Source organism: Gastrolobium bilobum, unplaced genomic scaffold (genome assembly GCF_033153095.1).
Source record: "Gastrolobium bilobum isolate Gb01-03AN ecotype WA unplaced genomic scaffold, APGP_CSIRO_Gbil_v1 utg97418, whole genome shotgun sequence".
Taxonomy (NCBI): Eukaryota; Viridiplantae; Streptophyta; class Magnoliopsida; order Fabales; family Fabaceae; genus Gastrolobium; species Gastrolobium bilobum.
This window is the reverse complement of record NW_026899183.1, coordinates 1-72,089: the sequence shown is the minus strand read 5'-3', so window position 1 is coordinate 72,089 and position 72,089 is coordinate 1. Positions and strand designations below refer to the sequence as shown.

Genomic DNA, 72,089 nt, shown 5'->3' with positions numbered 1-72,089 from the left:
TAACCGACCTCAAAATCACACATCGGTTTGCATCAGTTGAGCACCCTCAGACTAACGGACAAGCCGAGTCTGCCAACAAGGTGATCATCAACGGGCAAAAGAAAAGGCTCTTTGAAGCCAAAGGCAATTGGGTCCAGCAACTACACCTCGTCCTATGGAGTTATAGGACTAGTGCCCAATCTGCCACGGAAGAAACCCCCTTCAAGCTGACAAATGGGTGCGAGGCCATGATCCCGGTTGAGATCGGTGAGCCGTCCTGGAGGAGGGTGCAGAGGTTACAAGGAACCGAAGACCAAAACAAGGAAGCACTCCTAGTAGAACTCGACCTACTTGATGAATGCAGAGAAAATGCCATATATAAGAATATGATGGCAAAGCGGCTAGTAACTGCTAGATTCAATAAGAAGGTCAGACCTCGGTCATTCCAGGCCGGCAATTTAGTCTTAAGGAGAGCAGACATCGGCAACAAAAACACCAAAGATGGGAAGCTTGCCGCAAACTGGGAAGGCCCCTATAAGATCAAGGATAATCTGGGAAGAATAGGCCAACACCTTGGAAACTATCTCCAAGAAACCAGTAAAAAGAACTTGGAACGCGGACAAGCTGAATGCCTACAATAGTTAGAATTATTTCTACGTAAATAAGACAAGCTATTAAGCTCAGTCAGTAGGTAGATTTATTTCGAAGCAAATAAAACGAGCTTTTAAGCTCAGTTCTTGTAAAAAGATTTCATTGGAAATGCAAATAAAATGAGCAGTTATTTAATTCCTGTCGTTTATGCATATTAATTTCCACGCAAGTAATTGAAGCCTCAGAAGCTTCGTGACTGAAAAGGAATAAAATTTTTGTTGACGAACGAAAAGTAATCCTAGATCGGCTAACAAAAAAACCTCGGTGATTCATAAGTCGAATATGACAAGATCGTAATGGAACTTCAAACATATAAGCAAAGAGAAGTAAGCAACGATCTCGACAAAAGAAAAGTAAAACATAAGTTGTAAAGCCGACCCAAAGCGGCAATTATGTCCAGACAAGAAAATAAAGGGGCTCAAGGGCCCCATAACAAGGTTACAAAATGAAAGTCGGCATTCCGACCCCTTCATCAACTCATGTGAGGAGAAACGACTTCATTAACCTCGGCTTCGGTCTCTTCATCATCAGAATCTGAACCTGGAGTCCCAGGAATGATAGCGTCGTCCTTCACACCATAAGAAACGTCCATTCCGTCAATAATAAGGCCAGGGTGCAGAACCTGGGCTTGAGCAATGGCATTGGCAAAGGCCCCAGTAGTGGCGTTCAAGATTATGGCCTTAGCCTCTTCAAAGTCGGTCTGCAGCTTGCGGATCTGGGCATCCTTGTCATACACAGACTTGGAAAGAGCATCTTTATCTACCTTCAGCTCTTCCGCCTTAGCATTGGCCAACTCTGCAGTTTTCTTTTCCGCCTCCAGCTCCAAACTCAATTCATGAACCCTCTTCTCCAACTCGGATTTCTCTCCCAACAGCCCCTCCACCCTAAGAGCAAGGGACGAGTTGGAAGCTGAGGACAAATCTAGTCTTTGATGAAGTTCTTGGAACGACTGGAGCAAGGAAGACGCCTTCAGAGAATCCTCTTCCAAACAGATTAACGTGCTCCTCATCTCGGAAGTCAAGGACGAAGAGCCCATAAATTGTTGAGGAGGCTTCAGCACAACCCTAAGTCGGTCCGAGATCCCGACCTTCCACAACTATCCAGGTTCCAAGACAATCAGGTCTCCCTGAGGAATGGGAGGAGGAGGAGGAAGTGAAGATGGAGAAGATGTAAAGAGGGAAGTCGAAACATCGGTTAAAATAACCTCGTTAGTGGCCGAACTATCGCCCTGTCCGACATCAATCCGTCGTCTCTTGATAGACTCGACCTCGCAGGAAAGATCTACTTTAGCTTTCCCTTTGGAAGTCTTCTTTGGCTTGGGCAAAAATTTCCTGTATTCCTCGCTCATCATGCTAACTGCAAAGGATATTTCAAAGGTTAGAACTCAAATCACAATACATGTTGGACAAAAGCCGTAAAAGAAAGCGACATACCAAATTCACAAAGGAGGTCCTCTCCAAATTTATCGACAATCCGACACAGATCGATAATGCCGAATTTCCTGGCATAACTAACCAGGACAGACGCTGCCAGTCTCTTTGAGTCGGAAAGGGCCACTCTAGGAGTAACGTAGTCCCTAGGACGCCGTTGATAGTGACTCCGCGTCCAGTAAAGCTCGAACCGACTCGCCAGGTCCCCATCGTCTTCCCAAGATGAGGCAAACCACGGTAAGCAGTCGGAACGAGCTACTACCCTGAAGTAGGCGTCCTTAAAACCCTTAAAAGATTGGGAGTAGGGGATAAAAATGCCCCGATTTGGAGCGCCTCGGAAAGTCACCCAACCTTTTCTCTCCTTAGCCTCGGCCCCAGTCCGGGCTGTATACATATCAAAAAAGTGTAGAAAGAGGCAAACTGTACAAGGAAGACATAGGTAGGCGCAAACTTGTTCAAAACCCCGGATGAAGGCCCAGGAGTTGGGAAGGCGCAACCCGAATTCTACGAATTACAACCATCTGGAACTCGGTGAAGGGAAACCGAATCCCTAATAAGATCTCTATAAAGAAAAAAAAAGTGGGGTTCGTCTAAAATAGGCCCCGCGCACACCGGATAATCACCCGCTGGGAGCATATCCACCCTACTGGGGTCTCCAACCGGAAGCTGGGCCACATCAGCAGGAGACATCATGGATCACAGGCTTAGGACCTCGTGAGTGACCCAATTCTGGACGTCGGACTCCTCCATTGTCGTCGTTCTGGAACACGAAGGGTGAGGGTCAGTACAAAAATCATCCCAATCCGATCTAGGACTTTCGAGATCGGACGACAATGAGCATGGACTCCACGAAAACGGGAGGGAGCTTTCAGAATTGCTGACGAGGTCAACAAATGGTACCCGACTTGCAGCAGAGTCATCGAAGCAAGAAGGGGCGACTGATTCAGGAAAACCTAGCTCGGTCGAAGAAAGACTGGAAGAGCTATCGCTCAAACCAAGGGGAGGAATCCGATCTAGAACGGATCTCGAACCCGGAGCTACCTGGGAGGACGGCAGTATGTAGGACAAAGGGACGGGCTCGGGTGAGGAACTCATCCTAAGAAGAGAAGGACCCGGTAAAGGAGGCTGGTTGGTGGAAAAACTAAGATGGCTTTGACGACCTCCTCCTATCCGACCTCTCCCTCTCCTACCAAGGCCACCTCGGGATCTCCGACGACCTCCCCTATGACCACAGAGAAGCTGTTGAAGCTTCTCCTCCTCAGTATATTCTTGACCAAAAAGCCAGTACTGGACTGACCTAGGCAATCGCCTCACTACCTCCTCTCTCACTTCATCACCTCGGCCAGAAGCCTGGCCAGTAGAGGAGTTAGGGGCACTCATCACGAACCCCAAACAACACTTCGAAGAGGGAAACAGGAAACTGGGGATTCGAAAGGACGGAACGTAAACACCACCCTCGCTTCCGGTGAGGACAGCTATCAAATTCAACTTAAACCAAGCGAAAAACAAACTTATTGTTAGTATTTGGGTGTCCTAGAGACAATCTTATGATTAAATAAGGACAGAGATGTAGACCTTTTTAATATTGTTGCAAATAAATAAAAGCACTCTTTATCTTGTCTCATAATTCTGTCTCGATATTAATGTTAATATATTATGAATAACTTGATAAACCCCGTGGAATAAAATAGGTATCTCTTGAGTATCTGTGATGAGATCACAATCATGAGGATTCAAGAATACCGGATGTTTATTCCTAATTTTATGTTCCTAGTCTAGAGATACTGAGAATGGGGTCAGTAATCTCGGGTAAGACTAGCACGACTTATCTACTTGTATATGGATACAAGGTATAGACCTCATGTGCTATAGATATGGAGATGTCTTAGCTAAAGTCGTGGGTGGACCTATAAGGGTATAGCTCGCACTGAACGGACCCACAAAGAGACTCTATGAGGAAATCTCACAGAGAGTATCATTAGAGTAGTCTCTTTATATTTGGGTATGTCTTTCCTAAGACCAGAAGTTATTACCTAGACTGTGTTCTAGAAGGCATGCTTTGATTGTGCACCTCGTCTGCCTGAAACATGGAGACTCATAGGTATACTGTTGGGCTTGTCCTGAAAGAACACAGGGCTAGGGTGATAAGCTGAAGGAATTCGTCAAATCTCTGTGAGAAATTAGGTTATCTGTAAATCGGAGAAATCAGGATGACATTTACAGGGACTCGGGAATCTATGCATAGTAAAAGAGATCATGAGATGATCTTCCTTTAGAGTCTGTAAATTGAAGATTCCCTATTTCGAATAAAGCTTACCCTAAACCGCAGAGGTTGATACGCTTCCTTACCCTAGGTTTTATGGGAAGATAACCGAGACGAAAGAAAATATGTACGACAACAAAATATGTTTAATAGGATGATCAAATCATTAATCTAACTAGTTCTGGGGCAACAAAGCATTGCTAGTGCTCTGTGTTGTCATTAGATGAGTTATGGGCTTATTGGGCCCAAGCCCATTTATGTCAGTGGCTAAGTTGGACCTAATGGGTCACACACAAACACCTAATTGTCTAGATGCTCTAGCATTAAAGGTATTGGGCCTAATAATAGTTATTAGCCCAAGAAGTTGTTTGGAACTCCACCTAAAGGGGTGGAGGGCGCATGGTTCATTGTAATGGGCTTGGATAGTCCAAGACATTACTAATTAATTTAATTAGTTAAATTAATTATCAAACATTTAAATTTTGAATTTTGGAATTCGAAATTTGAAATTTGAAATTTTGAATTTTGAATTTGAATTTCGAAATTCGAATTTTGAATTTGAAATTTAAAATTTGAAATTTGGATTTTGAATTCGAATTTTGAAATTTGAAATTTGAAATTTGAAAATTTGAATTTTGAATTTGAATTTTGAATTTGAATGTTTGAACATTTGAATTTGAATATTTGAATGTCTGAACATTTGAATTTGAATATTTGAATGTTTGAATTCAAATATTTGAATTTGAATTTGAATTGCCTATGAAAGGTTGTTTCATAACAAAAGGATAAGATGAGATCTTGTTGGAACAAATCACTAGTATCATGAGAGAATCTTTTGGACAAGATCCAAGGCCATATATGGCGCTGATTTGGGTTGTTGGTGAGCAAGATTTGCTCATCAAAATCAGCTCCAGAAGATTCAGTCAGTTGGGAGAAAATCTGAGTGAGTTGATTCAAATTTGAATGCAACTACTCAGATGTATATGGTCATCTTTTTGGGCTATATGGGGCGCACCATATAGCTGATCTTATGAAGATTTCTGATCAGAATTTTGAATAGGTTTTGAACCAATTCTCAAGAGAATATTCTAGGAGCCTGTTAGCAATTTTTGAAATAAAACAGCTCCACTTCCCTCTCTCCTATCTAGCGCCTAATGATCAGATTTTTAGGAGAAAAATCTGATCGGTATTTTATTTTAAATACTCTCCTCTTATGTGCCTAAGTGTTCAGTTGTTCCTCCAAGGGTTTTTCTGAAAACCTAGCCTATTCTCTCCTCTCTCCTGCGCCACTTGTGAAGCTTTCACATTGAGAGCTTCACTTTTTCAAACACTTTCACCTAGCCTCCATCTTCACACATAGAGCGCCTAGCAAGCCTCTTTGTGGTGATCATCCGGTGGCTTCACAAGAAGGAGTTCTTACACCTAGACAAGTGGGTGGTGTGGATCAACGTTAGAGGGTCTGAACCCTTCAGACCGGCCTTGATCATCTGGTGATTTCACAAACAAGGTAACATCATGCTTTCCTAAAGCATGATCTTGATGTGCATGTATATTCCGCAAAGAAAAATTTTGTTTTTCCCTCTTGCATGCATCGGCCTTCAAGGCCATTTCTTATAAAAGTGAAGAAACGTGAGGGTACCTGAATATGGAAATGAAGATGATGAGGACTAAACTCAAACACGCGAAAATCTTCACTGAAATTGACAAGAGCTCCAAGAAAGTTTCAGAACCGGAAATGGAAGAAGAGAGCCCAGGAGAAACGAAAACCGTATACCAGTTGAAAAGCTGGTATTTAAAGAAGAAGTAAAGTCATAGGCGCGAAGAGGGAAAGGTTGAAAACCATTCGAGTAGCCAGAGGCAAAATAGCGAAATCACTTCTGCACGCATTCAATGTGCTCAATCATGACCTACAGAAGGCTCAGCATAGCACACCTTGCACGATGCACGAACCACCAACGAGCGTAAAACGTGTGGACTGTCGTAACCGTCACAGCAGGCGTGGCACAAAAGGTCAGGCAGATGTGATAATGCCAAGCCTCGACTTCCGAGCTACAGTGGCGCCATGAAGTCTCAAATCAAATAAATGGTCAACCAAAAGATCATAGCCAAAGGTTGCAACATGACCGAGAATGTCAGCTCGGTCCAGCACAATGAAATTAAAACTCGGAACAACATCTCAAAATGAACTCAAGTCGCATCCGACATGTCCCCACTCGACTATACACACAAACATCAAGGAAGATCAAGGGGCATAACGCGTACGATCTTGATGAAAGCAACTTTGAGTTAGAGCGCAGACTTCAAAAATTCGAAGTTCCAAACCCGAGATCAATGAACTCGGACAAAACTGAATCTGAGGTAACACAACAGCACCTCGACATCCCGAACCTCGGAATACCGAGCTGGGGGGCAACTGTTATGGATATGAATATCATATCCCAACTACCTATCAGAATATCAGGTGAGATACATAATCATCAATATCTCAACAACTCCAAACAGCCAAAGAGCACAATATAAGGATCACATCCCAACAGAAGGGGAGTTGAATCCTACTACAATTGGGGAGTCTCAAAGGGCCCAAGCCTAGGAAGATAAGTCTATAAATAAGAGCCTAAGAACCCCAGGTAAACACTCAGAACTCATTTACTACTTCTGCCCACGTTGTGCACACACCCACCTCTTGGCTATAAGCCTATTGCTTGTGCGCAGTGATTGGGACCTCGACTATAAGCCTAGTATACAGTTGATATACACTATCTCTGAGCGCATACCCTACAGTATAGCAATACGGTCTATCCAGGACCTAACAGGTTTCCATATTGATATTGATTTTGATATATAAAATTGTTTCTCTCGAGAGTCGTGATACCAATTTTGTTCAATTAGTGTTACTTTTTGGTTTTGATATATACCATTGTGCCTCGATTTTCGTGTTTGAATATTTACCATCAAATTCATTTAAATTCCCTGTGAATTCGTTGGCTGTCTTCTATAGATATATATGTTACTGGTTGCACAATATATGTTACTGTTGTCAAAAGTCATGTGTTAATTTTGGTTGTCATTTATAAGTTTGGTGTTTGTCATTTTAAATGATATAAGTTATGTCATTTTAAATGATATAAGTTATGTCATTTTAGGAAAGAGATAAACACAAAAAAATGGAAATCGTGGGAGAGAGAAAGTTGATGGGTTTTTTTAATTTAAAATTTAAATAATTTTTTTCTGTGTCTGTCTCTCTCTTAAAAGGACAGAGTGTTATGTCATTCAAAATGACAAACACTTTTCCCGTAATTTATTATGGATAATCATGCTTTGGTATTGGTTTTATTTTGTGTTGTTACTATTTCCTGCCTTTATTATTATTATTTTTTTGTGAGTTGTGATTTGCTATTGGTTAAAAATTCAGATCACATTGCTTTAAATTAAAATAAGCAATATTTTGAAGGTTTATATAGTTAATTTTATTTTGCGATAAAAAATTCTCAAATTTGTTCTAATTACTCAAAACAAGAATTTTGGAATTGCAATATTATAAATAATCATTGGCAATTTTTTTTATTGGATATTATTATCATAGTTTTTTTGGTAATTTGATATCAATCATTAGATTGATTTGGTGGGTTTAATTTTGTGTAAATTAAACCGGATCTAATTTTTATTTGTGTAATAGAAATGACAAGTATGAGAAATATTTATCGCTTAAATTGAGTGTTATATTATTTATTATGGTAAAAAATCAATTGTTGTGATGTCAAAAATATTGACATGTACGGTCTTTATATATATGTAAATTGTGATTTTATGTGTTGGCAAATAATACTTGTTGCTCATAATGCATTTCACAACTTGATGGATATAAAAGCCTTATATCTAGTGAAATATTTGATTATATGTGAATTTGAAAGAGCTATCTTAACGATGGCATGAAATGTGATGACTTGTAAATGACATGACAATTGTGTATTATTTTATGGTTAAATTGGAACTTATTATTTGGTATGTGTTATAGCCAAAAAATGTTCAATAAGAAAATTAAAGTTGTAAGGAGTGATCGAGGGGGAGAGTATGATGGTCCCCTTTAAGGAATTTTGTTTAGAGTTTGGAATTTTACACCAAACGATAGCTCTTTATACTCCACAATCCAATGGGATTACTGAGAGGAATGATGTTCTCTTTGAGGAATTTTGTTTGGAGTTTGGAACTATACACCAAAAGATTGCTCCTTATGTGTTGTAACTTAATGCAATTGCATATAAAGAACCGTACATTAAATGAAATGATGTTGTTGATGTCTGGTTTACCACAAAAAACTTCGGGGGAAGTCATTTTAATGACAAACTATATAATCAATAGAGTATCCCACAAGAAAATAAAGAACATCCCCTATAAAATATGGAAAGGTATGAAGCCTACCTTGAATTATCTTGAAGTGTGGGGGTGTTTGGCTAAGGTCACAATTCTCATACCAAAAGGGGTTAAGATTGGACCAAAGACAGTGGATTGTGTGTTCATTGGATATGCACTTAATTGTAGTGCATATTAATTCCTTATGTATAAGTCTGAGGTCTCGGATATACATGTTAATACGACAAGACCATGCTTTGCATTTCTCGAAGTATCTTGCTGTATTTGAAGGATATTGTGATGCAAATTAGATCACCGACTCCAGTGACATCAAGTCCACAAGTAGGTATGTGTACACAGTTGGTTGGGGGGTATTGTGTCTTGGAAACATCCAAGCAAACATGTATTACAAGGTCGACCATGAAGTAAAATTTATTGTCTTGGGTAGAATCGATGGGGTAGCTGAGTGGTTGTGTAACTTCCTTGGGCATATTCCGAACTGGCTGAAGCCAATGCTTGCAGTGTGCATACACTGACGGAAGTGATCAGAAGAGCAAGGAATGTTACGTATGATGGCAAGTCTCGATATATATATATATATATATATATATATATATATATATATATATATATATATATTGGATATATGATACCGTGAGGTAGTTACTCTCTAGTGGTATTATTACGGATCCGTTAATTAAATGTGTAACTAGAAAGTTGATGTATAATTTGTCGAAAGGAATAGGTTTAAGGCCATTAAAATTGGTCATTGCAGACACTCTACCTAGAAGAGTGGAGATCCCACGAATTAGGTTCAAAGATAAAACCAAGTGATGATTGACGGATAAGCACTATGGAGTTTTTCAAAACTCATACTCATTCTTGGAAATGGCACTGCATAAGTAAAAGGTAAGCAAGTAGGTTATTAATGATTTTTGATTCTGATGTGTTCAGACGATTATGTTGAGATGCACCTCTAGAAATCACCTATATGGGTGTGAAGTGAGGGCCGCTTTTATGAGAATGTTACAAGATCGTATTCTCTAACTCACTCGCAAAACTAGGGGTGTCCACAGCCAAAATGGACACAAGCAGAGGACCAACCACGTTCGAGAAATAATTATGTGTTTCCTATTGTCTTGGTTTACACACAAGGTCAACCGTTACAAGGCATCACGTCCATTGATTGACCGAATAAATCTTATAGGTCTCACTAGGGACGGTTACAAGGCATTGCGTCCACCGATCCTGATGAAAATTTTCTCATTGATCAATCGCACATTGCATTGAGTTTCATATGCATTTAGTCATGATGAATGAACTTCTTATTCCTATGGGGGGTGGAATTGTTGGAATTCTTATAGAATTCAAATGTTATGAATAAGAAGTTGGGTATTAAGAGATGTGTCTTTTCATTGTCAAACAAACATAACTATTCATGGGTGAACACACATGACTTTTCACTGCCAAAGAGAATCGACTCTTTACCGCCAATAGCACAATTCATTGTGACCGATAATGGTTTATAAATAAAAAAGGAAATCAGAATAAATTTAGACTTTTTTTATTTCTCTCCCATATCGAAACTCTGTAAAAAAAAATGTTTGAAATCTCATTTGCATTCATTCTGTGCGATTGATCAATGTTCGTTGTGTCTGTCGGTGTTGTTTCTTCTAGTTGTACCACCATCGAAACAAGATAACATATTCTATCCAGGGAGGTATTTGTCCATGAACCTTAGACACCATTGAGGGGGGAAAATTTCCTTAAGGATATAGTATTCAATATCCAGCTCGAGTTTGATTTCTTGCAATTTTTTATGCTTACATATTGCATTCTGATTTTCTGTGATTGCATGAATATTTTGGGTTTTCACTGATACAATGATAACTAACAACATAGATTTTTACACTTCCAACAATAACAATAGACACTATGACTAAATATATCAAAATTAAAGTAAGAAAAATTCTCAGTCCACGACCACCTAGAATATTTCTTGAAGCATGAAGGGAAAGTGTTACCTTTTCGGCATGGGAATCAAAGGCAATAACATACAGAAAATTCATATGAGTTAGCTAGAGAAATAACTCGTTAATTATGATTCTAATGGTTAGATAAATATAATATAAAAATTATTAATATGACATTCAATTTTTGGGTTGAATTGGTTCCTTACATGCAGTTTCTAGGATATAGGTAAGAGGGGTTTGTGAATTGTTCTAATACAGAGAAGGTCTCTGCAACATAATAACGAACTCAATGTTTGTATTATTTTCTCAATCAATGCCTATCCAATACATTGGGTCCCTAATTATTTACACATACATCTGCCACGTTGGCAACTAATTCTCTTTTACATAGAAAGGTTATTAACAACTACAACTATATACAGAAAGCACCTTAACGACTACAACTATATACAAAAAACACCTTAACTATTGTATGTAATCTACTTCCCACGCTAGATAAATTCTCATCCTAGCTGTTCTCTCAGCCGTATCAACAACCCCTCCTTCGGAGGAAACCTTGTCCTCAAGGTTTAATTCCGGATAAACCTTGCGAAGCTTAAGAACAACATCCTATGAAGCATCTTCTAGAACGGTGGCTGACCATTGAACCAAACGTTCTTGTCGAGGTTTATCATGCACCATAACCTGACATGAGGCTAATAGAGCCACTGGTTGCTAAAGGGGCCTGTTATCAACACTCAAAGGTGGCAGAGGCTCAAAGCTTACTTCGTTAGAGGCATAAAAAAGGTTTCAATAATGAAACATGAAAAATGTGATGAATTAGACTTCCTTCTGGCGATTTCAATTTATAGGCTATAGCACCAACGATATTCTCAACCTTAAAAGGTCTAAAATACCTATTTGCAAGCTTGGGATTTGTTCTCCTTGCTACCTGTAACACCCCGTGTGCACCCGGTGTATTAACATACAAAAGGTAATGGCACAACTAATTAAATGCGGAAGCTAACTTTTTCTTTACAATTATGACGTCATTATTATTAACCAAGTTGATTACTTAATCTCTTTTTAAAATATTTCTTGTATGTAAATTGCAATAAATAACTAACTGGAATACCTCATATATAAATGTGTATCTAGTCACGGAACTACAACACGTAGTCTGGACATAATCCAGATTCATTATACATCACGAGTCTAAATAAACTAAGCGTAATCAATGTGGCATGGACAATCCCCATACTCACCAAATAAGGCAACAAGCCCAACATAGTCTTAACACAAATAGCGACATAATGGAAATAAATCATGATAAACAGCCAGGCATAACAGCACAACATCATATATCTCAACTCAGCTCTGGCCTCCTTCCGCCCGAGGTATCAACCCCCGAGGTACCTGAACCTGAAAATGTGCCCCAAACGTGGGGTTAGATCTCTAAAAAGAAATCTCAGTAAGACAAGGGGTCCTCAAGGATCTCTCCACCCTAAGCTCACTTACATGTGCAACATAAGTTCTAAATCAGTAAAACAATATAAGTTTCAAAATCTGTGCAATGCAGCATATAATCATGTAATGTGTGTCAGAATCTTACTGGCCAGAGAAAATGCAGGAATTACATACGCCTACAACCCACAGTAGTACAAGACGCTACTTGTACCTACCCACAGAATCACCATGTTGTATGACGCTACATACTTAGGTTTACCATCTAGGTGGAACACTACATACATATCACAAGACATTTGCACTTAACAGCTCAATAGCATTTCAATAAATCAACATTTCATAAAAGCACACCATGCATATAAACCATCCCTCCATGAGGTATGGTGGAACCAAACATGGGCAAAACCGAGGACACGAAAGCTTACCTCGCAAGCTAATAATCCAAAGTCAAGAGTCCAATTAGCAATCCACGGTTCACCAAACATCAAAAGCACCGTCTGTTTATGCCAGAAATATCATTAATATTCATAGTCTAGAGTTTCATTGCATAAGGGCAACATTTCCTTTTTTGTTTAATGATTACCAGCTTCTCCCAAAGCCTTGATAATGGGTTATTTCATTTTTATCACTTGGACACCTCTAGGACAAGCCCACATTGATTCATTAAGGTCCTAAATTGTATTTAAGGCTTCACAATTTGTTAAAATTAATTTTAGGCTCATTCTGCCAAAAGTATTTGAATACTCTATGATAAGTATTCGAATACTTTTGTTCCCAGATAAGTATCTCAATACTTTCACTAAAGTATCCCAAAACCACTAAGTATCCCAATACTTTCACTAAAGTATCCGAATACCACTAAGTATCCCGATACTTCACGATAAGTATTCGAATACCAAAAGTATCCCAATACTTTTACTAAGGTATTCGAATACTAGCAAGTATCTCAATACTTTAACTAAAGTATTCAAATACTGTCATTCCCAGAAAAGTATCCCAATACTTTTCTATAAATATTCGAATACCAAGCAAGTATCCCAATACTTCACGAAAAGTATCCGAATACTTTTCAGACAGAATGCAGAAACCCGTGTAGTTTCTGCATAAAATCCTTTTTAAGGGTCCAAATGCGATTGAGAGTCCAATAACTCCACAAACAGAAGTCCATTAATGTATTTTAAACATAGTTCATCAACCTATAACTCATATAATCAAATTTTCCTCATTTAGCGGCTTAATCAAGCTAAAATCATGAATATACAAGGGAAGTGATCATGGTATACCTCAAGGTTCAAAAACTCAGAAATGGAACAGACTTGGAGCCTCCAACGCAGCTCCAAGATTCTGACTTTGCCAAGCCACGAATTTGGCACACAAGCTTGGTCCTTTACACTTAAAAATGGCTTCTTGAAGCTTCAAAGGTTAAGGGAATGATTCCCTCAACATAAACTCAGAAACACAGCCCTTATAGCCACAACTCAGAAGCTCACCTCTCAAAAACTGGTTTTTATCCCACCCCAATGTTGCTCTCAAGTGTCTATAAGGTTAGAGGTGAAGAATTCATCATAAAAGTGAGGTCTTGGGGAGTTTCTATGGAGGAATATGAAGGTGACAAGATGGAGGAAGGTGGCAGCAGCCAAGGGTTCTGAAAACTCACGTAGAACAGCAAATAATCTAACTTAGGTCTTTGTGCCAAGTCTATTTAGATGGTCATTTAGCTTAATCACATTGTATTAGCACTAATAGCTACGCTTATCATTTTAATCCCAAACTTTGGATTCTGAACCTACCCATTTTTCTAGGATTTGTTATATTTTTATTTTATTTATCGCAGCACCTTGCATGTACGCGCTTTTACGTAGCCGGTATCAGTCTTGACGCCAGTTCTCATTATTTCGACTCCAAACTTGTTATACCATTCCTATATATTATTCTAGTGATATATACATACTTTTCATAATTTTTCAGGATACTTCATCGGTACGCATTTATACCGTGAAGCAAAACCGGTATCTGCACTTTTCGTCAGAAAACCGACTTCCAACATTATTAAGCCCTTATATTAATTATTCAAGTATTCCCATAATTATTCTAAGTCAATTATGGAATTATTTCTTAAAATCTTATTTAATTACTTAAATTCCTAATTTAACGGTGCAGGTTCTTACACTACCAATAGTTGCCTATATGGCTGCAATTTGACTAATACTTTATCACCCACCTGAAACTTCCTTTCTTGACTATGCTTATCAGCTTGATGTTTCATATGCAATTGGGTGCATTCTAATTGCACATTCAAATGATTCAATACCTCATGTTTTTCCTGTAACATTATGTCCACAGCTTCTACATTAACTTCTCCTTTCTGGTACTGTGGAATCACCGTTGGTAATTTCCCATACACTGCTTGAAACGAGGACATAGTGATTGTGGAGTGCACCGAGGTATTGTAATGCAGCTCCGTCCAACACAATAATTGAGATCACCCACTATGCTGCTCAGAGCAAAAAGCTCTCAAATACTGTTCAACATAACGATTTGTGGCCTTAGTTTAGCCATATGTTTGAGGATGGTATGCCGAACTAACATGCAACTTAGTACCACTTAACTGAAATAGGTGATGCCAGAACTTGCTCATGAATATTGGATCTCTATCAGACACCAAGGACTTAGGGAACCCATGAAGCTTAACTACCATTTAACAAAATAGTTGGGCAACTTTTTGAGCAGTAAATGAAGATGACAGTGGACCAAAATGGCCATACTTAGTCAACCTGTCAACAATCACCAAAATAGAAGTGTAACCATTGGATCTTGGGAGGGCTGTTATAAAGTTAAGTGTTAAGTCATCAAAGATGGCATCATGGACTTGTAGTGGTTGCAACAATCCAAAGGGACATTGAGTTGAAACTTTAACTTGTTGGCATATCACACACTCCCTAATTAAGCTTTTAACATCCCAGCGCATATTTTTCCAAACAAATTAAGTGGACAATCGCAAAAATGCGTGCTGGACCCTTGATGCCCTCCTAGTGGTGTGCAATGTGCTTCAGTCAATAATGTTGTGTGAAGAAGAAAGTTAGAACTCAACATACATCTTTTCTTCTGAAATATCATAGCATTTTGCCTACTTAACTCAGGATCAATATTCGTGCCATCATCTAATGCCTTGTGGATGTCTAGCAATTCCTGGTGCACCTTATTCCCCTCCTTAATTTTTTTCCCAAATATCTAATGTTTGCTCCGAACGTAAAGTACAAATCACCGTTTTATTCTCCTCTTGAAATTGCCTTGACAAGGCATCAACAACCACATTAGATACACCAGATTTATATTCAATAGTAAAGTTATAGCTGTCATAACCTAAATCGGGACCGGGCGACTATCGAATATTCAAAAATATTTAAACAAATGGAGTCGCCACCAATTTTATTTTATTTGGAAAAATTGGAAAACCTTTAGTTTGCGAATTGGTCTTAAAAATTTTAGATCAAGGTTTGGGAGTCTAATTATGCACTGGAAAAGGTGGGAACTTAATCCCACTGCACCCCAACACATCCGTTTAAAATGATTACCTTAAATTAATTGTGTGAATTATTAATATCTTTTAAAAATATTTGTTTTATCCCTTTAAAAATAAATATGATTATTTAGGAAGAAAGAAAACTAAATTGTTAAACATTTTATTTTAGCTTACGAAAAGAGTAATTCCGCTTCGACGTATCCTCTGATATAGTGAGGAAATCAAAGCTACATCATTCTTATAAAAATAGTTGTGGATTGATTGATTTTAATATTGAAAATACTTTATTTAGAAGTTTCTGATCATCAAACTATCGCAACTAAAATAATTTGAAATGATGATTTCAGAATTAACAAGTTGTCTCAACTAAACTAGTCCTGTTAAAGTAAAAGACACTTTTTATTCAAAATTGATAAGTTTTTAAAGGAAAAGTTTAGATCACTAAGGTGTCACAGCTAAAATGACCATAATCAAAACATGAAGGGTTACCAAGCTGTCACGGCTAAGTCTCCTTTAAATACATTTAAAAATTGTTATTTTTATTATTGTAAATTTTATGCTGAATTTAAATGAATTTTGAATCACCAAGTCGTCATGGCTAAAATGAGTGAAACAAAAAATATGTGAGATTAACAAGTTGTTACAACTCAGCTAAACCCTTTTATTTTGCTACGAGTGTAGATTTTTTTTTAAATATTATTTTTTATTAACCAATGCTCATAAAATAATGATAATAATAATAATAAATAGATTAGAGAAAATAAAATACCGCACACATATATATATCATGGGTTAGACACGATAATTCGTTAAACTAGAGACATTTAAATATTTTATACATAAGCTAACCTGTCAATACATATAATTAACTCTTCTTATAACTTGACCCTTGTTTTTTTTTTTTTTTTGTTGGTACATTGCCAATGCCAGGAGGTATCCCCATTCAACCTTCTCCGGGCACCATGCCCTCGGGGTACGACCCATTTGGGCTAGCCCCTCATTGTAACAGTGGGTGCACTAAGCTTCGCAACCGGAGAAAGGACGAGACTAATCCCCCAACCGAAGATTTTTGGCTTATCCTCTGCCCCCCAAAGATTTTCCAAGAAACTGCTTGAGGTAGGGTTTGATCCCTGCACCAAGCAATCCCTTGGGAGCTCAGCTGCCAACTGAGCTACCCTTGGGGGTTAACTTGACCCTTGTTTTAATTTACAGCAATCACTATAAGGGTTAACATTTTAAAAAATCTAGTTAAGAGCAACTTACCTTCCGCCATTCAGTACTTTTTTATTTTAGAGTAAATACCCTTTTTCGTCCCTGGAAATATTTGCGAAGCACAATTTAGTCCCTCGGTTTAAAAAAGTCACATTTCAGTGTTTCATCTTTGAAAAAAAGGGCCACGTTCGTTCTTCCGTTAGTTGGCATCTAACGGCCCAACTAACGGTGCACATGTGGACCGTTACTTTGCTGAGTCACCGTTAAGTATGCCAGCATGGAAGTAAAACGACGCTGTTTTGAAGGTGCCTTATGTCTTGTTGGAGTTTTGAACAGCTGAAGGTCCTATTTAGTCCCTGACAAATTTATCGAGGCCCTATTTGGTCCTTAACACTAAAAAATCACCACTCCAGCAAACCTTTCAAACCACCATTGCAGCAAACCAAGGCTTATGCTATTGGCCAAGGCTTATGCTATTCGATCAGATTTCCCATTGTCAACAACCACCTGAAACCAAAAAAAAAGAATACAACAATCTTTTACAATATATGACGAGCTTTCTACAGTACATATGAAGTGCCAATATGGATACAACCTTACCCAATGAAGCAGTAACCAACCCCTTTGAACGTCTAGGACATCCAATGACCAGTGCCCAGTACCTTCTTTGTAGGATTCTCTTTTTTGTGTCAATCTATTTAAGGATCAAATGGAACAAGGTCAGAAAAAAATGAAACAGATATAGCAACTTGAGATTGTGACCATAATAGACCAATGCTCTGGAGGTTATATCATCCAGGTCAGCCAGCATGAAGCATTTGATGAAAAAGTACAATTATCACTCACATCATCTGACGCCCTGGAAGTTTTCTCGCGGAAGATGGAATGCAAAACTGCAGCACTTGTCTGTGTCCTTCCCATCACCAGAATGCCAGAGCAGTCTCTGTCCAGTCTATGTACCTTAATATATACAATCTTGTTCAAGTATCAATCTAATATCTAGTTCATACTTCATATATCCAAGCAACCATCAATAATATTGGCACAGAACTAAAACACAAGGCAAACAATCCCACAAATTTCATGGATGTTCAAGCTTTGTAATGATGATAACAAATGCAACGATCTATGAAAAAAATAATAAATAATTAACTTTTACCATTCTTTTTTACAAAATACCACTTTCCAAAATCATGGCAACTGTCTTGAGTAACAATAAAAGTGTTGTCTAATGAAAAAGGAGAACACATGAAAAAAGAAAAGAAAAGAAAAAAGAACTCATTCTTCCCTTTTCATTTAATGCATTGTCTGCAATTGCAAGGAACTCCTTTAGAAGTGATACCTCTAAAAGGTCGTAAGAGTGAAACCTTTGTAATTAAACCCTGATGCATGAAAAAATATATTGCTTCATAGAGGAAAAAAGTTTCATTGTTGGTTCTTATATTATTGTCATTATTACACAGCCAATGCAAAACTTGAGCAAGTTGAGTACACGATATGATGAGCTCCCCGTCCTCTCTGGACACAAACAGCTAGTGGTGGATTGTGATGTTCAAATCATTAACGAAAAAGTACAATAATTTGAGTCAATGTGATTTTCCTGCGATGAAATGCAGTTCTCCTTCACCAAATACTTTATTCGACTTTAGTTTCATTTTATCATCATCATTTTTTATTGAATCAGAGCATAAGCCTTGGCCAATGGGAAATCTGATCGAATAGCATAAGCCTTGCCAATAGCATAAGCCTTGGTTTGCTGCAATAGTGGTTTGAAAGGTTTGTTGCAATGGTGACTTTTTAGTGTTAAGGACCAAATAGGGCCTCGATAAATTTGTCAGGGACCAAATAGGACCTTCAGCTGTTCAAAACTCCAACAAGACATAAGGCACCTTTAAAACGGCGTCATTTTACTTCCAAGCTGGCATACTTAACGGTGACTCAGCAAAGTAACGGTCCACGTGTGCACCGTTAGTTGGGCCGTTAGATGCCAACTAACGGAAGGACGAACGTGGCCCTTTTTTTCAAAGATGAAACACTGAAATGTGACTTTTTTAAACCGAGGGACTAAATTGTGCTTCGCAAATATTTCCAGGGACGAAAAAGGATATTTACTCTTTATTTTATTTATTTTAGGAGGAAAAATAAAAATTTAACTAACAACATTAGTCATACAAAGTATCCTCATAAGGAAGAAAAAATGGGTTCTTACTCTCTTCATGTTAAAATAATATAATTTTAATTTTAATTTTTATTATTTTTAAAAAAAACTACTTGTTGTGACTATTTATTTTTGCAAATTCAACTATCATTTTTTATTATTTATTTATTAAAAAAATTACTTGTTGAGACTATTTATTTATGCAAATTCAACTATCCATAGCATTGAACATCTTATGCAGTCAATTTTAAACTAATAAAAAATTCTCTTATCATATATATCATGTGCACCAAGTATTAGATCATCCCCTAGACAAATTTATAGACCAGGAATAGGTGAAAAGTAACGATAGAAATTTAATAGAATAAAGAAAAGAAAAAAAAATATAAAATAAAACAAAAAAAACCAAAAAAAAGGTCACGAGTTCGATCCTCACTGCCCCCACTTGCGGAATTAAATATAAAAAAAAAGCACAAAAAAGTAAACCAAAAATTGAGTCTGTGCAATATCTACACTTCAAGCCCAAAGGGCTATTGTGTGTAAGGGGGTGTGTTAGAGAATAATATAAATCATTAAAAAAACTCTCACCTAAAACATTAAGATTTTGGGTTGAAGTGATTTTTTAGGGTCTCTCTTCTCTTTTACTTTCCTAGTCTTTCTCTTATATTTCTTTCCTTTTTCTTTTGACAAACTCTTTCAAGTGTTTTCCTTTACTTTCTAATTCCTCTGATTTTTCTCTTTGTAAAACAAAACCAAAAAAAAAACCTCTGCACATTCAAAGTCTCTGTCAGATTTTATAAAATAACCATCACCTGCTTTGCTTTTCTGATTTTTATTTTATTTTTTTTTGCTTCCTAAACATGGCTCCTCTATTTTTCTTATCATTTCCCCTGTTTTCTGAACATTTCACGTGGGATTATTTGAAGATAATAAAAATTGATTGACAAGGGCGGTGAAGGAAGTCAGTTTCAGGGATGGCTGTCTCAGAGTTGAAGGCTTCTAACGATAAATTTAGGCTTTTCTCTTTTCTTTTCTTTTATATTTATAGAAATACTAATAGTGATAATAATAACAAATAAAGATAAAAAATATGATTTTTAACAAACAAGAAAAAATAATAAACGAAAACAAATACTGCATCTTTTTTATTTTATTTTTTAAACTTAAGATCAAACTAAAAAAATAAAATAATAACATATTAACAAGATTGGATAAATGTTAAAAATTTGCTGAAGAAGAGAAAAAAGGAAATTAAATGGATATTATTATTTTAAACATAATCCTATGCATAAAAAAATAGAAAGATGAAAATATACATGGTCAAAATAGGGTGTTCACAATAGCCCATTAATTTGTAAATATACTTCTATTGATATGTTGTTGTACCGTTTGATGCAATAACTCCTTCAAACTTTGGTGACCCGTCTTAATGATGAAATGGTAGCTAAGCAATAATGGTGCTATCTTTTAATTGCCTCTGAAATGGCATATAACTCTCAAGACAAGTCTCATGGAGAGAAGGAACCACACGCAGTTGCAGTGTTTGAGAGAGAGAGAGATAGACATAAACAAAAGAACTTACCTTTCTTGCAGACTAGATTACAAGAATGAAGAACAAGCTCACTTCAATGGAAAAGATGGTGTTTTGGACTCTGAACCAGAGTTGAATGCAAAAATGGGCAATTTTTTTTTTGACAACCTAATTCCTAATTTGCTTTGCTGGGTAGCGAATTTGTGTCATTCCCGTGTGCTCTATTTTTGCTCAGAGCATATTGATATTTTGACCATCTAATTTGCTAATACCAATAGCGAATTAGGTGGCCACCAAAAACATGTCCTACTTTTTCTCAACGGAGACTGATATTTTGATCACCTAATTCGTTAATACCTACAGCGAATTAGATGGCTATAAAAAACGTGCCACGTCCACAGATATAATTTCTTATATATGGTAGCGAAGTTGCACACATGACACTTTGAAAAAATTTACTATTCGAGTTACATTTGAGAAAAAAATATTCTTTAAAAGGGTGGGAGATTAGTCATTATTCCTATCATATGACTATAGAAAGGGGAAAGCATTTAGCAATGTAGTCTTGGGCAACATGTCACACCTAAAAAATAGATTGAACGGGTGGATGTGGATGTGGATGTGGATGTGGATGTGGATGTGGATGATTGTTAGGATTGCGGATCCTAATTGGAAATCTCAGGAAGGAACAAGATGAACAATGAGAGAACAGAGAGAATAAAAGCAAGAACTGTATATTCAATTGATGAAAAAACTCATGACACATTTCAGGTTCCATTATATGCCACGCCTCTTAACAACCGTGTAACAGAATTGATAACAAAACACGTAAGCTGCATAAATAGTAAAGGTTCACACACTCAATTCAATACTAACAGACAACCACATATTTGGGCTCATCTCACTCATGACTATGGACCTCATGACTTGGGCTGATTACACAATGTAATTTTTGGCCCAAGATGGAGCCCCAACCCTTCTCTTGGATTTAGGAATCTCCACCGTAACATTTCCCCTTTCTTCAATAGGAACCTTGTCCTCAAGGTTCGGCTGTGGCAAGGAGAACTCCGGATAGAACATGAGGATATCTTCTTCAAACTCCCAAGTAGCATCTTCTGGGAGAGAGTCTGTCCATTGAATCAGCCATTGCGTACGACTCCCCTGCACATCTTGTAAAATTCGAGACATCAGTGCTGCCAATGAGACTTGGACAGGATGATTCTCCTTAGTGAGATCAGGCAATGGAACAACAGTAGCTGAGGCATCACCCTTAAATGGTTTGAGAACAGAAATGTGGAAGGATGGATGGATACAGCAGTTATCAGGTAGCCCAACTTGGTAGGCCACAAGACTCAATACTCGTACAATAGGATAAGGACCATAATACCTCTTGGAGAGTTTCTGGCATTGCCTATGAGCTAAGGTGATCTGTCTGTAAGGTTGCAATTTAACCAAAACTAAGTCACCAACTGACTGTAACACCCCGTATATATCCGGTAATATTATCATATTATCGTATTAAGCTACGCTTAATAAAAAAATGCGGAATATCTTTTTCTTTTCAATTATGAAGTCATTATCATTACCAACTTTCTTATTAATCAATTAATAAAACATCGCCTGTATGCAATTGCAATAAAACAACTAACTGAAATACCTCATTAATTAAAATAACATAATGTATGTCTCTAGTCACGGAACTACAACACGTAGACCGGACCAACTATCAGTTTATACAACTCAACTCAAAAGTACTAACAACATAGTGGCATGGACAACTCTCATGCTCACCAAAATAAGGCAACAAAGCCCAACATAAGTCTCAACATCAACAACAGAATAATAATGGGAAAAACATAAACAACATCCAGTCCATTCATGCTAGCAAATAAGCAGTAATATCATCAACTAAGCTCTGGCCTCCTGCCGCCAGAGGCATCAGTCACCATACTACCTGAACCTGAAATAAGCATTCCCCAAACGTGGGGTGAGATCTCTAAACAAGAAATCTCAGTAAGACAAGGGGTCCTCTAGGATCTTCCACCCCAAGCTCACTTACATGTGCAATATAAGTTTAAAAGCAGTTTATCATCATCAGTTCTAAAATAGTGCAATGCAGCAAATAATCATGTCATGTGTGGCAATTCTATTCTACTGGCCAGAGAAATGCAGGATTTATATACGTCTAATACCCACACATAGTGCAAGACGCCACTTGCATCCACCCCGGATCACCGTCTTGTATGACGCCACATACTCAGGCTTACCGTCAAGATGGAACAACACATGCATATTAAAAGCCATTACAAATAACGCTCAACAACATTTCGAATATTCAAAGCATGTAACACAGCATGCATATAACCATACCCCCACGGGACATGGTGGAACCACAATATGGCTAAACCGAGGACACAAAAGCTTACCTTGCAAGCTAACACCCAAAGCCAAGAGTCCACAGCTCAAGTCCAACACACAGCAGATCACAATCTGATATGGACCAATAATAAATCAATAAACATGCACTACAAGCATACATAATAAGGACAACGCCTTTCTTACGTTTTACATCTTAAGGCTTCCCACAAAGCCATAAGCCCTTAATCCATTGATTCTGACTTAGTTAAGTAATTACAGAAGTTCAACTTCTTCAATCTAGGGTCCACAAACCCCCAAACATCAGTTCTGGATGAACAGTACGCTACTGTTCCTCGCAAACCCAGAATATCCGGATATTCCTCGGGGGCATATCCGGATATCACATATCTGGATATTCTTCAGGGACATATCCGGATATTTCACATCTCATATCCGGATATTTCGCGACATAATGCAGTTTTGCATTTTCGCGAAGATATCCTTCCAAGGTTCCATTTTTAACACTTCCAAAAGCTTACACATGCATCTTTAGGTCCATTTATGTTCATATGACAGTTGGTTACTTGTTTAATCCATTAAACATACCAAGACATCAGCTTTAACCCATTAAACTCATGATTAAGGTAGGGAACTTACCCAAGGCTTCAAAACAGAAGCAACAAAGGCTCTTGGACCTCACCACACAGCCTCTACAGTTCAGATAAGCAAAGGACACAAAAGTACTACCAAAGCTTGGCCCTTTCCTCACAAAGGAAACTTCTTGAAGCTCAAAATGCCACAACAATGGCCCAACAACCTCAACCTTCCAAGTCAGCACCCAAAAGCACTCAAGACTACCCACCAACTCAGGAATGGAGCTCACAACACACTCACCAAAGTATTTCCCACTAACCCAAGGTGTTTACAAGGAGAAAGTCGAAGAAATCAAAGAGAGAATGCTTCAAGACTTAAGAGAATGATGAGGGAGCAATGGAACAGTAACAAGAGAAGCTGGTCAGCCTCCTCTTTACGTGTAGAAACTGAGATGCCTAGTGTTTTGGGCCAAACAAGCCTATATATAGTCCCTTAAGCATAAAACACACAGTATTAAATTTAATTGCTACGCTTCGCATTTTAATCCCAAACTTTGGATTCTTAACCTACTCAATTTTACAAGAATTATCATATTTTTCTTATAATTTTTGGAGCACCTTTCTCGTACGTGTTTTTCATAGCCAATACCAGTTTCTGGCACCAGTTCTCATTATTTTAACTTGAAACTCGTTTTACAAGTCCTACATATTATTCTAGTAATTATCATGCACTTATTATAATTTTCTGGGATATTTTTTCGTTACGCATTTATACCGACTAGCAGAATCGGTATTTGCACTTTTTTTTCGAAAAGCGACTTTCAACATTCTTAATCACTTACTATAATTATTAGAGCCTCATAATAATTATTAGGGTCAATTATGGAATTATTTTCTAATTTTACATAATTAATTAATTAACTTCCTTAATTAACAGTGCGGGTTCTTACACTGACAATGTGATATCCTTCCTGTGTTTGTCCGATTGGACCTTCATTCTATTCTGGGCACTCTTCATATGCTCCTTAAGGCATCTCAGTAACTCATTACGGTGGCTCATTGTGGCATCAACAGCCTCAACCCGAACTGACCCTTTAATATAAGAAGGAATCATGGATGGAATTTTTCCATTTAAAGCTTGGAAGGGGGTCATCCAATAGAAGAGTGAACAACAATATTATAATGATACTCAGCCCACCCTAAGTACAATGCCCATTTATGGTTTTCATCATGGCAAAATTCCCTAAGGCACTGCTCAAAGTAGCGATTGGTTACTTCAGATTGCCCATATGTTTGGGGATGGTAAGAAGTACTAGTCCTCAAACTTGTTCCGTTAAATTTGAAGAGTTGAGTCCAGAAATGACTCCAAAAAATTGAGTCCCTATCAGAAACAATGGTCTTTGGGAAACCATGGAGTTTGATTACAATATCACAAAATAATGCAGCCACCTTTGTAGCCGGGTAAGGTATAGCTAATGCACCAAAATGGGCAAATTTGGTTAAACGATCAACTACCACCAGAATCACATTGAACCCCTTTGACTTTGGAAAACCTGTTATAAAATCCATGCTTAAATCCTCAAAGACACCATCTGGAATGGGTAAAGGCTGTAGCAGCCCCAAAGGAGGGGAAGTTGTGGTTTTGATCATCTGGCAAGTGGAGCATTTTTCCACAAATTTATGAATATCCTTTCTCATACCCTTCCAATAAAAGGAAGCTGAAAGTCTGAGAAAGGTTCTGGAAATACCAGCATGACCTCCTATGGGGGTAGAATGTGCCTCTTGCATAATCATGTCCTTCAATGCAGAGGCTGCTCCCAACAAATATCGATTTCTATGGTATAAAATACCATCTCTATTCAATAATATCAGAACTCAGCAACTCATTCTTATGCAACTTTTCCCGAATGGCCATGAGCTCAGGGTTAAAATTATTCTCATCTCTAATCTGATTCAGCAATGGAAAAGAAACTTCAGATAGCAGTACTAAATTCATACCTGGCTGCTCTTCTTCAAAACATCTGGATAAGGAATCAGCAACCACATTAGTTGCACCTGGTTTATATTCAATGCTGAAATCATAACCCAATAACTTACAAGCATATCTTTGTTGTTCAATGGTTTGCATAGTTTGTGTAAGGAGTTCCTTTAAACTCCTATGATCCGTGCGAATTATGAACTTGGAACCTAACAAGTAGTGCCTCCACTTCTTCACTGATTCAGTTAAGGCATATAGTTCCCGAACATATGTAGAAGCTACCCTCATCCTTGGCCCAAGCTTTTTGCTGAAGAAGGCTATAAGATGATTATGTTGATGAAGAGCAGCCACTATCCCCACAACTGAAGCATCAGTCTCCACTACAAAAGGTGAAGAAAAATCAGGGAGGATTAAAACAGGAGTTGCAGACATTGCACCTTTCAGATCTGCAAAAGCTTTAGCAGCTGCCTCAGTCCAGAAAAATGCATCCTTCCTCAACATATCAGTTAGTGGAGAAGCTATGGTAGCATAGTGTCGAATAAACCTTCTGTAATACCCTGTAAGACCAATGAAACCTCTCAACTGTTTAATAGTTTTAGGTTGTGGCCATTGTTGCATGGCTTCAATTATTTTGGGATCAACTTTAACACCACCACCCGAGACTAAATGGCCAAGATACTCCACTTCGGTCAATGCAAAGGAGAATTTGCTAAGCTTAACTATAAACAGATTATACTGCAAGAAACTCAAGGTTAGAATAAGGTGATGATAATGATCCTCTATTGATCCACTATAGATGAGGATATCATCAAAGAACACTATGATAAACTTTCGAAGATAGGGCTTAAACATGTGATTCATGGCTGCCTGGAATGTCGAAGGGACACTGGTTTAGCCAAAAGGCATCACCAAGAACTCATAATGCCCCTCATGAGTCCTAAAAGCAGTTTTTGGTGTATCTTCTGGAATCAACAAGATTTGGTGATATCCACTCCTCAAATCCAGTTTGGTGAAGATATTTGCTCATTTAAGCTCATCCAATTGCTCATCTATTGTAGGGATTAGAAAACGGTCCTTGACTGTGAGATGGTTCAAAGCCCTATAGTCAATACACATCCTCCAAGAGTTATCATGTTTTTTTACCAACAATACTGGTGAGGAAAAGGGGCTCCTACTCTCCTTGATGAAACCAGAAGCCAACAACTCAGAAACCTGTTTCTCAATCTCTCCTTTCTGATGATGAGCATACCTATATGGTCGAACATTGACTGGTTGTGCTCCTTCGACTAGATGTATGGCATGATCATAGCTCCTGGAAGGTGGCAACCCTGTTGGCAACTGAAACACTGATTGGAACTGCATCAGGATATTCCAAACAACCAGGGGAATTTTATGTTTTAATTCCCATAACTCAAGTAAATACTCAGGTAGGGGAATTTTATGTTTTAAGCCGGCGATCAATCACATCACGGTCTTCAGCAGGCTCCACATAGGGTTCCATCACCCCAGTGAGTTGACCAGTGCCCTCAACATGACTCTGGCTGTCATCCTGAAGACTAGGTGGAGGTGGTGGTGGAGGAAACTGACCCTCATTGTGGCCAGCCCTCATCTCCTCCAACATGACCCTCATTATGGTCATGTTCGCCAGCCTGTTTGCCTCAAGAACGTCTTCCGTGGCCTTCCGGTTTTCCTCTCGAACGGCGTCCATCATCGCCTGGTTGGCCAATCTAGTGGCCTCCTGATCGGCTAGTCTAGCCGCCTGCATCTCAGCCAATGAAGTCAGGACAGTATCCGACTGATCCTCAGTGGTCTCACGGTTCCTCTTAGATAGTACCATGACTCTGCACAAGTTACACAAAGGATGAGTTGATCAGGCCCACACAATGTGGTCACATATGCATTATCATAGCAAAATCCAACAAAGAGAACACACAAGACATACTCGTAACCAAACATCCTAAGTTATTGCAATATGTACAGGCTTTTCCCTAGAAAGTACTCTGATACCATAAAATGCAACACCCCATGTTAACCCGGTTTGTTAACATGTCATCGTATTAAGCCACACTTAATTAAAATTTGCGGAATATCTTTTTCTGTTCAATTATGACGTCATTATCATTACCAAGTTGAATTACCTAATTCATTTTCAAAATATTGCCTGTATGTAAATTGCAAATAGACAGCTAACTGAAATACCTCATAAATAAATAAGTGAGTATCTAAGTCACGGATCTACAACACGTAGTCCGGACATAATCCTGATACAATTATACAACTCGAAACAACTAAAAATATAAAGTCAAGTCAATATGGCATGGACAACCTCCATGCTCACCAAATAATGCAACAACGCCCAACAGCAGTCTCAAATCAAATAACATGACAGTAAAGATAAAGCAATGTCAGCATCCAGCAAAATCATCATAATAGCATGCAATCAGCTAAGCTCTGGCCTCCTACCGCTAGAGGTCTCAACCCCCGCATTACCTGAACCTGAAATGGTGCCCCAAAGGTGGGGTGAGATCTCTAAACAGAAATCTCAGTAAGACAAGGGGTCCTCAAGGATCTTCCACCCCAAGCTCACTTACATGTGCAATATAAGTTCTAAAAGCATTAATTTAATATCAGTTCCAAAATCAGTGCAATGCAACAGATATTCATGTCATGTGTGTTATAACTATTCTACTGATAAGAGAAATGCAGGAATACATCTATTACCCACATAAGTACACGCCCATGCTGTACCCGCCCACAGGACCACCCCATGGCTTCCTGTCTAGGCGGAACACCACATACATATCGTATAGCATTTGCACTTAACAGTTCAATAGCATCTCAGTAAAACAATATATGAAAACACATCATGCATATAACCATCCCCCCATGGGACATGGTGGAACAAACAATGGCTAAACCGAGGACACGAAAGCTTACCTTGCAAGCTAGCTATCCAAGCCAAGAGTCCACACAAGCTCAAGGTCCACACACAGCACAATCACAATCTATTAAGACCAATAACAACATCAATATCTATACTCTACAAGCATACGATATAAAGACAACGCCTTTCCTTTGCGTTCCAAGTCTTAAGGCTTCTCACAAAGCCCCAAGCCCTTAATCCCTTGATTCTGACTTAACTTAATCATTACAGAAGTTCAACTTCCACAATCTAGGGTCTACAAACCCAAAACTCAGTTCTGTATGAACAGTACCGTTACTGTTCTCGAAAACCCAGAATATCCGAATATTTGTCGGGCCATATCCGGATATCATATCCGGATATCCCATATTCAGATATCACAAGACCCCATATCCGGATATCAATATCCGGATATTTCACGGCAGAATGCAGATTCTGCATTTCGCGAAGATATCCATTAAATGTTGTGTTTTTAACACTTCTAAACGTCCAAGGACACGTTTTTAAGCATCTAAAGGTTCATATACGTGTTGGTTACTTGTTTCACTCATTAAACATGACAAGACTCCACTTTTACCCATTAAAACTCATGATCAAAGTGATGGTGCTTACCCAAGGGCTTCAAAACAGAACCACAAGTTCTATTTAAGCTCACTTGCTGCTCCCAACGTCAAGCTAGACAGAACCCACGAAAATGATGTTCAAGAGAGGTTCTTTCACACCAAAGGCCACTCCTTGGAGCTAACTATACTAGAATAAGAGCTCCTTCAACAAAGCTCAAGAACACAACCCTCAAAACCCCTCAAAACAGACACCCAAACTTAGCAACAAGGTCAGCAACACACTCCCAATGGTAACTCTCACTCACACCAAGTGTTTAGGAGAAGATTTCATGAAGGAAATGGCTCCTTGGCTCAAGAAATGGGGAAGGGAAGGCAATGGAACAGTAAGAGGAGTTGGTCAGCCTCCAAGGTTCACGCAGCAACTGAAATAAGCCTAGGATTTTGTGCAAAAATGAGTATATATAGGCGGTTTAAGTTAAAACACACAGTATTAGCACTAATAGCTACGCTTAGCATTTTAATCCCAAACTTAAGATTCTGAATCTACTCATTTTTCTAAGATTTTTCATATTTTTATTTTATTTTTCGCAGCACCTTTCCGGTACGCACTTTTCCATACCCAGTATCAGTTCTAGCACCAGTTCTCATTATTTTGACTTGAAACTTGTTTTACAAGTCCTATATATTATTCTAGTGACATATACACACTTTTCATAATTTTCCGGGATACTTCATCGGTACGCATTTATACGGAGTAGCAGAACCGGTATCTGCACTTTTCGTCAGAAAAGCGACTTTCAGCATGATAAAACACTTACCATAATTATTTAAGCTTTATAATAATTATTAGGGTCAATTATGGAATTATTTCCTAATTTCTCATAATTAATTAATTAACTTCCTTAATTAACGGTGCAGGTTCTTATAAATTTCACTCGAAATTGAAGAGCTCGAGGATTCTTGTCACCTTTCAAGGAATGGAGGGCAGCTTCATGTGTTACTTCGGCTCCACCTCAGGCTGCCACACAATCTGCTCATCAGATTCATCAGCAAAGTCTTCAAAATCCCCCACCATTAAAAACATTTTGGATGGACACTTATGACGAGAATTTCACTTGTCATCACAAGTGTAGCATAGCCCCAATTCCCTCCTCCTACGCAGTTCTTCATTACTCAGCTTTTTGAAAGGTGCATTGGATGGTAAGGCAGGTAAAACAGGTTTCTGACTTGGCAAAAGAGCAGTCAGAGGCTTTGGTTGCTCCACTGTATAAGAGCTCTTAACAAAGCTCTTCTTACTCCCTGGTGATTGAAAAGATGACCGCAATTCCACAAAATGAGCATCATAGGTGATTGCTAGCTGCATTGCCTGGTGAAGAGACGTAGGAGAATGCAGTTGAATAGCTCGGCGAAGATCATGAAGCAATCCAGAAACAAGGAAGCTCATAAGAACTTCATCAGAAAAATCAGTGACCTGATTTATCAAGGCCTCAAAATTCTGAATGTAGTCATTCAAACTCCCATCCTGAGTCAATTTCGAGAACACACCCCGCAAATCAGTGTAAGCTGTACCTCCAAAGCGCTGGCGAATTGCCAATTTCAGTTGTTCCCAAGACTGAATCGAATCACCATTGAAGAGCCACTGAAACCAAGGACCTGCTAAACCTTCCATGCGCATTCCCGCCAATCGGACTTTTAACGGTTCAGGAACCTGTTGCAACCCAAAATAAAGTTCTGCACAAAAAATCCAGCTATTGGGATCAGTGCCATTGAAAACAGGTAACTCCATGCGAATAGACTTCATCAGGGAGCGAGGATCATCAGGAGCAAAACGTTGATGAGATGCGCCACCCAAATCAGTACCAGCCGATGAGTGTGCACCATGTGTATGAACATTGGTACCTACCACCACTGCATGTATTTCCTGAAGTTGCAAATTGAAATTGGTGAACTGATTCTGATGTTCGGTAAACCGTTGCTCAACCCTAGCTTGCAAATCCTCCAAGCTACGATCGAAGCAAAGCTGGAATTGACCGAATTCATCAGCCAAATCTTGAACACGCATGTTGACTTCTTGTTGAGCTCCGAAGAGATGAAAGCACCAATGTTAGGATTGCAGATCCTAATTGGAAATCTCGAGAAGGAACAAGATGAACAATGAGAGAACAAAGAGAATACAAGCAAGAACTGTATATTCAATTGATGAAAAAACTCATTACACATTTCAGGTTCCATTATATGCCACGCCTCCTAACAACCGTGTAACAGAATTGATAACAAAACAAAACAAGTAAGCTACATAAACAGTAAAGGTTCACACAAACATCTCTCTAATCTTTGCTTAGAATAAAACTAGTGAATTACCCGTGCTGATGCACAGGAAAAAAAATTGGTTTGTTTCGCATGGTGGGTCGGCCCTCCGGGCCGAACTCATTTTGTCAGTATTTCAAAGGTCCCAAACAGTCATTTTTTTAAATAACAAAACAGTCATTCATTGTTACATTAAAAATAGGAAAGAAAATATGATAATAAAGGTCATATCTTTGAAGATAGATAAGGAAAAGAGACACGAATAAACAGTCATTTTTTTTGTCTTTACCTGTACCATACAACGAAGTTATATCTTTGAAGAAAGAACCCAATATACTATAGCAGTCTTTGAAATACTTCCTTGTAAACTATATTAAGGGTACTATTCGTAACGCAACCATTTTCATCAAGTATCAATATCTTCAATCCATGCTTACTCTTTACTCTAGACAGTGCCACATATAATTGCCCATGAGTGAAGACAAGCTTAGGGAGATAAATTGCAACATGTGAAAGTGATTGTCCTTGACTCTTGTTAATAGTCATGGCAAACGATACAATCAGGGGGAATTGTCTTCTTTGGAAATTTACAGGAAATGTATGACTCGATGGGCTCATCGTCATTCTAGGGATTAACATAGTTTCCCCTATATTGCTTCCTGTAAGTACAATTGCCTCAACAACATGATTCCCTAATTTTGTAATAAGCAATCTCGTGCCATTGCATAAACCTCTCGACTGATCAATATTTCTTAATAGCATTACTGGAACTTTAACTTTCAAGATTAATTTATTATCAGGAATCCCTGAGCATGATAATGTATTTAAGATCTCAGGGGTGATTTCATCATCCTCAACAGAGGAAGTCCCACCTTGCTTAAGAATTTTATCCGAACTCAAAAAAGTCCTTTCTTCACCAGGAATCATAGACATTAGGTGCTCATTTAGCATAGCAACATCGGACAATTTAGGAGTTAGAATAACACGTTCTTTAAATAAGGTCTGATCCAAAATATTATCCAAGAGATTCGGATAAACAAAATTAACCATATCCGACAACGGATCTTCCGATTCTCTAATCAACAATTCATCTGGAATTGTTAGAATAGATTCTCCATCAACATCATCTCCAAGATTACCATCCCCAACTTTAAGTAGCCACTCAGAAAATTCTTTTATTTCCTCTAAATTGTGAGTGCTACTTCTAGAATTAAGACGCATGTTCTTGGTCAAAGTTAATAAATGACAATTGGACCATAGATGAGAAGAATTGATGGTTGCATGAACTATATCTTGTCTGCTGCCATGAGGAATGACAGGTAATATTTGCCGAAAGTCACCTCCTAGAACAACAACTTTTCCACCAAATGGCATATCAACATAGCTTGTATCAGAAATTCTAAGAACATCTCTCAGTGTCCTATCCAGAGCCTCAAAGCAAAATCTATGTACCATTGGAGCTTCATCCCAAATGATTAACTTTGTTTTTGACAACAACTCAGCTATAGTAGATTTCGGCCTTATATTACACGTTGAATCTTCATTGATTTGAATAGGAATACGAAATCTAGAATGCGCTGTTCGTCCTCCAGGAAGCAGAAGGGAAGAAATTCCGCTAGAAGCAACATTAAGTACGATTCCAGCTTTTGATCTAATAGATGCTGAAAGAGTATTCCAAATAAATGTTTTTCCTGTACCACCGAACCCGTATAGGAAAAATAACCCTCCATTACCTGCCGTAACTGCTGAAACAATTTTATCATAAACAGCTTTCTGCTCATCAGTGAGGGAATTAAATAGTCTTTTATGCTCCTCTTCCAAAGCAAATCTGTCATACATTAATTCATCCAACACTAATTGATTTTGCATATCAAGCAAAGTTTCACTATTGATGCGTGGCATTGACGGATAATCAGAGAGGCATTTCTCATTGTCTGCAGTACCTTATCAATTTCTTCAAGAGTTATGTTTTTTATAGACTCTTCTATAAGAATTGCATCTGACAAAGCATAAAATTCAAAGGAAAAAAAAATTAAAAAATTAACAAAGATAAAGTAATCGAAGAAAGAAAAGAGAGCGAAATAAGTACTAAAGCATCATTTGCTGAATGCGGGCAAAAAAAAAAAAACAAAATAAGCACTAAAGCAACATTTGCTGAATACGGGCAAAAAAAGCTAATAAGTACTAAGGCAGCATATGCTGATTTCGGTTAAACAAAAAAAAAATTGTATGAAATATTATTATAACACGTACCTTGACGTCCTATTCTTTTCCTATGCCGATAAACAACGTCGTCAGATAAAAATTTCCAACACTCTTCCCAAACTTTTTCAGGTCTGTTCATTGAGTTGGCAAATAACAACAGAGCAAACAGACATCTAAGATAAGCAGCAGATCCCCAGGAACTTGCCTCCTTAATTGCATCAATGTACTCATTGTCATCATCCAGAAGTCCTAAAGAATAGCACGCATCCTTAAATGTAGGAAAAACCACGCCATTGATCGTTCTAAGATCTTCATAACTGGTGCAACCTCTTTGAAAATTAAGCAAGGTGCGAAGATATGAATATTCTCCATTATTGGCAGAGATTTATCCTTCCAATGGAAAATCCTTTTTTTCTCGGATTCCATTCATGCGTTTTTTCTTTGAAAACAAATTCAGTCGGGTACTCTCCATAAGTTAGATGCCTACCTTCTAGATATTTTTTATTTGCATCCATCCAAGACTCAAAAATTGACAGTCTAGACTCCGCCCTTGTCTTTACATCATACAACGAATCATTATCACTGAAAATAATGTTCTTTTCATTAGGCAAGTGAAATGGCAATCTCTGAACAGGGGGATATCTCGAATGAATGTCAAATCCAAATATTCTCCAAGCTGCTTCACATGCGGAGACATACCTATCATAAATAAATAAATCGGTGCACATTTAAGTTAATAATTTCGCAAAAAAATTGTGCCATTTTTGTAGGAAAGCAAAACACAATGAAGATTATTTTTAGTACCTGCAGTCATAAAATATTTTTATTTCATCGTCCGAATGATTTATGGCAGCTGTCACTCTGTCATTCCCTTTGTGGATGTATTTAAAAAGATATTTAATGGCACTTCTCTGGCAAGTATATTCAACGTTGATATGATCCTGGTACTTTAAAAGAAGGTGTGCATTATAGGGCACAACATAACGATTATCAAGTTCAACACCATTTTTGTTCACAACTCTCCCATCATTTCTTCTCTTATAATGAGGAAATCCATCATCGTCAATAAAAGTACGGGAGCAGAAGTTTTTTGGAAATATTTTTGAACACCGTCCGTCCTTCATGCAAGGAGATTTGTAATATTCAGGACCACATGGACCATGTATCATGTAACTCGTGACAGCCATAAACAGCGTAGGATTCGTTTCCTTGTCAGGTATCTCCGCTGAAATCAATTTATCAATATCAAGAGCACTTTCAACTTTGCTTGAAGGGTTCAAGAATAGAAGAATATGAGCATGAGGTAGTCCGCGCTTTTGGAATTCGATTGTACAAACATCTGTTACATTCAAAGAATATAACATAAGTAATAATAAGGATACAACAACGTTATAGAAAGATTCAATGCATGACGTAAACTTTTTTGTATAAAATCCAGTTAACAAAAAGAGTATCAAGTTTATAATATACTTACATGCAATGACTCTGCCAAGAATATTTTCCTTTTTTAAATCACGTAGCAACTGGTCCAATTTGAACTTGAAGACTCTGCATAGAATATCAGGCCGATCTTCAGGGTTCAGCTGTCTGGCCCTAACAAATCGTGTAATTTCTGGCCACTTAGGATTGCAGGTAATTGTTATAAAAAGAAGAGGATATCCAGCCCAACGGCAAATTGCGAAAGCATCTTTACAATTTTCAGCCATATATCTAGGTCCACCTGTGAATGAAGAAGGTATAATGATACATTTTCCATTGCTCAGTGCTGCATCTTCACCGCTATCTAATGAATGTTTTATATTTTTGTACAACTCAGCTCTCAGATGACTCTGGTTATATCGAATGAAATTAAGCCGTTCAAACTCAATCATAGTGTATGCATCAACCAGAAATTGTTAGAAAAGTTTCCTTGATCGATGTAGAATTTTTTATTCTCCAGATCGCATCTGAAGTCTAAACGAAAAAAATTCCTTCATGCTGATCATGGCTCTTGCATTTTTCCTACCACTGGATACAGTACGCTGGAAATCATCACGATAACCGTCTTCACCGTATGGAAATAACAATGGATACTGCAAGCCAAGATATAATGGATGCTTCACATTGATGCGCTGCAATACTCTCTATCTTGTGTTTCAATAATATATCCTTATCGCCCATAGCACTGTTTATATCTCCAACAATAAAAGCTGCCACTTCGGATGCTGTCGGAAGATTATAAACTCTTCCATCACTACCACGCCTTCGAATAAGCCTCAACTTTACACCATTAAAGTCATCTTCCTTATAACGGTCTCTAGCGTACCTGAAAGACAGAGCTATACTGTTGTGCTTATCGAACATCTCCTTCAATAATCGGATAATTTCAGGATCAAGCATATCTTCAGTACTGGTGGAACTGCAAATCTTATATTATAAAGGAATTCCATTCTTGAATATGCTATGTAAAAAATCGGTGAGTATAACATTTATCATTCAGACATTTAATTTGCAATTAAACAATGGAAAATTAGAAATAATAAATTTAGAGAATAAACAACGCTCAAAATAATTAATTTGCTATTATTTTTTTCCAGTTACCATTCGTATAGAAGCATTCGTGCTTGCATTTTAAAAATCCAATACAAACAGTGACATGTGTTTAAACTCACTTTGTTGATCCAAATCAGCTGAAGTCGTACTTGTACCGTTATCATATGGGGAACTACATTGTATGTCACAGATAAAAAAAAAGGCTTTAATGAATTTATATGACGTCAACGAGGGAGGTGCATGTAAAAATATTTAATTACAACATAGTGTTCCCAAAAAAGTATTCACAGGTATAATGATACCGTGATATATAGCTTTCATCACTGAACGCAGTAACGGTTGAAAGCACTGAATTCTCACTGTTCACATCAATCCCTATATGAAAAAGTCCAATGCGGAATAAATAATATAGTCGAAATAATGGTAAGTGAAAAAATAGTTAATACATTACATATATTATCCTCTTATAATTCATGGTTGTAGTAAAATCAATCAAAGACGAATTACCTGTCAAGTCAAGCATCTTTGGTATATTATTTATCTTGACATATTGCTTAGAAGTCTTCTTTTGGAACATGATACCTTTCCGCCTTGATCTAGCATTTTTGCTTTCTAAGAAAAAATAAAATAAAATAAAAACTTAACGGCAACCAATATAAATTTTACATTTTATTTCACAAAATTAAAATAACGTGTGTTGTAGAAAATGGTAGCTTATTGAAAAGATTACCTTGTGTGGGATGAGAATGAAGATAGTCTCTAGCAATTGAGGAAGAAATATTGGATATCAAATGGTTTGTGTTTGTGTAAATACTGATTAGTTGGAAAAAAATATTATACAACATATGAAGCAGTTAAAAAAACTGCTCAATATGAAATTTAAACAATCAAACAGCAGATGTCAATTACCTGCTAACGCATGAGGGAGTCAATGGAGATAGATTTTCTACACAATACCAAAAATGTAAATGAGGTGCCAACATTATAATGCCAACTTTCCTAAGGATAGTGATCTAAATAAAGTTATCAGTTGAATAAGAGAAGGAAATCTAATTGCAAGCTAGTGCCGATATAATAATAAAACTCATATGTTGTTGTACAACCATTAGAATATGAGAATGTATTTACAAAAGAAAATAGTGTACAAAAAAAAAAAAAATAGACATTGAAGTTAATTTCTTTTCACCTATTGTTAGTTATATCATCAAGAGAGCACCTGTTGCAGCTAAACTCATTCTGTTTACTGGTCATTTGAGAAATGTTGTATGTTTAAAAAAGATTAATAAATCAAGGATTGTTAGTCATTGTTGAATGAGATAACCCAAGCAATAATCTTACATGGAATTGGTGGAGGCAGAAAATAGAGTAAAATATAAGCTAACAGAGCTGGACAACGTTAATACGCGTAAAATATAAGCTAACAGAGCTGGACAAAAATAATTCATTTAACTAAACATTTGTAAGTACCTCAGGTCGTCAAGCTCCAACACCACCATTTTTGTCTTCCTACCAGAAACCACACGATCACAAACTTTCCCAATTCCTGAGATTAAACCAATGACGTCTACAAAAAAAACGCAGCAAAGAATTTGTGAAAAAAATTATGCAATAATAAAAAATGAATACAGAAACATAAAAAACACAGTTAATGAAAAAAATAATGATACAGAATAAGATTACTCGTGACAAAACATTAAAAACACAAAACTATAACCGCAAAGAGTTTAAAAATAAGGAAATAGTCATGATACAGAATAAACCAATGACGTTTAAAAATTAAAAAAAGGCAGCAAAGAGTATGGGAAAAAAATAAAACCCGCAATAATTAAAAAAAGGATAATAGTGAGGAAGAATCTATTACCGACTAAATAAGGGGAGTCAGACGTTTCTTTCTCAATGATGTTATAATCAACAAAATCAAAATCACTCGCACAAATATCAGAAACAACAATCGATTTAACATCAGTCCTCAAGTTGAAAGACAAACGATACTGATGCTTGGTTGGCCTAAACACATCTCTATTGAATCCAACTCCAAATTTTTTTATAAAATAGCACTCTCCTTCGTTGATTTTATTCCGCACCTGCAAGGTACCTTTGACAGTGGCGTGGATCCTAACACCCTACAAAAGAATGGAGCCAACTTATGTCAACAACGTTAACTAAAATGATCAAAACAAAGATGGAAGATTTTTAAAACACAAAACACAACCTGTTCATCCAATAAAACCATTTCAAGATTGTCCTCCAAAATTTTACGCTGAAAGTTAGGAACTTTCCAAGTCCGAACCACCTTCACCTTAATCCTCCAGTCTTCCTTGGCAGGATTAACATCCTTCAGAAAATCATATTTTGAACTCATATTTTGTGTAAGAAGAAAAAACAGAGAAGCAATCACCGACGTTGAAGAATAATGCGTATCAGGAATTGTATAAATGAGAGTGATTTATAGTTTTTGAATTGTCTTCTTTAAAAAATGTGAAGTTTTTGAATTAAACTGAATAAAGATTTAAAAAACAAAGATAACGACAAAAGAGTGATTCAGTAGTTATAAATGAGATTTTCATGGAACAAAACAGTCATTTGTTTTAATAACAATGAATATCCCTTTTTTTTTTCAAAAAACGTAAGGATTTGAATTAAACTGAATAAAGGTTAAAAAAAACGATTAGATTACATGATCAACATCAATTATTTAAAAAACAAAGATGAAGACAAAAGAGTGATTTAGTAGTTATAAATGAGATTTTCATGGAATAAAATAGAAGTTTTTTCTAATAACAAAACACTCATACCTGATTCCACTGAATCAAGAGGTTAATAAAAGATTCAAATTTAAAAATCTGAAAATAAGGAACAAAGGTCGGGATATGTATAATTTTTTTTTCCTAATTAATTTTTTTTCGAGTAAATAGAATTGTATTCTTTAAAAAATGTGAAGTTTTTGAATTAAACTGAATAAAGATTTAAAAAACAAAGATAACGACAAAATAGTGATTCAGTAGTTATAAATGAGATTTTCATGGAATAAAACAGTCATTTGTTTCAATAACAATGAATATCCCATTTTTTTTTTTCAAAAAACGTAAAGATTTGAATTAAACTGAATAAAGGTTAAAAAAAAAGATTAGATTACATGATCAACATCAATTATTTAAAAAACAAAGATGACGACAAAAGAGTGATTTAGTAGTTATAAATGAGATTTTCATGAATAAAACAGAAGTTTTTTCTAATAACAAAACACTCATACCTGATTCCACTGAATCAAGAGGTTAATAAAAGATTCAAATTTAAAAATCTGAAAATAAGGAACAAAGGTCGGGATATGTATAAATTTGTTTTTTTACTAATTAATTTTTTTTCGAGTAAATAGAATTGTATTCTTTAAAAAATATGAAGTTTTTGAATTAAACTGAATAAAGATTTAAAAAACAAAGATAACGACAAAAGAGTGATTCAGTAGTTATAAATGAGATTTTCCGGGAATAAAACAGTAATTTGTTTTAATAACAAAACACTCATACCCGATTCCACTGAATCAAGAGGTTAATAAAAGATTCAAATTTAAAAATCTGAAAATAAGGAACAAAGGTCGGGATATGTATAATTTATTTATTTTTACTAATTAATTTTTTTTCGAGTAAATAGAATTGTATTTTTTTAAAAATGTGAAGTTTTTGAATTAAACTGAATAAAGATGTAAAAAACAAAGATAACGACAAAAGAGTGATTCAGTAGTTATAAATGAGATTTTCATGGAATAAAACAGTCATTTGTTTTAATAACAATGAATATCCTTTTTTTTTTCAAAAAATGTAAAGATTTGAATTAAACTAAATAAAGGTTAAAAAAACGATTAGATTACATGATCAACATCAATTATTTAAAAAACAGAGATGACGACAAAAGAGTGATTTAGTAGTTATAAATGAGATTTTCATGGAATAAAACAGAAGTTTTTTCTAATAACAAAACACTCATACCTGATTCCACTGAATCAAGAGGTTAATAAAAGATTCAAATTTAAAAATCTGAAAATAAGGAACAAAGGTCGGGATATGTATAATTTTTTTTTTTTACTAATTAATTTTTTTCGAGTAAATAGAATTGTATTCTTTAAAAAATGTGAAGTTTTTGAATTAAACTGAATAAAGATTTAAAAAACAAAGATAACGACAAAAGAGTGATTCAGTAATAAATGAGATTTTCATGGAATAAAACAGTCATTTGTTTTAATAACAATGAATATCCTTTTTTTTTCAAAAAACGTAAAGATTTGAATTAAACTGAATAAAGGTTAAAAAAAACGATTAGATTACATGATCAACATCAATTATTTAAAAAACAGAGATGACGACAAAAGAGTGATTTAGTAGTTATAAATGAGATTTTCATGGGATAAAACAAAAGTTTTTTCTAATAACAAAACACTCATACCTAATTCCACTGAATCAAGAGGTTAATAAAAGATTCAAATTTAAAAATCTGAAAATAAGGAACAAAGGTCGGGATATGTATAATTTTTTTTTTACTAATTAATTTTTTTTCGAGTAAATAGAATTGTATTCTTTAAAAAATGTGAAGTTTTTGAATTAAACTGAATAAAGATTTAAAAAACAAAGATAACGACAAAGAGTGATTTAGTAGTTATAAATCAATGAATAAGCAATCTTGACCATTAATTTAAAGTAACAAATCATGTCCATTGAAAATATAATTTTTTTTGTATTTATTATATTCACCGATTTACCATTAAAGGAAACTTTTTTAAAATTTGTAGTGTGAACACAATGGTGAAATTGAACCACAGTGCGACACGTCAGCAAGGTTTTCACATAATGGAATTCCTTTATAATATAAGATTGTTAATTTACATGTTCGCAAAGAAAAGGATGGTAAACTCAAATGCTAGTAAAATTCAACCTTCTTCTAGCTAAAAAAATTAAAAATTAAAATAAAAGTTCTATATATGAAAGAATACTTATGGCTTATTTGAAAATTTGGAGCTCGACTGTGCTCTTCGAACATGCATGCTGTGCAAGGAGGGACCATCCTTTTTTACCTTGGAATCAAAAATCAAGCAAATGAGAATGCTTTCCTAATTGTGACATTATATTTATATTTTTTTTACTTTTAGTAGAATTCATTCCGGGACCAGAACATGGTCCTCCTTCAGATTAATACATTGTCCCCTGCTTAATTTGAGCAAGGAAGGATTAACATGAGAAGAGACATATATTTGAGTCATCAACTATTTTGCCGTGCACACGCAATAGGATGGATGTTACATATTCTTGACAAGTGAATAACCAATATTAGGTGTGATCTCTGTCAAATTAAACACTATTCATCTTTATTTTCTTCTGATGCACAGCTGATTCCATTCATCATGACCTGGCTCTTATTCTGGGAATGAAGTAATTCGTTTATATTCCTTCAACATAATTTTGAAAACTCATCCAATTGCATCCTGCTTTTGCACAATATGATATCCCTCAAGTTGGCTGTTGGTTGTATTTTTCAAAAGAAAGAGTTATCGTTCTCTGGGAACGAGAGATTCGGTTTCTTTCAGTTATTCTTTTTCAATGAAAATTGGATTTTCTGAATTGTAAACTATATTAAGAACACGTTTATAAGAGTAAAAATGAATATTAAGAAAATCTAGAATTCTGACTTTGATGACTTTTCTCTGAAAATTGCATGTCTTCGATTTAACTGTTGTAGCACCTATAATTGATGGAATCTGACTTTTTATAGAACCTCACCAAACTTTCCCAAATTCAGTTTGTGAAATGATTCACATTAATCCCTTAATTTTGAATCATTTTACTAATGACTTGTAATCAGATTCTTTCCTAGATTATTCCTAATCTAGAAAACTTGAATTAATGAAATCATGAACTTGAATTTTCCAATACAAGTTCATGCAATATTCTTTAAGTCCATTCCCATGGAACTTAAACCAAGAAATATTCACTACTCAAACATTAAGAACATGCACAATAGTTCAGATTATAAATGGGTACTCATCATCTCCATCAGAATTCCAGAAAAAAAATTTAGCAATGCATGTTGAAAATTAAAACTAAAATAAAATCTGAAACAAAAGTAAGCATGATTTTCATTCACAAAGTAAAGAAATCGTAAAGAGTAAAGGTACAGACCAATAAATCTTGAATCTGAAATTGGTACAATCAAAGAGAAACTAAAGAACGAAGTTACTGATCGGAAATTGCATGCAGAAATCTCTTCTTGAATCCCTTCAAGAATGAGGTTGCTCCAAGAAAGCTTAAAGGAAAAATTTCAGCGCTCGAAGAAAAACGTAAAAACACAGATTTAAACTAAAACTGAGTTCTCTCTTTTTTTATCTAACGAAAAGTCTGATTCTAAAAGTATGCGTTCCCTCCTCTTTTAACACAGAGACTCTCTTTTTTTCTAAAGCCAATTGCTGTCCTTCATATTAGAAGAGTATCCAACGGTTGTTACTTTGCCACCTCATCTCATCTTTCATCTTTTCATCTTTTCATCTGCCATGTGTCATTTTCTGCATTATAATGTAAAAAATATTAGTGAAAAGTTAAATTCCTTTTTTTTACTTCTTTCTTTACTATCTTGGGCTTACTCCTTTAAGTTTGGCCCACTTTTACCTTCACTTAGACAAAATCAGCTCAAAAACTATAGAAAATTTACTACTGAACTAAGTAGAAATTAAGACTAACATTGGCCACTTTATCAATCATCACATGACTTCAGAAAAATACAAAGCAACTCAAGTAGTCCTTAAAGAACTACAACTCTTAAATATTTTTAATAACGAACCAATCTATCAGATACAAAATACACCAAATGCACAGACCCCACTCAAATATAGATATGTTGATGCAGGTACTAACATATATCTTATCTACTATAACATCATCCAGAACATCTTCTTTTCTTTTTTTTTTTCCTTCTCTTTTGTATGAAATAATCTAACAGCACCACACTTTAATCTTCTTAACTGAAACTTAATCTGATGGTGATACTAATAATAAATATTTCACGTATTTATTTCTCCTTGCCAAATCATATAAGTCTTGTACTGATCATTCCATCTATTTATTTCAAAACCAGTTGTCTCTTCTTAAATACCTTTATGTACCAAACTTTGACACCAACTAGGCCAGCTACAACATCATAAACAAAATATGTGAATACTCTAATTTTAGGTTCTCCAAAGTATATAAAACGAAGGCTGTCTAGTTGAATTATTCAATAAACTAACACAGACACATAAATAAACTCAAAATGAGTCAAATAAGAGAATCAGTTCCAAAAATCAGAAAAATAGAGATTATACGAAGAAAGACAGCCAGGGGTTTATGAGTTACTCTACCTTGGTATCAACTTCACGCTTGAACACTTTGTAAGTTGTGTTGCATATATGTGTATGTTTTTGTATTGTTATTACCTTGTAGGGGTTTAATCAGTTCCTAAAACCCACCTCTTCACTTTTCTCTTAATCCATTATTTCTTCTCCCTGACACACATGCTTCTCCCTCACTATTTATTAAAGAACTCCATGATATTCTGGTTACTGATTTACGATGGATTTCTATACATTATTTTGTAAATATCATTCAATAATTTATTGTAGGGAACACATTATATCAATGGAATAGAGTTTTTTGTCCCTACCGATGATTCCAAATGGCTAAACGATCGCAAGAAATGGACAAACATATAGAATGTGGTTTCACGTGTCATATTCAGTTTTTTTATTTATTTATTATTTTATTTCAATTTGGTGAGAAATTTGGATGTGGCATTTTATAAATATCTCTGTGTATTAATAGTTTGATGATAAGTATGTGGATGTAAACTTCTTTATAATAATATATAATATATTAAATACAGCTAAGAAAGTTTATAGACATTACACACAAACCCAATGGAAGAAAAACCATCATAGCAGAACAATATGATTTCTCTATGTTTGTAATCTTATTATATTTTTGGTAAGTATCTATGTTTTTAATTTAACAGCAGAGTAATCACATTATTCTATAGCAAAAGCTTATGCAGTCTTAAAAGGCTTTCTGATAAATGAGAGACTCCTCTCTCTGCATCTTCAATTGCTTGTAGAAGTTCCTAATGAAGGCCTCATCTTTTGCAAACAGCTCTTGCCCACTAACTCCATCAATCTCCTCTTCTGCTTCAACCTCTTCATCCATGACTTCTTCATCAGCTTGCACTTTGTCCACTTTGGTGCCACAAACAACCCTTTCAGATATTGCAGACTTTTCAACAGCCTTAAGCTTCTCTTCAACATGTTCTGAGACAGCACATACACTTCTTGTGCTTGAAGCTTCCCTTTTCTCAAAATTGACTTCTGGGGGTATCACAGGTTTCTGTATAACAGAAGCAAACTGTTTACTGTCTTCTAAAGGCCTTGAAAAAACTGAAAGGAGGCCAGCTTCGGCACCAAGTGTGATGATGAGGAAGTTTAAGATGAAGTACAAGTAGGTAGGCCTTACAGAGGAAGGCAAAAAGGGTGTGATGGCAAGAAGAAAAACTAGAACAAAGAGCACTAGAACTTGAGATTTCTTAAACTTGTTCATGGCTTTGGTGAATGAGAGGACAAGTACAGCAACAAGCAAGGAATGAACAAGATGAATGATGAGAAAGAACAATATGATCTAGTGGTAGTTGGAAGTAGCTAGTAGGAATAAGTGTGGGGTTCTGGACACACATATATATATATACATATATAGAGGAGGACATGAAAGTGGGGATGAATAAGACAAGTGGAGGAGAGAGAGAGAGAGAGGGTGATGAAAGTTGTACATTGGAGAAACCATGGACTTTGTGGGTCAACAAACAAAATTGTGGTGGATGAAAATTCTCAGATAGTAGAAATATCACTGTCAATCTACAAAAAAGTTGGCAGCAATACAAAGAAGGTGAATTACCCAATGATCTTCATATATGTATTCTGACAGTAAGTATTTGTTCAAAAGGAGAGCATATTTACTACTCCTAGAGCATATAATATTCAATGAGGCGGAGAAATGAGAGAGAGACAAAAAAGTGATGGGAGAGAAGAAAGAAAAAAAATTAATTTTTTTTCAAGTCAAGTGTCAAATTTTTAATTGAAGAATCATGATGATGCAAGTGCACTCTAAATTTTCTTGTTCAAGAGGTGTACTATGTGGATAACACAAACCTGTAAGTAGCGCTTTTAGGTGTACATGATGCAAATAATATCACTTGAATGTGACATTGTAAAATCTCAATGGAAATCCTAATTTTTTTTACTCCAAACATCAGTTGTTTTTCCTTATAAATTTTTCCACTCAATTAATTGCCTTGTCTTTGATTATTCTTGCAATTTCATGATTTTATTTTTTTTGAAAACGAAAATAATATTAGCTAGGAAGGGGAGAGTACAAGATAGGTTAAGGTATCAATTTTAATGTATCATATTCATATAACTTTTTAATTTCCATAATGCAGGATGAATAATAATATATAAAATGGTCAAAAAGATTGGAGAACATTACATACCCTAATTCTTCTTGTTTATTAGTGTTGATCATCTTTCCTCGCTTCCCCAAAGTCACTAGGGAATGATTGTAGACTCTCCCTATAAATAGCAGATTGTACTGGACCTTCTTTGACAAACCACCGCATAATTCTGGAGATCTCAAGCAACTCTCCATTGTCATCAAGTTTCAATAATTTTCTTATATCATCAGATCCAACGATTCCAGCACCTATGCTAAAGCATATCGGGAAATGCGAGTCGCAAGGAATGTAGCGATTAGATGAAACAATGAACTTGGTCCAAGATAACTGCACTTTGTATTCTTTCATCACCCAGCAAACATCATCTGAGCAATACAGACCGAGACATCCTTCTATTACCATGAAATGAAAAATTTCAAATATCGATCTATACATGGAGGCAGTACAATCACGTGGCAAAGGAATCTCTGATAAACTCCTTTTTATCAAATCAAAAGTAATAATCACAGCATCCTTTGTAAAAAAATCACCTTTAGAGAAAACCAACCAATGAAGAGCCTCATTCAAAGGTAACCCAGATATGAATCTTACGCTAATATCTGAATATGGAAAATTAAAACCCTCAACTTTGTTCCATGAATTGGTTTTCAAGGAGAAAAACTCCAAGTGAGTTTTAAACTTAGTGGAAGATTCCATAGCAATAACTACCACGTAGTCATCAGTTGATGGGTCATATCCAAAACCATATAACAATTTGCCACCAGGGGAGCATGATATTGTTTTTCGGGCACCTGTTGATGGATTCCATAAAATGAGATCATCATCTTCACGATACTTTAAAAGTATAATCCCTCGGCAAGAACCCAATATTCGAAGATAATTAGAACTAACCGAAGTAATTAATGATGACTGTGGAGGAGTGAGGTTAAGGTGTACTACAGCAGAATCATCGTGAAGTGGTGCCTCTATTCCTATGAATTCTGAAGAACATTTACGATATGGCTTAACAAGAAGTCGGTGGGTGGGTGCAGCAGCAATGTCATAATGTGATTTTGCAAACTGGGGATTGGAGATGAGAGTGAGCCATGACTTGCACACACATTTAAAACGCAAAAGAGATCTCACCGGCAACCTTAACAGAGTTTCTTCTATTAACTCGTCAGGGAGTGTGAGTGTGAGCTTCATCTCCTTCCTATTCTTCAATGTCATTGGTCACGTACAGTTCTTGTTTCAACAAAAGCAATAGAGAAAGAGAATGTGCACTCGATTGGATTAGGTTTTTCTATTATTTATTTCTTTATTTAGAGAATTTTAATAATTGCTAATACTATTCCTGTTTTCCAAGCCTTAAATAGGTAAAAATAAAATAAAAAAAAAGTAAATAATTATAATCATGTGCAATCAAAGGAGATAACGCACAATCAACAAACTCAAACATAATCTAAAATAACAAAAAAGAAATAACTAGCAATTATTAAAAAATTTTAAATAAAGAAATAAATAATGGAAAAGCCCAATCCAAGCGAATCAGCTCGGATGAATCAAAGAAGGCACTAAGAAAAAAAGAGGAAGAGGGAATCACTCAAATTTCGCTGAGCAGATTGAATTTTTGAATATTTTGATATTATATTGTATTTTAAAATGAAAGCGTTTCACTATATTACCGAAGATTTTGTTTACTAATTAAATTGGATTTTTAAAATTTCAAAATATCACTACTAAAGTTGTTGAATCGCAATCAAATGTCAATCGTTAATATGAATTTTTGAATCGTATTTCATAAATTATATTAACTAGTGCATTGATCGGTTCATAATTGGTTTTGACAAAATCCGAACCGATCCGATTTTAAATGGTTTGGTTTTCAAACCAAACTGGATTGTTTTTAAAAAATCAGCTTTTAATTATCCATACCAGTTTGAAACCGATTTCAAAACCGATCTATGGTTTATAACCGATTTTGATTTAAAATCAGTCAAAACCGGTTATCAAGTTTAAAACCGATTTTATAATAATTTCAAAACCGATTTTTGATGAATTGTGCTATTGTTTTTGAAATAAAATAAAAGATACCTTTATTATTTTTGTTGAAATAAAATAAAATAAAATATGTTATGCCATCATCCAATTTAAATTAGATCCAAGATAAGCTGAAGAAAAATGTTGTCATTTCCATCAACATGTATACCCGAATTTTTAGTATTTTGTAAAGGGGTAGGATATTGTGACAACCAAATAATGTTACTACCAATGTTGCTACCACATCTTAACCGTTGATTTCTGTCAATCAACGGTTATCATTTATTGCGAATTTATAATTAATTAATGAGTTTGATTTGAAAAATGATAACCGTTGATTGGCGGAAATCACTGGTTAAGATGTGATAGTAACATTATTTGGTTGTCACAACATCTCATCCCTTTTGTAAAAACTCAGAAAAATATACTAAAATTCCTGATTATCGAATCCTTATTTCTTAAGTTTACATTCAACTTCATTTTGGTCAATTCTTCCATTTTTGTCTCGTTGAAACCTTCATAGCAACCGGTGAATGCCAACATGTACTTTTCGTATCTTAGGTGAAGCACTCAACCTCATTTTTTATTTAATTGTAGAGCAGTTATGGATAATCATGATAATGTAAGAATCTGCACCGTTAATTAAAGAAATTAATCAGTTAATTATAAGTTTAATGAGATAATTACATAATTGACCCTAATAATTATTATGAGGCTCTAATAATTATAGTAAGTGAGTAATAATGCTGAAAGTTTCTTTTCTGACGAAAAGCGCAGATACCGGTTCTGCTAGTCGGTATAAATGCGTACCGAAAAAGTATACCGGAAAATTATAATAAGTACATGATAATTACTAGAATAATATTTAGGACTTACAAAACGAGTTTCAAGTTAAAATAATGAGAACTGGTGCCAGAAATTGATACTGGCTATGAAAAGTGCGTATCGAAAAGGTGCTCCGAAAAATATAAGAAAAATATGATAATTCTTGTAAAATTGAGTAGGTTAAGAATCCCGAGTTTGGGATTAAAATCCTAAGCGTAGCAATTAAAGTTAATACTGTGCGTTTATGGTTTAAGTGACTATATATACTAAAGTATGGCCCAAAACCCTAGGCCATACATTTCTCCTACGTGAGTTTGCTGAAGGTGTGACACCAACCACCCTACCACCTCCTTCTCCTTCCATTTGAGACACCAAGAGACCTCATTTTCTCTTGGGTTCTTCCTGAAAACTCTATGGGTGAGTGCATTCTAGCCTTGGGAAGTAAAAAGAGGTTGTTTTTCTGAGTTCTTGCTACTGCCTTGGTTAGGATAGGTGCTGAATTTGAGTTTAGAGAGGGTGTGGTCCTTTGGCTTGGCATTTGTGGTGGCAAGGAGTCATCTTTTGGTGCAAGAACCAACCTTTGGTGTGGCATTTTCGTGCTCCTTGCAAGTCAGTATATTTGGAGCTGTTTGGTGAGCTCCAAGAGCCTTCCATTTCTGAGTTTGAAGCTTTGGTGAGTTGCCTAACCTTGATCATGAGTTTAAATGATTTAAAGGTGGTGTCTTTGCATGTAAATGAGTTAAGCAAGTAACTAACATGTGTATGAACATATATAGACCTACAAATGGAGTCTTGAACGCTTTTAATTGGTAAAAGTTGGACTTTGGTGGATATCTTCGCGAAATGCAGAAACTGCATTCTGTCGCGAAATATCCGGATATTGGGTTGATAAATATCCGGATATTGGGTCGATAAATATCCGGATATTGATATCCGGATATGGGGTCTTTGATATCCGAATATAGATATCCGGATATGGTATCCGCATATTGATATCCGGATATGCCCCCGACATATATCCAGATATTCTTGGATTTCGAGAAACAGTAAGGTACTGTTCATACAGAACTGAGCTATGGGTTTGTGGACCCTATTTTGATGGAGTTGAACTTCTGTAAATACTTAACTAAGTCAGAATCAAGTGATTAAGGGCTTATGACTTTGTGGGAAGCCTTAAGACGTAAAACGTAAAAGGAAAACGTAGTCTTTATGTTTATACTATGGAGCTATGAATGTTGATATGCTTGCTGGTTCTAAATCAGATTGTGATCTGCTATGTTTGGACATTGAGCTTGTGTGGACTTGACTTGGATTGATTGCTTAAGAGGTAAGCTTTCGTGTCCTCGGTTTAGCCATGTTGTGGTTCCACCATGTCCCATGGGGATATGGTTATATGCATGTTGTGTTACATGCTTTGGATATTTGAAATGCTGTTGAGCTTTATGTGTAATGGCTTATAATATGCATGTGTTGTTCCATCTTGACGGTAAGCCTGAGTATGTGGCGTCGTATGTAAGAACCTGCACCGTTAATTAAGGGATTTAATTAATTAATTATGTGAAATTAGGAAATAATTCCTTAATTGACCCTAATAATTATTATGAGGCTTTAATAATTATAATTAGTGAGTAAGAATGCTGAAAGTCGCTTTTCGGAAGAAAAGTGCAGATACCGGTTCTGCTAGTCGGTGTAAATGCGTACCGAAAAATTATCCCGGAAAATTGTAATAAGTGCATGATAATTACTAGAATAATATGTAGGACTTGTAAAACGAGTTTGAAGTCCAAATAATAAGAGCAGGTGCCAGAAACTGGTACTGGCTATGAAAAGCGCATACCGGAAATGTGCTCTGAAAATTATAAGAAAAATATGATAATTCTTGTAAAATTGAGTAGGTTAAGAATCCAAAGTTTGGGATTAAAATGCTAAGCGTAGCAATTAAAGTTAATACTATGTGTTTAATTTTAAGTGACTATATATAGGACTTATGCACACAACCTTAGGTTGATACATCAGTTTTTATGCGTGAGTGGCTGATGGTGGCTGCTGTCTCAGCCTTCTCCACCAATGTTTGGCCTCCCTTGTAGCATTTCTTCTCATTTTTCTTCACACTTTCTCCTTGTAAACACCTTGGGTGAGTGAGAGTGAGCATTGGGAGGTGTTGGTGGCCTTGATTCTGAGTGTTGGGGGCTGTGTTGTGGTTGTGAAGGGGCTGAGTTGGTGGTTTGTAGTGTTGGAGCTTTCTTCTTGGCTTGCAAGCTTGAAAGTGTCAACCTTTGTGAAGAAAGAACCAACCTTGTGCACCATTTTTCGTTTGGTGTTCAAGTCAGAACCTTGGGAGCTGGTTGTGAGCTCCAAGAGCAGCCCTTTGCCTCTGTTTTGAGCTTTGGTAAGTGTCACCAACTTTGATCATGTGTTTTGATGAGTAAAAGAGATGTCTTGGTATGTTTAAAGAGTAAACAAGTAACCAACTGCTATGTAAACCTAAGAGGGTATAAAAATACATGCTTTAACGTGTTTAAGTGTTAAAAATGGAACCTTGGAAGGATATCTTCGCGAAATGCAGAAACTGCATTCTGTCGCGAAATATCCGGATATGGATATCCGGATATTGCCAGAGTGATATCCGGATATTTGAAATCCGGATATTGCCTTTGAGATATCCGGATATTGCATATCCGGATATGTCCCCGAGGAATATCCGGATATTCTGGGTTTGCGAGGAACAATAGCGTACTGTTCATCCAGAACTGATTTATGGGTTTGTGGACTCTTGTTTAAGGAAGTGAAACTTCTGTAACTAATTAATGTAAGTCAGAATCAAGGGATTAAGGATTTTGATCGCAGTATCAATTTTAAGTCGTGTTTTGGTTGCTGGAAATTCCGTTTGCAGCAGTCACCTTGCGTAAAACTTAACCGGAGTTATACAACTCCGATTGAGACATTTAATATGTCGTTGTAAAGCTAGAGATGTCTAGTTTAACATATTAAAATATTGGAATTTTCGGTAAAGAGCTGCAATTAAAGCTTTAAAAAGAGTAAATGCAGTTTAATGCTTAAGGCTTTGAGAAAAGCCTGCAGTAAGTGAAAATGAGAAAGAAAACGTATTCCTTTTGACATGAATTTGTAGAGCTTGATTATTGATGATTAAGTATTGTATTAACAGATTGTGATTGTGCTGTTTGTGGGCCTTGAGCTTGTGTGGACTCTTGGTTGGTTAGCTAGCTTACAAGGTAAGCTTTCGTGTCCTCGGTTTAGCCATGTTGTGGTTCCACCATGTCTCATAGGGGTATGGTTATATGCATGTTGTGTTACATGCTTTTGATGTTTTGGAAATGCTATTGAGCTGTTATATGCTAGTGCCTTTATGATATGGATGTTGTGTTCCACCTATACGGTAAGCCTGAGTATGTAGTACATACAATATGGTGAGGTTGTGGGTGAGGTGCAAGCGATGTTCCTTGTACTATCTGTAGGTAATGGACGTATTCCTGCATTTCTCTGGCCAGTAAAATAGTTAAACACACATGGTATGAATATCTGTTGCACTGCATAGTTTTGGAAATTATATTGAATTACTGCTTTTATAACTTATATTGCACATGTAAGTGAGCTTGAGGTGGAAGATCCTTGAGCCTTGTCTTACTGAGATTTTTGTTTAGAGATCTCACCCCACTTTTGGGGCACCATTTCAGGTTCAGGTAATGCGGGGGTTGAGACCTCTAGCGGCAGGAGGCCAAAGCTTAGCTAATAGATGATACTTGTTTACGCTGCTTATGTTGTTATGTTGTTATGATTAGATGCTGGATCTTGTTTACTGTCTTATGTTTTTAGCTTCAGTTTATGGATTTCTATGTCGAGGCTTTGTTGGTTATGCTGTCGATTTGGTGAGCATGGGGATTGTCCATGCCACATAGACTTGATTATTGTCTTGTTTTATCTGGAGTTGTAATAATGTATCAGGATTATAGTCCAGATTGCGTGTTGTAATGCCGTGACTTAGATACTCACTTTATATCTATACATTGAGGTATTTCTGTTAGATGTCTTTTGCATTTACATACAGGCGATGATTTTATGAAAATGATTAAATAATCAACTTGGTTAAGTATAATGACGTCATAATTGAAAAAGAAAAAAATATTCCGTATTTTTAATTAAGCACAGCTCAATACGATGACATGTTAACAAACCGGGGGTATACACAGGGTGTTACAGTATACCATATTCCAATTTGATTGGATACCAAAAAAGGGTGTCTTCTTAAACACCTTTATGTACCAAACTCTGACACCAACTAGGACAACTACAACATCATAAACAAATATATGTGAATACTCTAATTTTAGGTTCTCCAAAGTATATAAAATGAAGGCTGTCTAGTTGAATTATTCAATAAACTAACACAGAGACACAACTTCACGTTTGAATACTTTGTAAGTTGTGTTTTATGGATGTGTATGTTTTTGTATTGTTATTACCTTGTAGGGATTTTGATTCTTTTTCCTAAAACCCACCTCTTCACTTTTCTCTTAATCCATTATTTCTTCTCCCTGACACACACATGCTTCTCCCTCACTATTTATTAAGAACTCCATGATATTCTGGTTCCTGATTTACGATGGATTTCTATACAATATTTTTATTTATATTATTTTGTAAATATCATTCAATAATTTATTGTGGGTCACACATTATATCAATGCAATAGAGTTTTTTGTACCTACCAATGATTCCAAATGGCTAAACGATCGCAAGAAATTGACAAACATATAGAATGTGTTTTCACGTGTCATATTCAGTTTTTTTATTTATTTATTATTTCATTTCAATTTGGTGAGAAATTTTGGATGTGGCATTTTATAAATATCTCTGTGTATTAATAGTTTGATGATGAAGTAAGATAAGTATGTGGATGTAAAATATTAACTTCTTTATAACACAAACCCAACGGAAGAAAAACCATCATAGCAGAACAATATGATTTCTCTATGTTTGTAATTTTATTATATTTTTGGTAAGTATCTATGTTTTTAATTTAACAGCAGAGTAATCACATTATTCTATAGCAAAAGCTTATGCAGTCTTAAAAGGCTTTCTGATAAATGCAAAACTCCTCTCTCTGCATCTTCAATTGCTTGTAGAAGTTCCTAATGAAGGCCTCATCTTTTGCAAACAGCTCTTGCCCACTAACTCCATCAATCTCCTCTTCTGCTTCAACCTCTTCCTCCATGACTTCTTCATCAGCTTGCACTTTGTCCACTTTGGTGACACAAACAACCCTTTCAGATATTGCAGACTTTTCAACAGCCTTGAGCTTCTCTTCAACATGTTCTGAGACAGCACATACACTTCTTGTGCTTGAAGCTTCCCTTTTCTCAAAATTGACTTCTGGGGGAATCACAGGTTTCTGTATAACAGAAGCAAACTGTTTACTGTCTTCTAAAGGCCTTGAAAAAACTGAAAGGAGGCCAGCTTCGGCACCAAGTGTGATGATGAGGAAGTTTAGGATGAAGTACAAGTAGGTAGGCCTAACAGAGGAAGGTAAAAAGGGTGTGATGGCAAGAAGAAAAACAAGAACAAAGAGCACTAGAACTTGAGATTTCTTAATTAACTTGTTCATGGCTTTGGTGAATGAGAGGACAAGTACAGCAACAAGCAAGGAATGAACAAGATGAATGATGAGAAAGAACAATATGATCTAGTGGTAGTTGGAAGTAGTAGGAATTAAGTGTAGGGTTCTGGACACATATATATAGAGGACAAGTGGGGATGAATAAGACAAGTGGAGGAGAGAGAGAGAGGGTGATGGAAGTTGTACATTGGATAAACCATGGACTTTGTGTATAAGTTGGACATTTATAGGTCAACAAAAATAAAGTTGTGGTGGATGAAAATTCTCAGATAGTAGAAATATCACTGTCAATCGACAAAAAAGGTGGCAACAATTCAAAGAAGGTGAATTACCCAATGATCTTCATATATATTCTGACAGTAAGTATTTGTTCTAGAGGTGTACTGTGGATAACACAAAGCTGTAATTAAGTAGCACTTTTTATGTCACTACTGAATTCAATTTTCAGGTTCAACTTGATTAATGTGTGAGGGAGTTGCTACTTGGTAGATAGAACTGGTTCTGTGCACTTGGTAGATAATATTATTGCATCAAGATTCAGTGCATCTTACTAATAAGAGCATTACACATCATAAAAGAGAGAAAAATTTGGCTGAAAAAAAAAAATTTAACTGCCATATAATATTTTTATTGATAGGATTCACTGAATCTTTGGTGCAACAGTTAGAACCAAAATTTTATTCACGAAACGGAGGCTTTTTTAACAATTAGACGCAATTTACGATAGTGTATACCTCATTAATGCACGTCCTAATTGTTTTAACAGTGCGGTCAATGTCGCAATTTAACCATGCGAGACCCCTCCTCCATATATACATATAGGATCATTTTACATCAGTGTAAGTCACACTCTTAATCTTGTCTACTGATTTTATTTATATTTAAGGGCTCAAAATTTTTAGTAATATGAACCATTAGATACAACTGAATCAATAATCAAAATTGAGTGTAAGATTTCTAACTCTTATAATAAGGATATCTTGCTTATATATATATATATGGGAAATGTGGGAAATCATATGTGGGAAATGTGAGAAATCAATAATCAAGATTGAATGTAAGCATTAAATGTGAGAAATCATAACCATATTTGGATTATTTTTTTTATTTTGCATAAAATAAAACAATCTTCCAATACAACAAATTTTATATGGGACTCACTTTAATTTTTTTCTCTTTTTCCTATTCTTTCTCCTCTCTTCTCCTTTTGTGAATGTAGAAAAATTACTTTAATCTTATGCAATATAAGAAAAATAATTATATATATATATATATATATATATATATATATATATATATATATATATATGAGGCAGGATCCTTTGAAACCAGTGTCAAATTTCAAATTTGACACCTTATCTTAGAGCCGTTAGATCAAAAAAGATCAACGACTCTAATTTGTAAGCATGTGACACCATTGATCTTTTTTGATCTAACGGCTCTAAGATAAGGTGTCAAATTTGAAATTTGACACTGGTGTCAAAGAATCCTACCTCTATATAACCTCTATATATATATATATATGGGAAAAATAAATCTCATGACGTAAGAGATTCTAATTTCATGTCATAGATACATCATGTGTGAGACCCACCTATTTAAAAAAAACAAAAAACAAAAAATGAGTGGCACACATTTTTATGGTGTGTGTAGGAAGGTATATATATATATATATATATATATATATATATATATATATTATGTTTTCAGTCACCGTATTTATCTACCTTTTCGATTATACCCTCACAATTTAGTGCGGGACTCGTCCCGCACAAGCAAAGTGTGACATTGACCGGTTTAATGTGGTAAAAAATTTGGTACACCGTCAAAAAATCCAAAATAATCAATCCTCTCATGTGATATATGTCCATTTAAAAAGATATCAACAACGTAAATATAGATCAACCGTTATTTTTTTCTTTTCCGCTCTTAAAATAAATCTTCTTTTATATGATGTCATCTGACATGACATGAACGGATCAGAGTGTTGGTTGTGATTAAGTCATTTATGTGCATGACCACCTCAGAAAGAGAAAATTAAGTTTGAGAATTGGCATTTGGCTCTAAAATATGACAAAGTGACGACGTAAGAACAACTTTAATAGAGTCGGCAAGGTAAGGGACAAAGAGAGAAATAAAATTTGAATATTATTGGACATTGCTTGAGAAGGTCGTTGAAACTTGAAAAGCATATGCCAAATTGCCTTTGGTGATTCTGAGAGATGTTATCAGCTTATCATCACAACTTTTCAAGTATGTTTTTTAACATATTTTCATTAATAAGCCATGTTTTATATTTATTTTAAAGTTTTTTAATTATTAAACATTTACGAGACAGAGAAAAATTAGATTATACACCTAAATCCCTGTATACTAAGAGAGAAATACAAGGCCATCAACTAGACTCTTTTTTTCTTTTTCTTTTTTTGTAATAGTCAACTAGACTCTTTAATTACTAAACTAACTCGTAATATGAATTTACACAAAATAATTTAACTAAAAATACTTTTCTAGAAAAACCTTCAAAATTATAATTTATTTATTTATTTATTTTGGACCCTCTGTGTGAAACTTTCTAGAAGGATTAGAATTATAAAGCCCCACCGTAACTAGGAGTGGTCCCACATATCACGGATTGGGTGGTGGTGTTCATGGCCTAGACCACAGAACATGGTCTTATGATACTGGATCTTCAACATGCAAGATCAGAATGTGATCTTCAACATGCAAAAGCATAACAGAGAGAAAAGACAAACACAGACTTAAAGGTGATTTGCTTTGTATTGAATTAGCTTATTATTGTACAAGAAATGAATGGAATCAGTTTATTTATACAACTGGTTCAAGAAGAATTAAAAGAAGTAATCAGTAATTAAACCTTTAACTAACTTCTAAGAGAATAAACAAAAGAAACTGACTAATATGATTACATTGGATTGGGCCTTGTTGCATCTTTTGGGCCCAAGTCATTAGAGCCTGGTAACACCCCCCCCCCCCCCCACAAGCTTGAACTGGGTGATGAACATCAAGAAGGCCAAGCTTGCCAATAAGAGAGTCGAATGGAGAAGATAGTAGAGGCTTTGTAAAGACATCAGCAATCTGATCATGAGTGGAAACAGGAAGCAGATGAAGAAGGCCAGATTGTATCTTCTCACGAGTAATGTGACAATCCAACTCAATATGTTTGGATCTTTCATGGAAAACTGGGTTGTGAGACAGATGGATGGCAGAGAGGTTATCACAAAAAACAGCAATTGGTTTCGGTCTTGGAACAGCTAAGTCTTGTAAGAGGAATGATAGCCATTGGAGTTCACATGTGATGGAAGCCAATGCACAATATTCCGCTTCAGTGGATGAGCGTGATATTGTTGTCTGTTTCTTTGATCTCCAAGAGATGAGGGAGGTGCCAAGAAACACACAGAAACCTGTGACTGATCTACGGGTGTCTGGACAACATGCCCAGTCAGCATCAGCATATGCATTTAGCTGCAAAGAAGAAGTAGCAGAAAAGAATAGACCTTTAGCAGAGGAACTCTTCAGATATCGAAGAACTCGATGAGCTGCTTCAAGATGAGCATCAGTGGGAGCAGCCAAGTATTGGCTTAGTTGATGAACACTGAAGCTAATATCAGGGCGAGTAGTGATCAGCAGTTGGCCAGTTTGAATGCCAAGCTCGACAAGATGCAGCTCTCAACATCCAAAGTAGATATATTTGACTGTGAGTATTGCAAGGAACCGCATGATATTAATGAGTGCCCTACACTCAATAGAGCTGAACCATTCTAGGTCAATGGAATTTGGTATGATCCAAGGCCTCCACAAAATACTCAAGGTTACCAAAGGAATCAGAATGGCGGCCAAGGGAACAATTTCCAAAGGAGGAATCAAGGGAGCGGCCTGGATTATAAATCCAACAACTATCTGTAACCTCCTCCTCTGCCACAAAAAGAGCCATCTGAGTTGGAGAAAACGATGATACAACTGGCCAAAACTACTTATGATCACATAAATGAGACCAGAGCCTACCACAAGAACCAGGATGCTTCCATCCGAAACTTGGAGAGTCAGATAGGCCAGTTGTCTAGGCAGTTGGCTGAAAGGTCTCAAGGACAGTTCTTAAGTGATACAATTGTGAATCCAAAGGAGGAATGCAAGTCCATTGTGACAAGGAGTGGAATTGTGATCACTCCTCAAGAAAAGCTGAAATCGGTTCAGCCAAAGAAAGTTGATGAGCCAACACCTGAGCTGGAGCATGAAAAAGAAGAACCTGCAAGGCAAGACAAAGAAGAAGCAAAGGAGAAAGTTGTGGAAGCTCCAAAGCATCCAATGGATTTTTCTCATTTTGAGAAACCTCTTTATCCTATGAAGCTCAAGCAGCAAGTACAGAAGCAATAGTATGCCAGGATTTTAGATATGTTTAAAAAATTGCTTATTAATATTCCATTTGCTGAAGCTTTTGCTAATATGCCTAACTATGCTAAATTCATGAAAGATTTATTGTCAAGCAAGCATAAGTTGCAGGATTGTGAGACAATAGCACTTACTGAAGAGTGCAGTGCCATCATTCAGAAAAAGTTCCCACCAAAGCTTCAAGATCCGGGAAGTTTCAACATCCCAATTGCGATAGGCAACACCAATGTTGGCCGGGCATTATGCGACCTTGGAGCAAGCATCAACTTGATGCCGTTGTCAATATGGAAAGCATTGGGAATTTCTGAACTGAAGCGAACCATGGTCTCTTTACAACTTGCTGACCGTTCAATAAGGAGACCTAATGGGATACTAAAGGATATCCTTGTCAAGGTTGACAAGTTCATCTTCCCTGCTGATTTCATTGTGTTGGATATGGAAGAAGAGAGTGAAATACCTCTTCTGCTTGGAAGGTCGTTCTTGGCCACAACTCCAGCTTTGATTGATGTTGAACAAGGAAAGCTCGAGCTACAGATGAACGATGAGACAATCACAATCAATGTGTTTAAAGCTATGACAAACTCATCTGACCCCAGTGACTGCTTCAGACTTGATGTGATTGAGGAAGCAGTCCAAGAAGTGAATTTTAATGATCAAAAGACTGAAGATGAATTCGATGATCCACATGAAGATGCTCCACAAGAAGGGCGAGAATCTATCTTTGAGGTGCTAGAAAAGAAAGAAGATGATTCAGTTACATTGGCACCAACGGTGGAACTAAAAGAGCTGCCAGAAGCTCTAAAGTATGCCTTCTTGGGAGATGAAAAGCAATTTCCAGTCATCATCAATAAAGATTTTTCTTCAACTGAAGAAAATAAGCTGTTGAAAGTGCTCAAGGAGCACAAGACGACCATTGGGTGGTCTATTTCTGACTTGAAGGGGATCAACCCTTCTTTTTGTACTCACAAGATCCTAATGAAGGACAACGTCAAACCAGTGAGACAACCTCAAAGGAGACTAAACCCAACAATGAAGGAAGTAGTCTGCAAGGAAGTGATGAAGCTCATGGATGCTGGAATGATTTACCCAATTTCTGACACTGCGTGGGTGAGTCCAGTACAGACAATTCCGAAGAAAGGAGGATTGACTGTCGTGAAGAATGATCAGAATGAGTTGATTCCAACCCGCACCATTACTGCTTGGAGGATGTGCGTGGACTACAGAAGATTAAATGATGCCACCAGAAAGGATCATTTTCCTCTGCCCTTTATTGATCAAATGCTGGAAAGGTTAGCCGGTCATGCTTATTACTGTTTCTTGGGTGGTTATTCTGGCTACAACCAAATCCCAGTCGCACCAGAGGATCAGGAGAAAACAACTTTCACATGCCCATTTGGAGTCTTTGCCTACAGAAGGATGCCATTCGGCCTTTGCAATGCACCCGCGACTTTTCAAAGGTGTATGCTTTCTATCTTTTCTGATATGGTAGAAAAAAAATTAGAGATTTTTATGGACGATTTTTCTGTGTTTGGTTCCTGCTTTGATTCATGCTTAGTTAATTTAGCTAAGGTTTTAAAAAGATGTCAGGAAACTAACATGGTTTTAAATTGGAAAAAGTGCCATTTCATGGTACAAGATGGCATTGTGCTAGGCCATAAAATTTCTGAAAAAGGCATTGAAGTTGATAAGGCTAAGTTGATTTTAGTTGAAAAACTTCCCCCTCCCGTTAATATTAATGGTGTGCGAAGTTTCTTAGGCCATGCAGGTTTCTATTGGAGATTCATCAAAGATTTCTCAAAAATTGCTAAGCCTCTTAGCCAACTGTTGATGAAGGATCAAGACTTCCTCTTTGATGAAGTTTGCCTCAATGCATTCGATGTGTTGAAGGAAAAGCTTACCACGGCGCCTGTGTTGACAGCGCCAGACTGGAGTCTTTCGTTTGAAGTCATGTGTGATGCGAGCGCACACGCCATGGGTGTAGTACTTGGTCAGCGTAAGAATAAAATGTTGCATGTCATTTACTATGCTAGCAAGGTTTTTAATGAGGCACAATCTAATTATGCCACTACTGAAAAAGAGATGCTAGCAGTAGTTTATGCATTATATAAATTTAGATCTTATTTGATAGGTTCTAAAGTTATCGTTTTTACTGATCATGCTGCTATTAAGTATTTGATGAACAAGCAGGATGCAAAGCCACGCTGAGGTGGATGCTCTTATTTCAAGAGTTTGACTTGTAAATCAAAGACAAAGCTGGAGTGGAGAATAGTTGTTGATCACTTGTCTAGGATTCAGGACAGACAATTACAAGAAGGACCTGAAATTGAGGTCAATGAGTCATTTCCTGATGAGCAAGTGATGGCCATAATAATGCTTCCATGGTTTGCAGACTTTGCAAACTACAAAGCTGCTGGTTCAATTCCTGATGATCTTACTTGGCAGCAGAAAAAGAAATTCCTTCATGATACACGGAGGTACCACTGGGATAATCCATTTTTATATTTTCAATGTGTTGACGGTATTATTCGCAAGTGTGTAGCTGAATTTGAGATGCCAGATATTCTATGGCATTGCCACGCATCAGACTATGGAGGACATTTTGGAGCCAACCGGACTACAAAGAAAGTACTGCAGAGTGGCTATTACTGGCCTACAATTTTCAAAGATGCACGTGACTTCATGGAGAAGTGTGACAAGTGCCAGCGGACGAGAAACATTTCCCGTAAAGATGAGATGCCCTTCAACTGCATATTGGAAGTGGAGCTCTTTGACGTTTGGGGGATTGACTTCATGGGACCATTCCCTACGTCATACTCAAACCAGTACATATTGGTTGCAGTGGATTACGTGTCAAAGTGGGTAGAAGCAGTTGCCTTGCACACAAACGACACAAAGGTGGTCGTCTCTTTCTTACGGAAGAACATTTTCACCCGCTTTGGAGTTCCTCGTGCAATCATCAGTGATGGAGGCACACACTTCTGTAATAAGCAGTTTGACAGTTTGCTTGCAAAATATGGTGTCAAACACAAAGTGGCTACACCATACCATCCTCAGACCAGCGGACAAGTTGAAATTTCAAACAGAGAGCTGAAGAGGATCCTGGAAAAAACTGTCAGTAACTCAAGGAAAGATTGGTCCAAGAAGTTGGATGATGCACTCTGGGCATACAGGACCGCCTTCAAAACACCAATAGGTATATCACTATTCCAACTGTTGTACGGTAAATCTTGCCATCTTCCTGTAGAGTTAGAACATAGAGCTATGTGGGCCATTAAATTTCTGAATTTTGAACCATCAAGGGCTAATGATAAGAGATTAATGCAATTGAAAGAGCTTGATGAGTTCAGGTTAGCAGCATATGAAAATGCCAGGATTTATAAAGAGAAGACAAAGAAATGGCATGACAAGAAGATCCAGCCAAAAGAGTTCGAGCCAAGACAACAGGTATTACTATACAACTCTCGACTGAGGTTGTTTCCAGGTAAGCTCAAATCTCGCTGGACTGGTCCTTTTATTATTAAGAAAGTTTTTCCATATGGTACAGTTGAAATCTCCCCTCTCATTGAGAACAGACCTTTTAAGGTCAATGGAAATAGATTGAAAATCTATCATGGAGAACAGATGAATCGGGATAAAGTTTTTGTCCCTTTAGCTTCACCTGAAGCTTAAACTATTCTAGTCAGGCTCGTGACGTTAAACAAGCGCTTGCTGGAAGGCAACCCAATAGAAATTTTTTCAATTTCTTAGTTTTAATTTCTTGTTTTTAATTTTTAAGTTGAAGAAAAACAGAAAAATCAAAAATTGGTGCACTAAGTGATAGAAAGGAAAAATGCGTCTGAGAGACCACGCTACTAGCGTGGGTCTCACGCTAGTAGCGTGGCACAATCAAAAGAGGCAGTACTTACCACGCTGAGAGCGTGAGTGTGACGCTATCAGCGTCTGAAAGGAGAAAAGACCCGTGACTACCACGCTCCCAGCGTCAGGTTGACGCTTTCAGCGTGGGAAATTTAGAAAAAGGCTCCATGCTCCCAGCGTGGGAACCCACGCTAAGAGCGTCAGAGAGGAAAATAAGGTAGTGAGTTCCACGCTCACAGCATGAAACCCACGCTGTGAGCGCGGGTTTTAAAAATCAGATTTTTAAAAACTGAACCCTAATTCCCCCCCTCACACACTCTCCCTCTTTCTCTTACTCACCCACACACTTACCCTCTCTCAGCCACACACACACACTCTCTCTCTCGACATTCTTCTCCCTCTTCTCAACCGGCCACCGCAACTCATCGGCACACCCTCACCAAGCCACCACAGCCCTAACCGCGAACCACCATCTCCCATCACCCACTCCCGTTCTTCCACCCAGTCGTTTCCAATCGCCACACCCCACCAAGCCGCCACAGCCCTACAACTCCATCACCGTCCTATTCATCCACCACCAACTACCACTCACTAACTCACCGTGACAGCTTCAGCCATCTCCTGACCCACAGAACCATTTCTCCTCCATAACCTCCATTAAACCTCCCAACCTTCAACACCATCGACCACGGTTGGGGTAAAAGTTAGGGTTTCATAAACATTTTTTTTACTTGCACATTCCAAGTGAGGTTCAATTTCGGTCCTCAATACGGAAAATGGCTGGAGACAAGGTACAGGTCTAAGTTCAAAATTGTTCTGATTCATGTATTCATTGGCAATAATTGTTGATTCTACTGATTTGAGAATTTCTTATGCATGTGCTGATGATGATGATCTCTGATATTTTTTACAATTACTGAGTGAATAGGTTCTGAGTGGCAGTATTTACATATGCTCTGTTATTTATTCCCTTGTGTGTATAGCCTATCATGATGAACTGTATAGATCAGATTTTTAGTTGGATTGCTTGCACACATATTTCTATACACACTAAAATGGACCTAAATCTGGGAATTGGATATCTATGACAATACCAATGAATGATCATGCATTCTGTTTGAAATGTTTGGTTATTTTGAATTCTCCCAGGTAGTCTGATCATATCCATACCTTCCATGACCAATGATTGATAAATTTATACCGTAGTCTCATTTCAAATGCTTATAGTTTTCTAAGTAAGCATATGATAATTCTGGCACTTCTGATATGGGCACAATTTCCCTGTTAGCCATACCCTACAAAAAACCCACTGAGGAAATTAAATTTGGGAATTTATTGTATGCTTCCATTGTTAAGTTTCAAACTGACATACATAAATTTCACTGTTTTGGGAACTTTTGTGAGTGCAGGGTAAAAAGAACGCCAAAAAGGCTGTTGGCACAGGTAGCAAAAAGAAGGGTGCAAGTAGTGCGACTGGCACTAAGATGGCCAGGTCCTCTTCTTCTTCTCAGTTTGACAACACCAGATTCCTCACACCTGCTGCACAGGACCGGTACCACAACTAATTCATACATAAAAAAATCATTCAGGAGCGAAGGATCAGTGATTCTCTCAAAGACGATTTCCCAGTGAGAAAGACCATTGAGAGGAGACAATGGCAACATTTGGTGCAGTTCCCTAAAGCCAGCTCCAACACCATATTGAAGGAATTTTGTGCCAATGCTGATCCAGACACAATTGATAATACCAGGACGAGTTGGGTGAAAGGGAAAGAGGTCTCTTTCTCAGCAATGGCCATAGAGAGATTCCTTCAAACCACATTTGACCATAAAAAGAAATTTCACCTTGCTGAAACCTTCAACAAGCTACAGCCTACTGACTGGCTATATAGAGAAGACATGCCTGACATTGCTGAGAGAGTCAGGACCGCCATTACTCAGCCATAGTCTGCTTGGAAGCCCAAGAGTGGTCAGCCTGATGTGCCCGAAAAATTAGATAGGCTGGACCTTAATGAAGAAGCTATTTTCTGGCATTCTTTCGTCAACTCCAACATTATCGCTTCCACCAATCTGAGTGATGTTAATGTGGAGCGAGCGGTACTGTTGTATACTTTCCTGGGAGAGGAGAATCTCCACATTGGAGCTATTCTGTCTGATAGGATAGTTTCCATCATTACTCAGGGAAAGCTTGACCATCGCCTAGCACATTGCTCATTGCTTGAACAACTATGTGTGCAGGCTGGAGTGGAGATACCAGAGGATGAGCCTCGAGATGTAAAGCTAAAGCGGGAAATGACTCAGAGCCATTATATTGCTATGAGAAATGAGTCATGCAAGCATGCCATAGGGAGGGCATCTGATGACATACAACCTCCTCCTCCACCGGCATCACCTGACCCGGATGATGAGCCACCAGCCGCAGCCATAGCCCCTACAACTGATTCCCTTCTCTTTCAGGCTCTGGATCGTCGCACACGGCGGATGCAGCTTGAGAACCAGTATATCATGACGATGATGGAGAGGCTCTGCAGTGATCGCAGAAGTGACTCTTCCAGTTTTCGACCTGAGTTCCCACCACCCTCGCCACCTCCTAAGCAGGCTGAGCCACCCGTTGCTGATGCTGCGGATCCTGATCCTATTGCTGATGATGCTGCTATAGCTGATCTTGATGTTGATGTTGTCATGGACGATGCATGATTTTATTTTACATAGCATCACTATCACTCACTGCACCCTGACATTTACTTAGGCATTCCATTTTGATGTTTTGAGTACTTTGTTGGTTTATATGGTTGGATTATTTCTCCTTATACAGTACATTTTCATGATTATTCTGTGTTTACGGTTTAACAAGTGTGTGTGTGTGTGTTCCATCTGGAAGAATTAGCCCTTCGACTAGTATAGTTTGTTGCTGAGGACAACAATGTTCTAAATCTGGGAATTGTCGCATGCTGTTGTTAGGAATGTGGCTTCCATACTCAAGAGGGGGGTGAATTGAGTATTACAAAATTTTCGCAAAAGCCCCCTTCTAGTTTCTAAATAATTATTTAAAGCAAACTTTGAGATGTGGAAAGCTAATCAATACATTCAGAAAATCCATAACATATAATATATCACAATTATAGAGTTTATGCTAGCACATACAAGATATCAAAGAAGCAATTAAAGTACTAGAAATAAAGAGTTTAGAGTTTAGAGAATTGCTAACACAATATATCCTGGTTCGGTCACCACCACTTCTGACCTACGTCCAGACTGAAGCCGCTCGATCAACTCTTTTCACTAACTATCAAGCTTGAGGGTGCTTGACAAACCTCTACAATCTTTCAAGACTTCGGGCTCTTGATGCCTCACAATTTTTCACTCCAAATTTACTTAGGTATTTGGTAACCTCTCAAGAATAGGGTTCACACCCCTCTCAAATCAAGAAGTAAGATTGAGGTGATTAAAAGTGGCTAAGTACTCTCAAAGTACATATTTCACAAATTGAAGAACTAAAAGATGTATAGCTTCAAAGGAAAGATGAGCTCAAGTGTATGCAATGAGTAAAGTAAGCAATTAGTAAGCAATAATGAGCTAGAATGAGTAATAAAGGTTCAATAAATGATCTATGGTCGTCCACTTTTCATTACCATTGATGTGGGTATTTATAATGACCCCTCATATGAAAACTAGTCGTTTCTAGCTGTTTATAGCCGTTGCAGATATCCGGATATTCATCGGGCCCATATCCGGATATGTGATATCCAGATATTCTTGTTCATATATCCGGATATTGATATCCGGATATTCTTACCAAAATATCTGGATATTTCTTGGCAGCATCCTTTTTGTGCGAAATCTTCTTTTCTTTTCTTTCAAAATGGTTTCTATGATTTGTAATGCAAGTAATTGGTTATGGAAATTGTTTAGAAATGTTTGTATCATGAATGTACCTTTTCCAAACCAATATAGGACTTATAAAACCATTTGGCTTGTCAATTCTTTAAGGATGCTTTCTTTTCAAAACTTGAAAGCCACAAAATATTTTTGGCATGTTGCTTGTGTGCTTAAGTTACTTAAAAACCTTTTAATGCGCATTTAGCTAGTTAGATCAAGGTTTTTTAAGTACTATACGATATGAATGACTTGAGCTCATGCAATGCTAGGATCTATACACCTTTACATATTTTCCTAAGTCCTAAGTAGATGTATCATAGAGATCTTGGACTTGTCTGGATACTTGACTTGCATGCTTTCACATATGCTTGATGTTTGATTTCTTTTGGATTTTGCTTTGTCTTTGAGCATTCTTCTTAGACTTGTTTGTTATCATCAAATCTATGCTGACGTGGAATCATCAACTGTATCATCTTTGAGTACGTGGCAGCCGTATCATCACTTTGATTCTTCAATCTCCCCCTTTTGATGATGACAAACTTTAAATTGAGAAATAGGGTTAGTTTGCATAAATTCAATCATTTTAAATTCCGTACTCCCCCTGAGTTCATGGTATAGGTCATTTTGATGATTAAGGTTCAGTATCTCCCCATGTTTACCCTTCAATTTGAGTAATTGAATATTTCTCAATTTGGTAACCTTTTCTCCCCCTTTGGCAACATCAAAAAGAAATAAATAATCCGATAAGAGAATATAGTAAATAATCATGCATCCAACAAAATAGTGCGTTCAAATTTCAATGAAAATACACTGCATATCATTAATCAAAAAGGGATACATAAATCATATAGGATTTGGGAGAGGCTTGGTAAAAATATCGGCCAATTGTTTTGAAGATTCTACAAATTCTAAAATACAATCACCGTTTTGCACATGATCTCGAATAAAATGATGCCTAATATCAATATGTTTGGTTCTTGAGTGCATTATAGGATTTTTGGTGATATTGATGGCACTAGTGTTATCACACCTAATGGTTCAAAAGTATATTTGCACTTACTTGAATCATTTGGATGCTCTATTATATGACTTGCCTATTTAATTACTTTTGAAGTTGATTTAAATTATCAAGTGCTCAATATATCATAAATCCAACACAAATGATCCATTCAAGTAACAAATATACAGATATAAGCATATGGTCCAAGTACAAAGTATTTATATCACAAAGATCTAGGATATGCAAATAATAATGCAATACGAAGCATCAAATCCTAGTTGAACATTGTATAGAATATGGCAAGAGATATGACAAATGATTTTCTCTTATTTTTGCTAACGTAAAATAATATGTGCAAGTTGTAGGCATATGACTAGCATGACTTTGATAATAGCAAGCATAAGATTCGTAGACATGTATTAAACAAGTGGCTTTAATAGCATAAATCATTCGACATATCTACACAAATATTTATAGCAATATCATGTCATATGCAAGCAAATAGAGAGATTAGGGACTTAGCTAATTTATGGAGTATTTTGCAAATTAAACCTTTTTGAAGTAACTTCAATATCGTTATTCTCCATTCCTTTGTAAGCTCTCAGCTTTGCTCTTGTTGTTAAGGTGAATTTTCAATTATGACTTCTTTCTTTTGTTCTCCTCTTTCTCACTTTTCTTATCACCAAAAGGATGTAGGTCAACTTTTCTACAATATAATCATCACAAACATCCTTTCTAGGCATAATGGAGTTAGTCTCTTTTAAAAGCAAAAATTATTGACTCTTCCATTGTCATAATTATTTTATAAGTCAAGTGATAGATATAACAAATAAATGCTAGGCTCTCCCTCAAATCATACATACTAGTAATATATAGGTCATATGATTACACATGCATGCATTAAGAGAAATGTATCCATTGTTATGTATGATACAAAAGGCACTTGAATCAAATAATTATTAACGACAAGTTATAAGAATTTTTTTAAACAAAAAGGTTAATTTTTTTTTTTTTTGAAACACAAAATAGATCAAATGAAGTATGTTTGGCAAAACCATATAAGCACATTATCATAAATAAGAGCTGGGAAAAATGAACTTTCTCTTAATCCATTAAGTATAGACATTCTTAAATTTAATTCTCATTTCAAAAAGAATTTAAGAAAGATAAAGACTTTTCCATTTAAGAAAACATATTCTTTGAGTGTAATCAAAAGAATATTGAAACATCTCTCCTCTTTTTCTCATTAGTTAAAAAGCCTTAAAAATAATATAAAAAATTTGAAGACTAAGACTCATCTTTTGAATTTTCAAATGTTCACATTTGTAAATCATTTCAAAATATTGATGTTTGGAACTTCATTAAATTTTCCCTCAATATTTGACAGCACTTTTCAAAGCAAGTAGAGAGACTATTATATTTATATAATGTATCCAAACATTTTTCCAATTTTCAAGATAACAAAAAGGTGAAAGATACTTTCAACATCTTGAAATAGTTCTCAAGGGTATAAGGTTTTCAAAAGCTTCTCTAAAATGACATAAAAGGTTTTTATTCAAAATCAAGTCAAAAGCTCATTTCATAACAAAAGGGTTTTCATACGAATTGTATCACTTAGAAGCAAGATGATTATTGATTAAAGTTCCATCTTAATGAAATATGCTATTGGAATCAAAATATGTATATATTCAAACAAGGTTTACTCTTATATGCAATGACAAAATTCAAGAAATAAGATCTAATTATACATTTTTGTCATGCTAACCATATTTCTCATGTAAGGAAGGAACAAGTATCATATCATCCATACTATAGAATTCCATAAGAGTTAGGGATAGTGATACTTATCGAGATCAAATATGATGTGACGCTCCTTATGCATGGTGATCCTAGCCACTTGAGCTTTCTTCCTTTGAGTTTTTCATTTGTGAGCAAGTGAAGAAAGTCTCTTTTGGTGCTCTTCATTCATCTCTTTCTTTGTCCACATATGCTTGGCACTTCAATATTTGGTTGCCATATTTGATTACCAATTGTAGAATCAACTCTTAAAGCTTTTCAAATCAAAGGTTAGCAACAAATATCATTTAAACACATCTCCAAGCATAATCTTGGTTGATATACAATATGAAACATGTATTACATTATCAACCATGGAGTAGGACAAACCATAGACATATGCACTTGAATCTTTAGGAATATTTCAAGCATGGTTAAGGTATGATTCAAGATTAGCAAGAAATATATGACCATCATCAAAACATATTAGGACATTTCGAAGCAAGTAATGATCATGTAAGTCATGTTATTATAGATAAGCAATTTTAAACATAATCACATGCCAATCCAAAAGATATAATTTCTTTTCAAAAACCAATACTTGAAAGATCATGGAATTAACATTTTAATCATATTCTTCTTATTTCAAAGAGTGACATATATCAAGCAATTAATACAAGAATATATTTAATTTCCTAATCTTCAAGTAAGCATTTGATACATTTAAGCACATAATAAAGAAGTGAAATCATTTTTGTGCATGTATAACTCCAAGTAAAAATAAGGATATACTCTAAAGCTCAAGCTCAAAAAGATTATCATGCTATTGTAACAAATATATGTTCCTACTAGCATATATAATAACATTTAGAGCATATTGCTAGAATAACACAATCAATAGAATATGTAAGCATAGCAACTAAATCTCAAAGAATTCCCCGATTATCATGTATATAACATTTAGAGCACACAGAGGAATAGAAGTAACTGAATTTGAATTCTTTCAATTTAGAATATGGCTCCTTGAGATTATCATGAATATCCTTGTACTTTATCATGATTGTATCCATTCTAATATGTTGGATACTTTCAGGCTTTCCAAGTCTCAAGTTGAATAAACGTATTTCATTTGAATACATTCTTGAGGTAGTTATAATCCTGTAATTCAAAGCACTTTTGGTATCCGTTTTTGGATCCATAGGGGTTAGTCATTGATCATCAATTCATTATGCTATCATAAAGATCAATAATATCACACACAAACTAAGCATAGTAAGTTAAATAATCAATTTAGCATTAAGCACAAAGTTAATAACATTTCCACAGTTTCCTTTTCATAAACCTGTAATCGTGTAGTTAAAACTGGGAATTCATTAATACTTCAAAAATTCTGAATTTTGGATATGTTATAGTACACATCTCAAGCTTTCTAACAAGATATAGATCATATCAATCAGAGTTTTATAGCTCACGATATGACCAGTTAAATTCACTGCATTAGAAATAGAGTATTTAACAAGACAGTCACAATCACGAATTTACTGGAATAATGTACACATCCAAAAATTCTATATATTTCCAGTATTAAACTTGATTGATCTATCTTTGTAATGCCATTGGTTTCATGCTCAAAGGATTTGTATAGCTCAAGTTATACTCATTTTAAGTAAACTAGTCAAGAACAGAGTTTATGACAGAACAGCCATGTTCACGAGATTTATGGGAGCATTATACTTGACTAAAAAATATGAAAATTTCCAGAACTAAAATTTATCAAGATATCTTTCAATGAACACTAGTTTAACTTAAAAACAATTTTTGTAACTCAAGATATGCGTAAAACAATTCAGCTATGTCAGAAAGCAACATATAAGTGAACAACTATAGATATAATCATGTGTCATTCATAATTTTCAACATTCAAACCAAGCACATATGATTTTATCCATTCCCTAAGGCCTAAAGGATATATACCTCATATTCATTGGATTCACATGTGAATAAGCATAAGAGGTAAAGATATTTGATACCTTGGCCTTTGTAATCAAGTGGAGACTTTTTCTTATCCATTGCTTCTCTTTTTGGATTTTGAACCTTCTGGGTTCCATCTTGTGCATGTGAGAAGCTTTGGCTGAACTTCCATTACTTCTTTGATTGATAATTCCATCATTAGGCCTAGGAAGCATTTTCCTTGATGATTTCTTTTTCTCTTGACCTTTTTGTCCATCATTTTGAATAATTTTCTGCACATTGGAAAAGCTAGGAGGACTTTTTGGTACCCATTTCATCTTTGGTCCTTGAGGGTTAAGAATAACATTCATAGAATTTTTGACAACCCAAACCGATTTATTTCTCATACAAGAATTTCTTCTATGATAGCACAAATGAGAAATATGTCCTACTTTAGCACAATAATTACATACAATGTGTTTGCAAGATAACTTGTTCTTTTTAAGCTCAACTTTCAAATTTTTGACTTTCTTGCTATTATCATTATCCAAACTATTATTTCCACAATCATTTATAGGTTTTCCATGTACAAAAGTATCATTATTATTTTCATTTTCAAACATGGAATATGAGCATGTAGGATTATCAATTATGGAAAGTTTGGATGATAGTTCCTCAACTTGATTATCAACATCAATGCAATTTTTAAGAATGGTTGAGGATTCATAATTCAAGGATATGTTCTCTTCTTGAAAATCATATATATTTTTCAGAAGGACTATAATCAAGGTTTATATTATTTACCTCAACTTGAATGTCATCATTGTCACAAAGAGGTTTTGAGCTTCTTTGATCCCTTTCGATCCCTTCTTGAGTGTATTTATCATCTTTTTCTTCTTCCAATGGATTTTGCAATTCTTGCTCTCTATGTGCATCTTTATGCACAGAGTCATCATTGACAAGATAGATAGCAATAAGAGTATCCCATCTTTAGCATTTATGCAATGTTTAATCTTAGCATATGCATCAACATATACACTTTTTTTAAGCATTTGCATAGCCTCAAGATTGAAGACAAAACATCTTTTATTGAAATCATTCATGCATTCTTCTATTTTCAATGAAAAACCTTCATCTACAACATGCCACATGTAAAGATGAATTGATTGAATAAAAACTTCCATTCTTTTCACCCAATATTCAAAATCCTCACCATCAAAGAATGGTGGTTTATCACATTCAAAGCCTTGCATTTT

At 36.2% G+C, this 72,089-nt stretch overlaps 4 protein-coding genes across 4 annotated transcripts; all 4 read right to left on the bottom strand.

Annotated features, from left to right (window-relative positions):
• Positions 1-31,050: 31,050 nt before the first annotated feature.
• LOC133288015 (uncharacterized) lies at positions 31,051-35,314 on the bottom strand. Its single transcript, XM_061485706.1, has 6 exons — positions 34,918-35,314; positions 34,248-34,782; positions 33,931-34,142; positions 33,492-33,692; positions 31,844-33,172; positions 31,051-31,115 (listed from the first exon to the last, which is right to left on the bottom strand). Exons 1-6 carry the CDS (start codon positions 35,312-35,314, stop codon positions 31,051-31,053), a joined length of 2,739 nt encoding a protein of 912 aa, XP_061341690.1.
• Positions 35,315-44,044: 8,730 nt separating this feature from the next.
• LOC133288014 (uncharacterized) lies at positions 44,045-44,647 on the bottom strand. Its single transcript, XM_061485705.1, has one exon. It carries the CDS (start codon positions 44,576-44,578, stop codon positions 44,045-44,047), a length of 534 nt encoding a protein of 177 aa, XP_061341689.1. The 5' UTR covers positions 44,579-44,647.
• An 895-nt stretch (positions 44,648-45,542) lies between these two features.
• Positions 45,543-46,694, bottom strand: LOC133288012 (F-box/kelch-repeat protein At3g23880-like). Its single transcript, XM_061485704.1, has one exon. The coding sequence runs from the start codon at positions 46,692-46,694 to the stop codon at positions 45,543-45,545; it is 1,152 nt and encodes a 383-aa protein (XP_061341688.1).
• A 6,662-nt stretch (positions 46,695-53,356) lies between these two features.
• LOC133288016 (uncharacterized) lies at positions 53,357-53,970 on the bottom strand. Its single transcript, XM_061485708.1, has one exon. It carries the CDS (start codon positions 53,950-53,952, stop codon positions 53,416-53,418), a length of 537 nt encoding a protein of 178 aa, XP_061341692.1. The 5' UTR covers positions 53,953-53,970; the 3' UTR covers positions 53,357-53,415.
• Between the last annotated feature and the right edge of the window lie 18,119 nt (positions 53,971-72,089).

What these genes read in the sequence shown, in the direction of transcription:
- LOC133288015 (XM_061485706.1), bottom strand. Translation starts at nt 35,314, where the DNA reads ATGATTGAGTTTGAACGGCTTAATTTCATTCGATATAACCAGAGTCAT. An exon ending in TCTTGGCAGAGTCATTGCAT is followed by an intron (nt 34,783 to 34,917) that starts GTAAGTATATTA and finishes TGAATGTAACAG; the next exon opens with ATGTTTGTACAATCGAATTC. An exon ending in AAATAAAAAATATCTAGAAG is followed by an intron (nt 33,693 to 33,930) that starts GTAGGCATCTAA and finishes GCTATTCTTTAG; the next exon opens with GACTTCTGGATGATGACAAT.
- LOC133288014 (XM_061485705.1), bottom strand. Translation starts at nt 44,578, where the DNA reads ATGAACAAGTTTAAGAAATCTCAAGTTCTAGTGCTCTTTGTTCTAGTT.
- LOC133288012 (XM_061485704.1), bottom strand. Translation starts at nt 46,694, where the DNA reads ATGACATTGAAGAATAGGAAGGAGATGAAGCTCACACTCACACTCCCT.
- LOC133288016 (XM_061485708.1), bottom strand. Translation starts at nt 53,952, where the DNA reads ATGAACAAGTTAATTAAGAAATCTCAAGTTCTAGTGCTCTTTGTTCTT.